We start from the raw sequence: 60,215 nt of genomic DNA, 5'->3' as shown, positions 1-60,215 counted from the left end.
AGCTTAACCCTACCCTAACAAACACACACCCCACCGCACACACACACTCACACACACCCCATACTCCAGTGGCGTCTCCAGCTCCCTATTCCTCTTCATTAGTGTCCCAGAACGAGATGCTTGGTGTGTAATTAGTAGAGAAGGTCCTTCTGAATGCCTGTATAACACACACACTCATTAGAGGAGTGAAAGATGGCGTCTGGAGCTGCAGAGTAGTGGTGGAGGAGCTGGCCCGTGAGGCACATACTGCAGGAGAGCAACAAGGGGAGGCAGATAGGGAGGGACAGAGAGACAGATAAATTAAGAGAAAAACATAAAATGTACGAAAAACAAAGCAAATGAAAATGTGACATGTTGATGAGAGAGCAGTTGTTGACCTGAGGATGGTGGTTAAATACTTTGTATGGGGAAATGGTTCTCTCTTTCATATTTACAGTGGCTTGCAAAACGTTTCATACCTCTTGAACTTTGCCACTTTTTGTCACAAACTTTAATTTGTTTTATGGAAAATCACTTTAATCACAAACCCATAGTATTGCACCATCGAGCATTGATAGCAAATAAAAATCAGAAAAGTGTAGTTGTATTGGTCCCTCTCAACTCAGCTACATCTAAATAAATATTGTACAGTCAATTGCTTTCAGAAGCCACCTAATCAGTAAGGTAAGTAGTCTGTGTAATTATTGTCAGTATAAGTGAGAGATAAGTAGCAATTAGTTACATTTACATTTACTAGTAAAGGTACCTCTAGTATCAGTTTTACTGCACCATACTTTTTACTTCTATCCGAGTAACATTATGTTGAAATACCATTCCTCATACTTGAGTACAATTTTTGGCCACTATACTAGTTATTTAGCTGAATGAAGAGCAAACATGTTTTAACTAAAACTGGAGCAGATACAGACACAGTCTTACATTGTTTATTAAAGTGAGACTTCTTGTTTATACTTAAGCTTCATTTTGTAATGTTATTTGCTATCTTCTGAGCCTACTGTGCAATATGGATGTCAAGTGACTATAAAATAAACAGCATATTGTTACTCGTAGTACTTTATACTGTTCTAACATACATACTTTATCTATTTCACAAGCTGTAATTTGTGGAGAAAAAAAGACTGGGAAATGTGTGTTTCTTCAGCCTAAATTCAAAAATGTCATTAATTGTTTTCATTTTTTTTTTAATATTCTTCAAAAATAAATAACTATATTTGTGTCAGTCCAACAGCATCATTTTGACAAATTAAATCAGATGTTATGTTTAAAGAAATACATTTTTAACAAATGTTTACTTATTTTTACATTTATATTTTTTCTGTAAAAATATTGTTTAGTAAAAATATAATGCTTCTCTTACTTGAGTACAAATGCAGCTGTTCTTTGAAGTCCTGTGGGGCATAACCATGAACAACACTGAACATCACACCTTCAATTTTTAGCTTCAGACTCATCACCCTATCTGACATTCTTTTCACCTCCAGAACATTCCTGACAAACCCCTTCTTCAAGATAACGTCTACACCATCTCTCTTCTCATCCACACTATGGAAGAACAGCTTGAACCCTGCTTCTAAGCATCTAGCCTTGCTACATTTCCATCTGGTATAGAGATCTCTGGGTGGTTGTTCAGCGAGCAACAGAACAACCATCCAGAGGCAGTGCATGTGATCGCGGGGGATTTTAACAATGCTGATTTGAAAGTAGAGCTCCCTAAATTCCACCAGCACATTAAATGTGCCACCAAAGGAGCTAAGACCCTGAATAAAGCCTACTCCAACATCAAGCATGGAAAAGGGGCCACTGAGCTGCCCCACTTGGGCTTCTCTAATCACAAGTCACTACTTCTGATCCCAGCACACAAATCAGTGAAGAAGCAAGCACCCCCCAAACACAGACTGTGAAAACATGGCCTGACGGTGCCACACAGCAGTGACTCTACCTCCTGAGGATTCTCAGAAAAAAAACCAACCTGAGAACTGAGCTCTTGATGTCCTTCTATCGCTGCTCGGTGGAGTCTGTGTTGATATATATATATATATATATATATATATATATATATATATATATCTGTGTGTAACTGTGTATACATTAGTGTATGTATGTGTATATACGTATATGTATTTATATATGTGCATACAACTCTATATAATACTTGTTTGAACTGCACCTTTTTTTCTCTGTGAGAGCTGCTTTTTTAAATTTTGCTGTGCTTTTTTGTACAATCATAATAAAGGGATTCTGATTTTGGTGTTCTTTACTCACATGGTAAATATGACAAAAGTTTTATGCCTGATGCCCTTCCTGATGGAACCTTCTACATTTTTCCGCGCTTGGGACCGGCACAGATAGGACACAGGACACTGTCCTCCTTTTGAGCCTCCATTAGCACGAATAAAGATAAACTTTAAAATGGCAACAGGTGGCCCAGAAAACAAAGAAAAGGAATAGCTGATGACAGTTATTGGGGTGCTCCTTTTATTTACTGCCCCATGTCATCCAAATACACCCCAAAATTTGTATTGACATAAAGTGGACAAACTGTGGCCATGGCAGATGTGCATGAAGCATGAAAAGAAAAACAGTTATATTAAAACATGTAATCTGTTTCGAAGCTTACAAGGACAAATATAACTCAGTTTCCTGCTTTGTAACTCTTCATCCTGGTTGGGACAGTCTTTTGTGAAGTTGTCATTCTTACTTTCCGATGTCACATTGATGGAACTTGCTGTGATTACAGACAGAACACATGAAACGGCTTTAAATTTGATGTTTTTTCTTAAGGATGGTTAAATCCTTGAAGAGATAAAGATTAACTTAAAGTGTATCCTCCTTTAACAGTGTTAATCCTTCTGTGCACACTTTTGTTGCAGCTGGTAATTAAGGAATTGAGTCTGAAAGTCCACCCGAGGATCTCTAGCCTTTAAAAAAACACAGGATGATCATTAGCTCCACCGCATCCCTCTTGTGTTTACACTGATAACCGACAGCAGTGCCATTAGTAGGCCTGTCGGCTTTGCTCTCTTCAGTCAGCTTGTGAGGAGGTGTGGTCACACAACAGAGAATGGCCTTATCAGCGTGATGAGAGGGAAGAGGGAACTGCTGTCAGTAGCTGGTTTTCAGTGGAGTCTGTTTTCTATCTTGATACTGGTTGTCTTCCCCACATTTGGATAACCCATAAGTATATTTAAATGTGGAGCGTGTTGTGACACAGGAAAAAGATCCTGGGTCCAAATCCAGGTTTGCATGTTCTGACTGTGAAGGTATGTTTTTTTTTTTCAAAGTTTCTTCCCACATGTATCTTAGGTTACTTGGAGATTCTAATTTGGCCTCATGTGAGAGTGCATCACTTTGTGATGGACTGGCAACCCCGTACTGACAACTGGTACATCATCCCTCTGCAACCCTAACTAGGTAAAAACAGGGGCAGAAAATAAATTGATGGATATTTCAAGGTTGCTTGTGTCACAGTCTGGAATCAAAGGTATCTTATCATGATTTTATCCCAAAATAGACATACAAAAAATTCAATATCCTTTCACACAGAATAGCCAGTTAGGCTGGCAAGCCAGTAGATTTGAAAAATGTATCTCACTGATTTAAGTCGATAAATCCCATCCCCGATAGCAGTTGCAGTATTGTTGCTCTCAAACTTAACCTTTTTTGACATTTTAACCTAACCCAAACCATTCTTATTGGCACCCCATGTAACGATGCGTAGAAATAAAGTGCCATAATCTCACACTAAAAACAGTGAACTCAAAACACTAAGCTGAGTAAATGTATTTAGTAGGAGAAAACAAATTGTCTTATTATTTTTTTCTTTTTTAAATCACCTCAAATAATTCTTATATATATGCCTGGAATTATTTTAGGATTTCTGCGTTGTTTCTTAATTCCTGTATGATAGACTATCACAAAGGAACATTGCTGTGAGAACACAAAACATAACTGTAAAGAGGTAAGGAAAATTGTTTATGGTTTTTATATTTTTTGCACTATTGTTGAGCTTCCTCAATCAATACTTTATCAAATATTTCTCTTAACTCTTATAGCTCTCACATCAGGCTTAAAGACTTTTGCAGGGTGTATTTAAAAGTTCAAGCTCAGTCAGACTGGGGAGTTAGCATCTGTGAAGATCAATGTTCAAGTCTTCCAATGAATTATACCTTTATTATTGGCCAGGCTGCATGTTTATTGTCATTGTCCTCTTGGAAGAAAAATATCTAACCCAGTCTTTACCAGCCTCTAACAGTTTGCCCTGTATTTATGTCTAACCATCTGTACGTGAACTTTCACCAACTTCTCTGTCTTTGGTTTAGAAAAGCACCCACACAGCATTATGCTGCCACCCTAAGATCTTACCATGAAGACAGTGAGTGTAAGCTGACATGCAGTATTAGTTTTCCGCCACACATTGCGTTTTGCATAGAAGCCAAAATGTTCAGTTTTAGCCTCATCAGACCAAACCAGGTTCTTCCACATTTTCTATGTCCCATTTTAAGTTTGCTTGAGGTAAACTTTAAATGGTGCTCCTTCTGGATTTCTTTCAAAAGAAAGAAAGCTAGATGGCTTTTGACTTTGTTCCTGCTACTCCTAGATTAAGGCCATATTTGTAGAGTTCACTACTAATAGTTGTCCTGTCCCACCTGAGCTGCAGATCTCTGCAGCTTCCAAAGATATACCATGGGCCTCCTGACTGCCTCTCCAACTTAAGGCTCTTCTCCAGTTTACGTGCATTGCCATGGCTTGGCAGGTTTTCATTCTCTTCTGAAGGAGATTTGTTGCACTGGATTTCATTTTGGGGTTTTAGAGTAAAATGGTTTTAGTACAAATACATTGTATACTATAATAAGTTTGTTGATTTGAAAAAGGTTTGTAAAAACATTAGTTTATGCACTGTGCTGGACTGACTATCTGCCCAGGGTGTACACCTATTCCCCTATAACCACTGAAGAATGGCACCAACCCCATACGACACTGCATGGATGAACATGTACAGAACATATATGGATGGATAGATGTTACCCTTTATAACTATGTTCCACTTTTTGTTGAGAGATCACATCCTGTAAAATCCCAATCAAATACACCAACATTTGTGGTTGTAACATGACAAAAAAAAAAGCTCAAGAGGTATGAATACTTTTGCAAGGAACTGCAATTATGAAACAAAGCTTTGGTGTTACCCTCCATCTTCTCACTTATAGTTTCCTGCTGAGTCCCATTCTGAAACCTCTTGCTCCCACTCCGCAGAATACCTCACTTAACCCATACCCCCACTCCGTGCTTCCTCTGAGCAGCAAGCAGGCTATTTTTAGATCTCCATTGATGGGCTTAAAGATACTAGGTCCACATTGTGCCATGGATTTTCAAGGAGGAAACAGGCTGCTTCTCTTTTTGACCCTTCACCTCTGTTCATTTCCTTCCCCTCTTTCTCTCAGAGACCTTGTCCAAAGCACCCCATACAAGCGCACTTTCACTTTATAACGTGCCTCAAGTCTTTCTCTAACCAACATTACAGCTATTGCAACACTATCAACACCACCACCTTGCTCTCATCTTCATTTGCACTCTTCCAGCAGAGAGGTCGTACTCTTCTTCTATGTGCAAATTGGGCCTGTCATCTTTCAGAATGACCAGCCATTCTGGAGCCTGTCTGTGTGAGGGAGATTATTTTAAAAAAGACATTTTGAGAGAAAATGTAACTGGATTTATGTGGTGAAGTTTTTAAAATAAAACTAAATCAGATCAGCTTATGTAACTCGATTCAAAAAGTATTCCCTAAGAGCAGAAAAGTTATTTGACAACAATATGCTATAGGACCGCTAAAGTTAAACTTAAATATGTGTGATGTAAAAGGTTTTAAGCATAAGTCCTGTCATGTCTGTCAATGTTGTGCTTGTTTCATAGCTCAATTGTGCCCTCTATCAGTGGGCGCCTAAAATGCAAAGACAGTAGCAGCATTACTGACATAATCAAAGTTCTGGATAACTTTAACAAGAAAAAAAAAAAGTCAGTTTCAATACATTTTAGGGATTATTAGCGGTCATTTTGGTGACAGAAAATCATATTTCAAACTCAGCCTTTTATCAAAACTTGACACATAGTTTGAGGTGGTGGTACTTAAAGTCATTGGGGTCGGGGGGCTGGCACAGCCACCTACCGGCTTCTGTGCATCGCACCAGCTGTGTCAAAGAGCCCACAGCATGTGTTAACACTTTACTCCCCAGATAACTATGATGACAGCGTCGGCCTGTCTCTTTAAGAGCTGGTGTGGAATGCTGCGGTCTGCCCAGGCGTTTGGGGTATAGTGCCCTCGCCCACACATAAACACAACCTTTAAAAAAGTGACTCGGGCTCATTCTCACTCTTTCTCCTCTTTCATTCCCAAATTTTTCCCTGTAGCCTGGTCTGGTTTGACAGGTTTTTGGGAGGTTGTTTTATGGCCTGAAATTGTATCCCTATTATCAATAGGTTGGTATAACAGACAACATATAAGAGCACAGGTTTTAACAGTGGACACCATACTTAGTTCTGACTTTTGACATTTTTTTTAGACCTAATATAACCGGTTTTATGAAATATGAAGCTTGAATCTGCATCCCAGAAATGCTAAATATATGTACAAGTAACATTTGATTTAACATTTTTCAATAAGAGAATTCAAATCCTTTCCCACTTGATCTGATTCAGTTGAAACATTTTGACCAGTTCAACTTTTATGTTTCTCCATGAACTAGAGTGTCGAAGTCCTCAACTGGCCACCTCTAGCTGGAGCCAGAGAGCCCTCAAGTGGTAGGAGTTGACACTACATTTCCTTGTGAATGGGATCAATTGGCAGGCCCCCTTTATTAGATCCAGATTTGACCGTCTGAAGCACAGATGAATGATTTTCGTAGTCCTGTGAGCAGCCCACATTGAGTTCAGCCTGTCAGACATGTCTGGGGGAGGTAAGAAAGGGACCCTGGCCTCAAAGTGAAAGCCCTGAGAATGTGGGACGGGTAAACCCTAAACCTGAGAGCTCAGCTCAGCCCAAGGAACAACGCTCTTCTTATTGAGCTGGTGGGCCAGACTCAAATGAGAGGTGACAGCATATTCATTTCACTCAGTGTTTTTCTTTAAGGGCTTTTTAAAATGTTGCTGAATGATGAGCGGTCAGCGGATTTATAGTTCATAGGATGTTTTAGTTTTTTTTAAATGGCCCTACCTTCCTCCTGCTTTTGCTCTCCACAATTCTTTTTCCCCACTTCCAGCCACATTTTATTTATGCAGTGATGTCCTCCACTTCACCAGTGCTAGGTGATTTAAAATGTAAATTGAGCACCCTGGATACCCATGTTGAGCCTGGACTAGCTGGCTGTGCCCACACTTACACATGAACGAACATATAAAGGGCAGTCTGGAAGACCCATGTATGCGCTGTTAGAAATCCAAGGTAATTTGTGGTGTTTTAAAAAGCAATTCCACAGACACACTAAATCACATGATTGCACTCTTTTGCTTGAACCTAGGGCATACTAGAGCATGTTAATGATAAAATGCAGGTTGTCTCGCAAACACATGTCTTTCCATTCTCCCCCAGCTCTCATCTGAGCTTTACCCCTGAGGGTAAAAATACAAAGACCAAAGAGAAATCATCAGGGGACATATCAGCGCTGTGCCCTGGACCTGATGAGTGGCAGCACATCAGGAGGTTTTGGGGTAGCACCTTCCATTTATAGGGATGCTTTTACCTTCATAAATGCTGGTCTCATAAAATGGATGCTTTGCTTTAATTTAATACTTCCCTTTTGCTAATTATCACTGTTCACACAAGTGGGAAGCTGTCTGCACTTGGCTTTCTATGAGTAGACCTATGGACCACCTCTTGATAAATTAGTTGAAACGTAGAAAATTCATCGAAACACTGTTGTGTCTTTGTTCTTGTGTTCAGACAGAGTAAATGCACTAACGTTGGTATTTTTATTAAACCCAGAGCCACCCCAATGTTCTATGGGACCCAAAGCAGAATTAGGGGCCAACATCTAGACCATTATCCTGTTTGGCTGTCTAAATGATGTGCTTTTTTGTTATGCTGTATAAGGTTTACCCTAGATGTAACAGGAAACACACTTTTCAAAAAAACTTTTGTCTTGTAAGTCTTCAGAATATTTTCACAAAAGGGTTTTGTGGCTGAAATGAGACAACTCATTGTATTATTTTTGTTCAGGCTTTTCTGAGATATCTCAGGCCCTCAGCGCTTGAGATTTTGTTCTGGGTTCTTTTGTGACCTGCTCGAAGGTTCAATGACGTGCCTTTGGAGTCATTTTGGTAGACCATCTTTTCCTGGGAAGGTTCACCACCGCTCTGTCTATTTTCAGTTTGTGGATAATGGCTCTCACGGTGGTACCCCCGATTTCCAGATCCAGGTCCAGGGTGTTCAGGTCACCCTTTTTAGACTGACAGAAGTTAGTGACTTTGTTTCTCATATGTTCATGATTTTCAAAATTTTCAATTGATTGAGGCATTATGTATTGCTTATATATATATATTAGCCTACTTCATGTTGTTAGACAGTTCCAGTTTAAGTGATACCTTAATTCTACAGGTCTGGTAGAAATCCAGCTTGTGTTTCATTAGTAAAACTGAACTCACCTTTCCAAATGTGATTAGTCACAGTTAATTCAGCTAAACCACCTCTTTGTTGCTTCCCTAAAGTGATATTGGTTGGTGCTATAGGCTATATCGATTTGCCACGTCTTCTGCGACTTGTCAACAATCTGCTGACTTTGTGGACCAATAGAGCTGAAACCCTTTGCTAACATAAGTTCACACTCAGTGAGAGGTGACAACATTAACAATAGTATTTTAATAAATTGTAGACATTAAAGTTTCTCAAACATATAGATGTATCCCATGGATCTGAACATTTTCAGTTTTAGCTTTATTGAATTGCTAAAATTAGCTAAACCTGGCTAGCTGTTAGCATTTCACCTTTGGAGGATTTCTTTACATTACTGCAAACTCATTGTGATATGACATGTTTCCTCTGCAGATCAGGGAGGTATTACTAATAGAAACTTCACCAAAGGTCCCCACAAAAACTCTGGACTATTCCTCTAAGGTATGAGAACGTCTAGCCTTTTGAACTTTAGGCTTGCGGTTGTTTGCCATTTCTTGTCTGGGTCATAAGTGCTTGAGAGCATGCATGAAAAGATTTGATATTCTTGCCCTGCCTTCCCTGGTGCCACAGTGTGATTTTCTCCCTCCCAGGGGAGCAAAGCAAAAGGGCTGGAATGAAGTGGGACCAATCTCCATCTCCAGATCATCTCTCAGTAGCCCCTCAACTAAATAAATAACTCATTACAGTTCAGAGTAAAGAGCTTAATTTAATCCAGGCGATGTAATCACACAAATCTGCAGGTTGCTCGCATCATCTCAAATACAAGAGCATTTGGTGAAATCCCAGGAGGAGGTGCTGTGAAATGTTAGCATGCAAGTGAGGAGTAACTGGCAGCTAGCTGCTGGTGGCAAAACTGCAGATGGCAGAGAGCTTTGCATCGAGATTACGGCTTCTTTATAAAAGCATACAAGGAGAGTCAGTGTGCAACAATACTGAAGCACTAACATTAAAGTGTCATTACACAGCCAGATTCTACGTCTAATGCCAATGCCAGACGGTGCAAGATTTGATGAAAGAGAAAGACAGGTCTTGCTCTTTTTTAATTGTCTTATGGAAACATGACAGGAAGCGAAAGAGGGGAAAGAGATACAGAACGGGAGACAGGGAGAGATTTCAAACACGAGTAGGCCATTAGTGGTAGAAAGAGTTAAAAGGACACATGTCCGTTTATATGTATAGTGGATCCAAAAAACTTCTTGTGTATTTGTGGTATAAAAAAAAAATCAAAATGATAAATCATTTAAAAACTTTTAAAAATTTTAATGTGACACATATCCTGTAAAATCCAACTGAAGTGTCTAAGTAGGAAATTCCTGAGATTTGCTTATTTTCATCTTTCAGCTAAAGCCATCATTTGCAAAGACGTTACACAGGGCTAAAAGGATGGCATTGTACAAAAGTATCAGTCAGTAGGAAGGTAGAAAAAAAATCCATTGCATCTAGGATCACATTAGAGGTACAAAACTGGATGCCTGAAAAGATGTTCGTTCGTTCGTCGTCTTCTGCTTATCCAGGACCGGGTCACGGGGGCAGCAGACTCAGCAGAGACGCCCAGACATCCCTCTCTCCAGACACCTCCTCCAGCTCCTCCAGGGGGAGCCCAAGGCGTTCCCAGGCCAGCCGAGAGACATAGTCCCTCCAGCGTGTCCTGGGCCGTCCCCTGGGCCTCCTCCCAGTGGGACGTGCCTCGAACACCTCCCGAGGAAGGCGTCCAGGAGGCATCCGGTATAGATGCCTGAGCCACCTCAACTGGCTCCTCTCAATGTGGAGGAGCAGCGGCTCTACTCCGAGCTCCTCCCGGATGGCCGAGCTCCTCACCCTATCTCTAAGGGAGTGCCCGGCCAACCTATGGAGGAAGCTCATTTCAGCCGCTTGTATCCGTGATCTGAAAAGATGTATTGAAACTAAATAAGACTAAAAATGTTTATGGATACTACTAAGAGCCTGACAACAACACTGAAGAAACAGCTAGAATTTCTAGTAAGTACTCTTGGTGTTCTATATCTATATGCAACAACAATCTTCTGTATTATCTGTATGTCTGGACTCAGGAGGGTTAAAAGAGCAGGTTTTAACAAAAACTACCAGACCTGTCTAAAATATTTTTAAACCTTGTAGGAAAATATCAGATTCAAACAACCTTACATTTTTTTTCACCACAAATCCAAAAGGTACTTTTGGCACAAAAACAACTCGGCAAAATTTCTGCAAAAGAACATCTTAGCCACAGTTAAACTTGAATGTGGCAGCATCATGAAATGGGGTTGTGTTTCTTCACAGGGAACTGGGCTTTTGTTCAAATGACTAAAATTATGAACAGTTCCAAATGCCAGGTAGTTCTGACCCAAAAACGTCTGGTCTCACCTAAAAGGGATATTAGCAAGGTATTTCCTCACAATTTGACATATTTGGAAATTTTCACAACACAGAGTGAAAGAATATTACCAGATGAGATGATGAGAAGATGTGGTATGCTGATGATGAGAAGATGAGAAGATGCGGTATGCCGACGAGTTCCTACCACAGAAGACTTAATTTACTTTTTTAATTTGTTTGTGGGTGAGCACACACGTGCAGCAAGGTTACTGCACCTTTTCTTCCCTGTGCAATTTAGGTGAAAAAGAATAGTTTTTTTTTTCAGTTGAATTATTCAGAACATATGTCACAAGAAAGACTGAAAAGGTTGTGAAATGCTTCTTTTTTGTTGTGGATCATTATCCTGTCGAGAGTTTGGTAGACACTACAAGATTTTTTTCTTTAAAATGTCTTGCTGTTTCAAAGAGCTCATGATGCCTTGCAATCTAACAAGACTTCCAGGACCTGTGAAAGAAAAATAGGTCCACAACATCACAGATCCTCCACCATGCTTAACAATGGGCATAAAGTAGTGTTCATCCTTTGTTTCACTCCACACCCACCTTGAATGTTTGTTGCCAAAAGCTCAGTTGTAGTCTCTATTGACCAAAAACACACAGTTACAGTTAAATTCCCTGTACCGTTTAACAAACCTACATATTTAAAGTGGTAGGAAAGAAAATACTTTTTCCTGGCTTATCTTGAAAACACCTGGTTGATATATAGATAACACTCGACGCCTGTTATGGAGACTCGGTTAAACGGAGGTCCCACTTTTGTTTTAATTCTCTAACAGTGAAATCCTTGCCCATTACTATCATGCCCACTGTGTTTGGTGGCAAGATAAATTTGGGTACTCATCCTGCCTACTGGCCAGTGTCTATGAGAAATTGGCAAAAAAAGAAAAGAAAAGCCTTTCCTTTCTCACCACTTTAAATATCACATTATATTACTCAGGGTATTTATTTATTAAGAGTATGGCTAGAGGTACCAACAACTGTGCCACTGGTGATATTGTTATTTGGATTTTCCCCATTAAATCCCTCTTGTCAAATTGTTGTCAAACTGTATCATTTTTCATCCGTTCTGCTCGTAAATTAGTCTTCTAAATGTATACATATTTCAAAACCTTTTATTCATATTTTCAAACCTATTTAAAAGCCTTTTTTGTACCCTAAATTTGTTCAGCATTTACAATATGTTTTTGTTATAATTAGGCCAATGAAAAATTTGTGATGTCTGTAAAACTGGCAGAACCTCCAATGCTGTGCCCTTTTTCATTCCTTTGTCATTTCAAGAAGTTTAGAAGTTGCTGCTCAAATGTGTTAGAAAACTTCTTCCACAGCATCCTGAGGAAGTCAAACACAGCAGGCGCATGAATGCCATTTTTCTGCAAAACGGATGTTGGGATTTCCGTCCATTGTTTCTCGCTGGGAACACCATTATCAGTGTTGTTGTTCCTAATCATTGCATTAGGAAACAGTGCAACAAACAGAAGGTCCAGGCACTGATGAAAGGCAAACTTCCAAGTTGATGATCCTATCACTGTAAAACATACGTGCATTTTTACTTTCAAGGGTTTTGTTTTGTGCAATGTGATGTTGCTGATATTATTTTTTTCTAAATAGGCATAAATAAGCATATTTCTGTATTCATAATACTTACCTTGTCACAACCATTTGGCAGATTTATAAATGTGTTAGGTTACAATTGTTAGAGAAGCAGAAAAAGGGTGAAATAGACAGATGGGCAAATAGTCATTATAAAAGTGACCACATTTCAAGATGAAACACTTATATTTTTGTTTTTCTAACAGATGACCCAATGCAAATTTACGCATTTACAGGAGACCCCTTCGTTTCACTTTGGTTTGCTTTGCATGAAACAGCGACCTTGATGAGGCTATAAAACACCACGGTTGGGCGGCTTTCCTCACCGTGAATTGCCCCACATCCTTTGGGGGTTGTGGTGGAGGAGCGACTCTTGCTCAAAGATGAGGGGAGCAACTTGAATGAAGGAAATGAAGTTAGTGAAGTGAGTGGGGTCAAATGGGCAGGAAGAAGCAAACTTCACCACAAAGGGTCTTGGTTTGTTTGAATGTTCCACACTGTACAGACATAATGGGATTTTACATGTCAACTCTAAGGTTCATTGTTATAAAATGTTGAAATTTAGTGTACTGATTTAAATAATATGCCTTTCTATTGTTCTATCCATGAATCATCAATCTGACTGGCATTATAATGTGCTGTTTTTCAGAGCAAAAACATGAAAATACAGTGGTTTCTTAGTCTGATTCTTTTGAATTTTTGGGTATTTTTGTATACAGTTTGGTCCATATTAAAAGCTTCTGCTGCAACCGTGGAGCCTCAGTTTTTCTATGTGAGCAATATGGCTCCCTTCCCAGGGTGCCATTTTATCAGTGTTGGCCCAAACACCTTGGGGAAAAGGGAAAACAGCAAACTGTTTGATGATACTAATGTCTAATAATAAAACGTTTTTTCACTGTCAGACATGAAGTTAGTTATGTTTACCAAAATGATTTAAATTTGCTACACTCAAAAATTCAGAAGTTTATATACGCGAAGGTTATAGTGCCTTAAACAGACTGGAAAAGCTCAGATGATCATCTCATAGCTTTGTAATGCAGTGTCCTCCTTCCAAAGGTTAATGTACAACCTTGAGTTCCACTTCTGTTGCTCTAGTTTAAGGTGACACTTCAAACATGCTGCTTACTTGTGTGATATCATAGAAAAAAACTAAGGAATCAGCCAAGATATCAAGACTAGAATTGTGGATTTCTACCAGTCTGATTCGTCCTTCGTTGCAATTTTTGGATGCCTGAACATGCTATTTTCTTTTGTTTAAACAATTATATGCAAGTATAAGCAGCATGGCAAAGCCCAGCCATCATATCCTTAAGGAAGGTGATGGGCTTTGTGTCTCAGAAATGAATGTATTTCAGTGTGAAATGTGCAAATCAATCCTAAAACAAAAGTAAAATACCTTTTGTAAAGAGATTGGTAAAAGAGTGTCATTATTCACGGGGAAAGGAGTCATGTTCTGATATGGGCTGAAAAACCACTCAGATAGGAGGAAGCTGTTACCCTATCAGAAATATCAATAACTGGATTGCAGTATGAAAATTAACTCAAGAACAGACTTAAGTTTTAAACTCAAATTGAAGAGTTTGGTCAAAATTGCCATTTTTATATTTCAAGAAAGAATTGGGACACTTGTAAACCTCAGAACACCATTACATCTGTGAAGCATAGGTGTGGAACCATCATGTTGTGGGTGTATTGTGCTGCAGACGGGATTGGTGTGCTTCATAAAACAGATGCTTTCCTAAGAAAAGACTATTATGTGGATATATTAAAATGACATCAGGAAGTTAACGCTTGAGCACTGATGGCTTGTCTAGATGGACGATGACACTAAGCACATAATCAAATTAGTTTAAAGCAGCTTATTCCCAACAAAGTAAATATTCTGAAGTAGCCATTACAAAGCCCTGATCTCAGGCCTAATTATTATCTAAAATTATTTATTTGTCCTTATTCTGGCATTTACCAAACAATATGTATTTTTTATTATTCTGAGTTACAATAATGTCTGATCTTATGTCAGACAGTGAGAAAAAAGTGTCCTTTTATACAGTTTGTGTAAACATTTGCTTTCAACGGTGTACATAAGAAGGTTGCTTGTCCAGAGCACAATTTATGTACTCCACTGGTTCCCTAATTTGAGCAACGTTTTCCCAACTCTACCTGGGCATGATTCGCAGGTTGCAGGCGGAGGTTTTGTGCTTTTACAGTTGGATACCTTGTCGAGTTCACTTGCCACTATGTTTCCACGTCACGCAACACTACACTTCCCATGCATGTGTTATTCTTCAGATTAAAACTAAATAAATAAATAAAGCTATTTAAAACAAGACCTTAAAAATCAGATTTATGGGGCTCTTTCTCTCCCTCTTGCCTTCTCCCTTATTTCATGGTTCAGTTGCCTCACACTGCAGGCAAAGGGGAGGTTTTCTCTTGCTGCTTATTGGCCGCGGCTCTACCGTCTCTTCAGCATTTTCATTCATGCACCCGGCGCTCTTTCAGAACCCACGTTCAAAAAATAACTCACTGTCACCATCATTGGAAAAAACCTTCGGCTCCGAACAGGACTAATTATTTCAAATTGGAAGAGTAGTGATTATCTGGGAAAGAAAGTCGAAAGAAGAAAAAGAGATCAACTGCAGTAACGACAGGTGAGTGGCAAGTTTTTCTAAGGCTGTGTTGGGTTAATGCGCGTGCAGGGAGGCAGGGAGGGGGGGGGGGGGGGGGGGGGGGGGGGCAATAAATCATTTCCGCGTGTTTGTTTTTATTGATGTCCTGTCACGCGCTCAAAAGCTGGTTGCGTCTTTGATATTTCTTTTTTTTTAGCAGCAAGAATACGTCTCTTGATAAGTGCGACGGTGAAGTGAAACTACAGCCTTTACCTCAATGTTTCTGCTTTTTTGCATTAGGCCAGTTCAGATTTAGCTTATTCCAAAAGTTTGACTCTTAAAGCATTTGTTTTTCAAAGTCTCATTAAATTGGAGGTAAAAGAGAACAAAGCGGAATGCGTATTAGCTGAAAACCAGTTGGCTCCTGTTTATGATGGATAACGGCAAGGTAAAGATGCTTAAAATGTAACACTAGAGGGGTCCCCGGCCCACGGGGCTGTCTCGGAGGAAGGTTCACGCGTTATTCACCAGTCCTCCTCTGCCTAATTGGCTGCAGATGCGGTGTCCTGTAGGGTCTATTTTACCTGCTGGAAATTGTATTTTGGTTAACTTCGCTGCGTCTGCAAAAAAAATGGCCAAATAGATTGTGTGTATATATATATATATATATATATATATATATATATATATATATATATATATATATATAAATATATATATATATATATATATATATATATATATATATATATATATATATATATATATATGATCCACAGACATCCACATAAATTAATTTGCTCCATCACCCAATATGTATATAAGAGACGCTTGTGATACCTCTGCCCCGCTAACAATAGTAGAGGCAAAGGGAAGGACTAAAAAACACCGTCCCCGCAGTGCCCTTTCACCCGAGACTTTGTAAGCTGCACTTATTAAAGCGAAAAGTGTTTCAATATGTGGTAAGCTTTAGGGGGGGAAACGTGATGGGGGTTGGGATAGGGGCCCTCTTCTTTTTTTTTTTTTTTTTTGCTGCCCAGTTTCTATTGGCTAGAATTGGAGTAAGTAATTTATCCATGTTCGCTGTAGTTCACTGCTGTAATTTCCATCTATTGGCGCTGTTAAATTTGGGGGGGGGGGGGAGTAGTGATTAAAAACTGCCCGTATCTAATAGTCCATGCCAGTCCTAGGGAGGAATAAACGGGGTTTATGAATGAATGATGTTGGCGTACGGGTTTGAGTGTGGGGGTACATTAGGTAAATTTAACTTTCCTTTCAATTTGGTGTAAGTGGTAACCCGAGTTTGCTTTATTTTAAGAATTTACAACCGACTTTTTAATAATAACAATATAGTAGTAGTGATACTAATGAGAGGAATAATGATAATAATAATATTAAATAACCGTTGCGATCGTTTTTCTTTGGCTTTCAGGGCCCATTGGATATTGAGCACCCTTGGGCCTGTCTGTCAAGTAGACATGTTTCAAACTGTTCCTGACACGTCGTCTTACGTTAAGGTAAGACACCACCATCTCTTGGATCAGGTAATTTTGCAGGGTTGTTTCCTTTAAGTTTGCTAAAGCTGTGACAGTCATTAACATATAAGTTTGCCAGATAGTACGTAAGGCTTTGACAGCTTATATGATGATATATTTGAGGTATTCAATTAGTTAATTTTGTTTCTTCTTTTAATGAATACACTAAGAAAAATGAATTTTAGAAGGGCATTAAATCACTCATATTTTAGTTTGTCAAGGTCATTTATTTAGGCATAGGCTGGTAAGAGTTTCTAAAGCTATGATGTTAAGTAAAACATGTAACATGATCTAATTGATTTTGTTTAAAACCCACGAGCTACTTCTCCTAACAATACAACTTATTGTATTATGGTTATAATGTGCTCTTTAGCAATTATTTACTATTATTTTGATGTGAAATATGCAAACGTTCATTCAATTTAGTAGCAGTTTTCACACAATAGTATGCTGTTCAATCTATCATAGAGAAAGAAAGTGAGTTTGATGTGCTGAGTTTAAATGATTGGTGACACTCCTTCCGTTTTCACACTGTGACTCTACTTTTTTTCACCATCAGTGATATCAGGTCCTTGCTCTATGCTCCATAGAGCTGGAAAAATCTTAGAGCTAGAAAAAACAGTTCACTCCGGCGCTTCATTCTACCATCTCATGAAGTGGCATGACAGAAATTTTTTGTAGAACAGCAAAACTACAACTATTTAAAGACTTGGTATTCCAGCTGGCCCATGTTTTTTTATTTTAACAAGGACTTAATTGTAGCCACACAGGTGACTTTATTTCAGTAACAAATGCTGGTTAATCATTTTGATAGGAATTCAAGTGAAGATATTGATTCAGTCAACTGTTAGCGATTCTCACTTATCATGGTGTCCAGTAAGGCTGCTATGTTTCTATAATATGACAATTTCAACTAAGTAGAAATTGTAAGCTCTCATAAGACTAGAAAGTTGTGTTAATGCAATATTTTTTGTGAAATCCACATTTAACATTTAACATCCACATTAATAGATTAGTTACAATGCCAGTCAAATGCAGAAGCAAGACTAGTATCTTAAACCTGAGGCAGTTATTGCCAATGCACATTACATCTTATTCTGTGTTTTCTTTGTACTTAGAAGTCTGATTTTCCCAGTTCTTAGGGATAAATAAACCAAGAACACCCTCTGAAGTCAGAGTTCTGAAAGAGGAAATTAAAAGTCATGTAGCAGCCCAGAGCACAGATTCCAATATAGCTGCCACACATATAAAACATAGTGGAATTTTAGATATGCACTATTTATTATGGGCTGCGCAGTTGGTAGCATTGTTGTCTTGCAGCAAGAGGGTCCTGGGTTCGACTCCCAGCCGAACCCAGGACCCTTTCTGCATGGTTTATAGTTTGCTATTCTCCACCTGCGTGGGTTCTCACCGGGTACTCCGGCTTCCTCCCACAGTCCAAAGACAAGCCTCTTAGGTTAATTGGTCTTTCTAAAATGCCCTTAGGTGTATGAATGAGTGTGTGCTTGGTTGTTTGTGTGTTGCCCTGCGATGGACTGGCAACCTGTCCAGGGTGTACCCCGCCTCTACCCCATAGACTGCTGGAGGCACCAGCTTCCCTGTGACCCATTATGGAATAAGCGGTAGAAAATGACTGACTGACTACTTATCATAGCATTTATACCAGTTTATATTATATTAAATGAGGGCCACACATATTTAGTATATGCATTGTTATCGATTTATTCTGTAAATAGTAGTTAGCACCAAAAACAACTGTGTTATCTGACATCCCGTGGGTACCAGGGAAAGGGTGTATGTGCCACCATGCACTGTCATGGTGACTGACAAAGAAAATACCGGATTTTACCCTGAAGTTACGTTGTTCTCTAGGTACTGCTGTTTTTTCCTCACTTTCAACTCATTAAAATGTGGTGTTACGTCTCATTATCGTGCCTGACGTCATGCATCTTTATACCCGTCACGCTCCTGAGAAGTTAAATAAAGCAAACAGCGCACATCTGGTTTTCACATAAAACCCGCATCGCGTTCCACATGCGTGGCACAGCGGGGATACCTGGAGCAGATGCACATGTATAAAAAGAGCGCCAAAACTCCAAATTGGTTATTTTTATATAATAAAATCAAGCGATTTTGAATGTATGAAGTGAAACACGTCGGTGAATGTCGGGCGGCTGCGTGACGTCGGACTGCTCGGATTATTCCTCATTGAAATGAGCCTTTGTACAGTGTAGAGCCGTTTCTTCATATTTAATGTATTTTTCCAAAAGGCTCAATGTTTTGAAGACTTATATCCCCCCTTTTTTGAATAAGGGTTTATTTCATCCAACCGCAGCGTTTTGCCACCGCTGAGAGACTTTGCGTTTCAGGACCCTGAACAATTCCCGATTTGTTGTGAGAGTTGAATAGCAGGGAATGTTTAAATAGAAAATATGAGCCTAAATGACTCTTTCTCTAAGAGGCGCAGAGAGAGGGGAAATACAAGTCACCTCTAAATTTTGCAATGCTTTGTGTTTCACGGTTTATTGTGGAAATGCAGCCTAGATTGTTTCCTTTTATTCTTGCGTTTCCTATCTATGAATCCAGGTATAAGCGCGTCTCCGCAATGGCTGTTTCCCTCACAGTCATGCAGGGAGATGTTGGTCAGCATGTGGCACGCCTCAGAGTACGAAATCTAAAAGAAATATTCTCCATCGTTCGAGCGAATCCAAAGGGCCCCAGCATTTGGTTTTGTTTGGTTAAGGCCAGGCGAGACTGGAACTCTCCAATAAAAATAAATCTCAAATTAATTATGGCCTAGAGCGAGGGGCCAGACAGTTCGTGCTTCTATGTGCTGCAGACTCCAGTTTTTTTTTTTTTTTTTCTTTTTTGCCCTCAATATTTTGACTCGGGTAAATGCCTTTTAGCCCGAGAGCAGGAATGATCTGAATACAAGTCTGCAGTTTAATAACCAGGAGCAATGGATGGCTCACATGGACTGGATATGTTTCGACTTTTGGGTAGCATTTTTTCAGAATACAGACTATACATCTATTTTACCTTGTTAGAATTGTCTAAAATTATTTATAAATATGCATTAACTAACAAAAGGGGGCTCTATAAAGTAAAGAAAATAAAAAAAAAACAATAAGAGTTTGTTAGAAAGTGCATGTAACTCAGTTAAAGAAACAGTACCATATACATTTCATATCTAACCACAGATTTATATAGGTTGAAGAAGAAAAGATGGACCCACAACAATTGAAAGGCTGCTGCACATATAAACTCACCAAAGTGTCCGCCCACCCCTGGCTTGTTGCCTCTGTGCTGAGACAGAGGAGCTACTGGCTGGTGGTGTAAGAAATGTCTGGCTGTCTAGTTCCAGCGTCAAAGCCAGATGTTCTGTGGTTCACTGTGTAAACCAACTCGCATCTGTTTATTGGTTTTCTAAAATGTTTGTTACCGCTTTATGCATTATGATCTTGGGAGTTCACGTTCCCTGCTGTCTTTTTGATAAGATTTACGGTTGGAATGATGGATATTGCTGTAAAATAAAGGAATTTGTTTTTTTAAATGACTATTTACAGGTTGGCAAGATTTGGTTTGACAAGAAAAGAAAATATTTTGGAAGGTGAAACAAGATGATATGTGGTATTCAAATCCATTTAAAGCCATTTAATGCTCACATAAAGAGTGTAAGTGAGAACAGATATGGCGTTTTCATAATCACTGTAATTTTTTGACATAATTTTAAAACATTAAATTTATGGAGTGTTTTAATTATAAGTATGCAGAGTAGAACCAAGAGTTTTAGGAGGTCCCAAACAGAATTTCATTTTGGGGCCTTACTTACAATTCAATAAATGGAAAGTGTAATCCAGTTGACAGTCATCAGCATCCTCCACAATGAAGGTAAACCAAAAAGCCATTGTTAAAAAATCTGTCTGTTTACAGAAGCTGTATGCAAAAAAAAGAGAAAATCAAAAAAATATATCAAGTGAAAGTTAAGTGGAAGGAAAAGGTGTAGCAGAAAATGGTGTACAAACAACAGGGACAAAAAAAAGTGTATTTTCTGAGAAAATGATTTTGGCTTTTCATTAGTTGTAAGCCATAATCATCAAAATTAACATAAATAAACAGTTATTTCAGTATTTCTATAATGCATCTACATAGCATATATTTTTAAACTTTTGAATTGAGTTACATAAATGTATGAACTTTTTGGTATTGTAATTCATTGATATGCACTTTATGAGCACATATAGTTCATTTAACAACTTTTCCCTTGATTATTTTAATCCCTCTTGAGGGCCCAAGGTCCACAGGGGGTTGCTTGTAGCTCAGTCTGACCCTTTGGCATGGGCTGGTGAGAGATTCCCATAATATGATTCTATTAAATACAAATATCCCAATATTACAGTATATTTCCAAACATTTAAGACAAAAATGTGTAACATGATCTAATTGTTTTTAATTTAAAGAAGAAAGGCAACAAATATTTATACTATTAATATAATAATTAATGTATTGAATAATATAGTAATACTAATGTTTTCTATAACATTTGTTTATTATTTAGTCTGATGCATTTTCTTAAGCAAAACTATAGAATCAGCACTTCACAGTAGCAGCAGAATATAATGGCTTGTTATTTGCCCTTCTGCTTAGAGTAACACAAGCAAAGCCAAAGGTATACGCAAACTTTGTGAATGCTTGGGACCTCCTGCTGGCCTGAGTGCCAACCAAAGAATTGATTCACATGTGACATGTTTACAAATCCATACTTATGAAGGAAAACTTTTACAACTCAATATTTGCGTTACCAGGTTGATAATTTTATGCTACCTGTTTTTGAAATTATACTGCTTTAGTCTAAGCTGGGGTCACATTTACAGAGTAGCTGTAAGTAGTTTGATGAGTATTTTTCTTTTTTTTATTTATTTAACCTCATTAAACTTTGCTTCTCCTTACTTGCTTTACCGAGTCTGCAAATATTGCAAACGATTTAGCTGAGGGTGGGCATCAAAATGAAACGTAGCACACGGCCTCAGATGACCTTGGGCCTGCTCTGAACACCAATCTAACAAGCTGATATTAGCTGGTTAATTAGTCAGGCTATCTGCTCAGGGAGCCATAGCGCTCCTCTACTCAAGGAACAATGAAGTAACATGGGGGGGGGGGGGACAATTCTGGATAAGTTGACAGTCTATACAGCCAGAGATAATCTCTGTCTCTTGAAAAGCATTTTATAGTGGCACCATATGAGTTTTAGTGTTCTTGTAATTTAAAGTTTTTAAAACTTTGCTATATTTTGATACTGGTAACTGGCTTAGGTTTATTCCATTTGTTTTAAGTAATATACATAGTAAATCAATTTTGTCATAATCTTAAACTTTGGAAAAAGAATAAATTTACCTCTACACCACTGGTTGTCCTACAGCAAAATGATGCAAAAACTCCAGACTCTAGAATGTAAAGAAAAGAAAGACGGTCACTAAAGAGTTAAACAAGGTGTCTCCCTTAATTACTCGAGTCAGAGCTGGCCTCAGGCAGGAGAAGCCTTGACCCTTAGCAGGATCCAGATGTGGTGGTCCCAAGGGGGGGGGGCCCATGCCGCTTTGCCAGACCCCCAAGTGAAGTGCAGACAGGCCGGCCCTGCTGTCAGGCGCAGACTCTGAGTTTGAGAGGCCGCTTGCTCGTAGGCATACTGCAAAAAGTATTCATTAATCTTATCATCGGCTAAATCACAATGCCTTATTAAACATTTGGAGACAACGTGCGCTCACTTTTGTCCAACGAAGAGTCTGGTTTTCCCCTCTGAATAGATTACCCTAGACCCTGCAATTTGACTTTGATTTACTGAAATATTTCTATCAAATTTCTTAAACTCTGTTGGCAGGGCCTTTATTTTATCGTATGAGATGTAGATCCTAAGCTCAAAAAAATGCTCTTACTAGTATTTTCTGTTCTGGACACGTTCATTCTCTGTCTTCCTGTTCAGAATTTGCGCTAAAATTGCACTTGAATTAATGAGAGTAATTTCATTCTGCAGATTAGGACGGGGGTAAAATACCTTTGGAGGGGGGATTCTTGAAGTGAATACTTAACAGACAAATAAAGTAACAGTAAATAAAATAAATAAAGTTTATTCTAATCTATTCTATTTTTGTTGGCACGCTATTTCATCCTCCTCAGCACACAAGTTGGTCATTCACTTCAGATTGTATCGTGGAAAGGAGCTTAATACCTGTATTTTAACAATGTTGTTGTCCAAGAAAAATCTACCAGATCTGATCTCAAAAAAGATTAAAACGACAATAAACCTCTGCCATAGCTATCTCTCCTATTTTGATTTAGAGCTCCGTTGGCACTGAGAGAAACATCTGTCCTCTCGCAAGGATGAAATGCATCACTTCCACTATGAAATCCAGAATAAAATTGTGAATAGTCTTGATTTACTGGGGGATGGAGGCATGGCCAGATGTGAGTCTGAAGTGTAGGCGTGAATCAAAAGTGAATCCAAAACATGTAATCCCGTAACTTATATTAATTTGTAAAAAAATAAAATAAAATAAAAATAAATCTCAAACAGCTAAAAAATACAGGGCAAATAGTAAACCCTTCTTCCACTGCAACTGTGACATTACCGCTAGAAAATAAACATAAAACGCGCAACAATATCCCGCAGCAGCCACAACACAGCAATGGCCGTGCGCAACGCAGGCAGACCAGCCATCCTGTAAATATTTCCGAGCAGAAAAACATAACAGCGGAGCGAACACTCAATTGTTTTCCCTGCTTATCTCTCTGGGACAGTATCCTGCGTTTTTTTTTTTTTTTTTTTTTTTTTTTTTGAAGGCTGGGCTTTTGGTGACACACAGCTTCCTTCTCAAACCTTCTCAACAGCGGTGACTTCACTTCCCAAATTTAGAGGAAAGCAAAAACTCAATCCGGTACAGAGAGAAAAAAAAGTGTCTCTTTCTCTCCACCACATAGTACCGGGGGCCACTGGAATTAACTCAGGAGCGTGTCATGTTTAGGATATCATCGGGGTCCGCTGAAAATTGCGCAAAATGGACGGAACTATTAAGGTAAGGGTGGAGGACGGGGTGTATGAGTTTGTGGGAACACAGTTTTTGCGGAGTTGCGCCTCCTTTTTTTAAAACGCTTCTCTGTCTCGGTCTTTGAGCTGGAACCTCCAATCCGACGACGATGGGACGTTTTTTTCTCTAACCAAGGTTTCTCTTCTTTTTTTTATTTAAAAGCATTTCCCCCCATTATCTAATACACGCATTCGAGGATACACGCTAAGAGGATTCAGATCAGAATCCCGTTTTTTTTTTTTTCGGGGGACCGGGCGCATCATTACGCACATCTGGAGATGCCACGAAGGAGCTATTGCTCGATTCATACTAGGAACACTCTCTAGATTAATTTATCTTGTGTGTATCTGCGAGTTCAAGCATTTAGTTGAAGAGATTGCTGGGTGTCTCGGCTGGATACGAAGATGTTGAGCTGCGCAACAGCAGTGCGGGCACGTCGCCCGGCTCTGTCATGAGGATCATGTCCTTGGGTCACGGAGCAGTGATGGTACCTGGTTGCTATCTGGAAATCAAACCGTCCGCCGCTGCGTATTTTGTGCGTTGTGATCTTTGCGGAAACTCTGCGTCTTCCCGCTGCCGAACACAGATAGTTTTGTCAAGCTGCAAAGGAAAGCTGTCATTTGGTAACTGCCCATATATGTTTGCAACACTCGAAACCGCAACGCTTCACAATGATACCTTGGCTTGCTCCTTAAATAGTTGCACAACTTATTTTGAAACGGTATGCTGTTAGTGGCAGAGCGCTGGTCTCCATTAACACCACTTGGCTACTGGTTCCCAGAGACTGGAATTCCAGATGCATTATGGCTGCAGCCCCCAATCCAGATGTTAAAGCCCCGCTTGTTCGGGGCGTTCAGTCTGCAGAGCATATTGACTCTTGTTGCGTCTGAGAGAAAATGTGACTTGTTCTTTATTTTCATTCTTGGAAATTTAAAGTAGATCGTTTGTGGCCACTGGGTGTGGTGTGATTTTTCTGGGAAGAGAGAAAGTCAGGGAGAGGAGGAAAATAGCCATGGAATTCCATCAGTTATCGCTCACAGGTTTGTGTTGTGCCTTAGATGAATGGCCCTGCTGCAGGAGGATGTGATTTTGGTTTCTCTAACAAAGTGAGGAGTTGCGACAGTAAATGCAATCATAATTGAATCCATGGGTATACACAAACTGAGCTGTTAGCTGCATTCATATAAAAAAAAAAAAAAAAGAAAAGAAAGGAAGGACTCTGTAGCCAAGAGAGTTTCCTGCTCTACACAATCTTTTCCTGACAGGTTTCCTCTTCCTCCTTAAACAAAAGACAGGAATGCCAATCCCCCCCCCCCCCCCCCCCCCCCCCAACCTCCTTCACCTCCTGTTAAGTTAACTGCGTGTTGGAGCATGTGTGAGTATGTGTGTGTGCGTATGTTTTTGGCGGGGGGGGGGGTTTGTATGTGTGCGTGTGAACTCCAAACAGATACACGTGTAGTCTGGATGCGAAGCTATTGCATATATTATCCAGTCGTGACGCATTTCGGACCAGCTGCAACCCGGGAAGACTGACTTGGCTGGTGTAAACAGAACCATGGTGTCTCCCAGCAGGTGTCACACACACACAATGCTTATGATGGCGCTTGATTAGGAGCTGCTATGATATATCTGCTGTTTTTTCCCTCTTTTTCTGGATAACTCCTTGCAAAACAAAATATTTCATTAGCATTTTTTTTTTTAATAAAGAAAATCCTACAACACTAAAACGTTTTTCAGTGCAGGAGGTTTACGCCACTTGATATTGTCTTTAGGAGAAAGCAGTGTATTCTTAACACTGTCACACACGCACCTGGATTTGGGAGGATGTGGGCCCATAGTTTATTTTATTTATTAAAAATATTTTGTGTCTGAAGATACATCTATGCAGAAAAAAAATATAGAGTCTGAATTGTTTTTTTTTTAGATGTTTATACATTTTAGTTGAGATTGGCAAGCATAGAAAAATCTGGTACAATTCTTTTAGCAAAATGTCATTGAATGGACATAGAAAAGTAGATGGTGCAAGATATGGACTGAAAAACACCAAATAGACATAAAAATATCCATGGACATTCAGTGTTTGGAGGGTTGCGCTGGTATTAAAGTCGCAATCTCTCAATTTTCATGCATACTTCTTCACCCAGCCGAGCAACACGACTGCACAATTGATGTTGCGCAACAAATGTATGTATGTATGTAGTTGAGGATAAGTTCCTGTCATTGTTTTGTTGTTATTCTTGGACAATTATTCTTGTTATTTTTGAACAAAATCTGCCTTAGAGACATCCTGTCAACAACAAATCATCTGTATTATGATGGCAACCCAGTAAATTGGCTTTAAAGCTACAGAGTTGCTGCCACTGTTTGAGTGTGTAGTTCTGTTTGGAAATAACACAAATCTTTTCCTCAATTTGTTTCAAATGATATCCAGAAAAAAAACATTCCTTCAGTGCACAACCTGTAAGCTCAAATGTTCATTAACACTTTAGATAGCAAATGTGTGTTGTTTCTATCCACCAGTATAGTACAAATATCCTGCCCCAGGTTCACAGGAGCCTTCTTGTATGGAACCCATTTGGGCTAACAAAATACAACTCATTTCATGGGTACCACATACATAGGGTGCCCAACATAGAATATGTAAAAATTCAATTCAACATTAAATGTTACAGATTTTAGGCTTTGTAAACATAAAGTTTACAAACATGATGTTTTTCCAAACTAGTCCTTGTAGTTGTACCCACAATTCATCCCCACTATTGGGATGATTCATACCCGTTTTAATAATGGATGATTTCTGGAACTTCCGAGTCCAGTGCTGGGAAGAGTGGTAATTGACTTCAGTAAATAATGTCTACCAGCAGGAGGTGACTCATAAATCATAATCTATGATATTTCATGCCAGAATCAGAACCACAATGAATGGAAAATAAGTGCAATGCAATGATTTTAGAAATAATATCTACTTATATTAACTACTTTTGTGAGATTAAACAATTTTATTGCTATTTATTGGCACAATTCATAAAATAGTTTGCAAATAATTAATTGAGTTATTTGTTAATTCAACTAACAAAAAATAATGAAAAATAAATCAATTGGAATGCAAAGGCTTAACTGGATGGGCCTGAAATGGGTTGTTTACTGGTACAGGGATTAGGAAAGGATGGTAATACTAATGCGTAGGTACAAAATGTCACTGAATTTCACAGCAAAACAAACGTGGAGCAATGCTTAAAACTTTCTGTAATGCCTGAAGTGTTTGGGCTTGAGGTTAGGGTAGAGTCTGGGCTTTTATATAATTATTTTCAAATAGTTGTGTAATAGTTTTCTACATGAAAATCCAACAAATGAAAATCTCACAATGATATGATGTTTTTTTTGGGGGCCCCTAGCCTCAGAAGTGCATGTCACTGCTCCAGTAAGCCCATTTTAAAGCCTGACCCAAGTGACACATTTCACAAATTATCTTCTGACGGTGTGGGTCAAACAGAAAAACAAGGTATAACTGCCTCTAGGTTTCACAAGCACGTGTGTGTTCCTTAGAGATACCAGAGTAATCAGAATAGTGCTGTTTTGTCAGCTCTCCACAGTTACATTGGGTTGCCTCTATTTCAAAGAAATAAAAAAAGCCTGCTGCAATCTTGATAAACACAAACCACTTGCCAATCATGGCTATAATTGTACAGGCTGATATGTCAGTGTAAATATAATGTGCAAAAGGCAAAATAGTTTACAAAGCCCTTATCAAGCTGTAATAAGACATTCTGTCTCACTCTTTGGTGCTTATCATCTGCAGGCTAGCTGCTGTGCTCTGCTCAGATAGTGTCTTGCGGTCTGAGTTCAGTTCATGACACTAAGATGAAATCACTGAAAAACCTCAATTCTGGCTGGCAGGTAGTTTAATTCACTTCTTCTTTTTAAAAATCACTCATTAACCTGAAAGGCTGTTGTGCAAAACGCTTACAAGTCTGTTTTCTGTTTGGCATGACCCATCAATCTTACCTTTCCCGTAAAAGTTTATAAAAAGGTCACGTTCTTCATAGATAAGTGTTGAACTGTCCATGTTAACAATAAAATGTTGACTGTTTGAGATTTCATAACTGCTCAAAATCTGGATCACATCTTTGTTAGTTGTTATATACTCGTTCAATCTACAGTGAGTTTGCTTGAGTTCGCTACAACTGACAAAAGTAATGTAGACTGATATATGCATGCATGATTGTGGAGATGTACCTACATCACAAAAGAATCAATAACTGAAAAACAGGGTACTTTACTTTCTGTTGTGGAAAAAGTGAAAACTTCCTATCCAAATTTATTGGAAGGGTATACCCCAAAGTTTTGTGAGATTATAACTTTGCTTTTATAAAGGTTTTAAAGAATGCATCAGCTGCACATTAAATCTATGAATCCGTGAATTTCAAGTCACATTTTTTACCCTGAAGCAGCTATGTGGCATGCTGGAATGAAAAAATCAGCCCTCTGGGATCAGACACGTCTCCATCTTTGCTGTGCCATCAGATGCGATCAGATCCAGATGTGCATCAGAACCAAGCCTAATCCTCAGAGCCATAATGTTATGATTTCACTTAATATTTTTGCTTTATTGTTTTTTATATTTAATATAATTCTTTTAAAAATAATGTGCATCAATCATTTTTGCACAATGAATGCTTAGATCAGCAATGGTGAAATTTGGTGACTATTTTCTTTAAAACAGTGACAATCAAACCAGTCAACTGCACAGCCTGTACTTTGCTTTTAAGACATTACGCAAGGAGCACGTCTAAACCCCACAATATCTTGGCCGGGCCTGTGAGTTTCTGTGTTTGTTTTCTTTAATAAACTGACATTGCTCCAGCAGCGCCAAAGCATAAGGGTCAGTGTTACTGTGACCCCACTGCTTCTGTTGAGTCTTTAGCTGTGGAGGGAAGCCCAATGCTCAGACAAGATGCACACAATAGAGCTCAACAGGAAATATCAAGATCCAGACAATTCTGTAAAATCGGCCACTGATCATGTGAGGAACCAGTTTACATATAAGGATTCATGGAGAGTTATGTTAGACTACTGTTCTTTTAGTTTTAGCTGGAAGCACTTGCTAATTAATACTTACTGTACTTGTCAAATTGTAATTTGAGTGGAGCAATACTTCTGTAGTATCTTATCTAACAGCTTGAGTCTGATTGAAGTTATATTAACATCAACAGGAAGCTACAGCCCTACATGAGCTGTATACACAACTACAGAGGATCCCAGACTGTGATATGACTCATAAGTGCACATAATTGGTGTAAACAAAAATACACAAGAGATTTAAAACTTCACATGTTTTAGGGTAGGTCTTGAGTCTGATTTGCTAGCTTTTGTGAACGTTAGATCATACAATTGATATAGCTTACCAACCCTCTCACACTTTTAAAGGTGGCTAAATAAGTTGTTCATGTTCATCTTTTAGCTCTTCGAAGTCTTGCTTAATCACTCTCTTGGTCATTTGTGTCTCTGTAAAATTAGTTGCTGTAAAACAGGGTTCCCTATTGTGTAACGTCTTAAGACAGTAAACTTTACCATCTTAGCAAATGGCTGGGTTAACATGGCTAGCATAACTTAAAATTCAGGTCTTTACTATGAGATTTACAGGACTGCCAACATTTTCAAATCCAAAGTTTTACAAAGGAAAGAGGCTGAAAGTTCAAATGAATAAAACAAAACGCCTGTAACGCAATGCCTGCGACAGTCTCACTCTGTTGCAGTTAACATACAGTTTCCTTTAAATAGCATCTTAGAACTTTTATGCTTCTAATGAGATTACTGATCGTAAAACGCCATATTTAATGTTAAAAAGTTTTGATTTTAATTATCTTAAAAATGTATCAACTTTTTGTCCACCAATATTTACAGGAGGCGCTATCAGTGGTGAGTGAAGACCAGTCCTTATTTGAACCTCCATACGCTGCTGCTGCTCCTCTCCCCAAAACAGAAATGACTGCATCTGGCACACAGGACTATGGCCAGACCCACAAAATCAACCCCTTACCCCCACAGCAGGAGTGGATCAACCAGCCTGTGCGGGTCAATGTCAAAAGAGAATACGAGCACATGAACGGATCCAGGTACAATTACAACTGTGCTCTTTGCCTCTGATATGTAATTTTCTTCATCAAGAATCAAACACATCTGATCTTCTGCTGTGGTCATTTTACAGTTTTTAATCTCTGCCATACTTGGCCGGGAAAATTTAGACATTTAACGTTTGATGCCAAAGTCAATTGCTAGAAAGGAACTCAACAACACCCAATTTATCTCCTAATAATGTTTTGACAACTCTAGTTTAATGTGTTTTTGTGCAGCAGGGGGTCTCCCGTGGACTGCAGTGTGGGCAAATGTAATAAGCTGGTTGGGGCTAGTGACACAACTCAGATGACCTATGGGAGCTATATGGACGAGAAGAATGCTCCTCCCCCCAATATGACCACCAATGAACGGAGAGTCATCGTACCTGCAGGTAGGCAAAGCGGTTTTTGAACAGAACCATAAAGCCGTATGCGTTCTTTATTCAAACAACTGTCTGCCTGCAGAGTAACAGTCTAGATGTACAAGCTAAAAGTTGCTTCCGTACTAAATTTTCACTCCATTTTGCTGTGTTTTCAGCAATGTCATTTTTGTTTGCTAATTTAGTAATTACTTTACTACTTTCCTAGTTTATAGGCTAAGGATTTGTTTATTTGTTATTTGAGCCATCAAGGTGAGCATGAATTAATTTACGCAGGTAGATATTTGCCAGCCAAACCGCCTTCTTTCAGTACTTGTTTTAATGAATTCTGCATTTTAAAAAGAATAATTTAGTTCTCAAGTCTTCTACAGTAGTTAGGTTACTGTTAGGCTAAAGGATTGACTTAAAGTAGTTGAAAGGACACTTGGTAAATCATACATTTGAGTGCTTTTAAAGTGACCAATGGTCTGTTAGGCTTTAGGAGCTCCACTTGTCGGTAGTCTTTGTTAACAAGTAGTAAGTTTCAGGGTTTGTTTTCCAAGTTTTCTTTGCAGTATATAAAAGTTGGGTTGGGCAACATTTGGAAGGACAGAATGTGAATTTGATTCATCTGACTTCATTGCCATTTTGGACAAAGTACACCAACATTTCAACAATCACAGGAAGGGATTTGGGTATTTAATGCTACAATGAGATCTGTGATGTAGCAGAAAATCATAATATAAAAAATAAAAAATAAAAAAAATAAACGTTCTGACAGTCAGGACCAAACACCACTTTAAAATTTAGTATTTTGACTGTCTGCCTCCCCCCCCCACCTCCTCACATTTATGAAATATAAAACCAGAGTCAGTCCATGCTAAAGGGGTCCTCAGAAGAATTTGATTCGAAAGCCTACTTGTAGATAAGACTACCATAGAACCGCCTAGTTGAATTGAATGTGTTAGACATACTGGACATATCTTGCGAGCCAACAACAAATTCCCTTAATTAATTTGTTTAAGACCACATCAGTCAGTTTGCATTAAAGCACCTGGCATACAGTTTTTTAGAAGCTGGAAATTGTAAGGCTGAAGTTTTCATCAACTTAATTATAGTGCACTTCAACCCAGATTCCCAAAAAATTGAGAAGGGTCAGGTTTATTTGGTTGTGCTTAGAAAAACATTAAAAAAATTAAAATAAATAAAAATGTAATGAAATATATTTACAAACAGTGGTTGAGAAGCGTAGGAGGAGCAGCAGAAAGATTTAGAGTGGTAACATTAAATTATATAAACTTAGTTATCGAACTAAAAATTTTCCTTTGTATTTTTGTTTTTTTATGTTTGTATTTACTCTTTGTTTACTGTAAAGCAATGTGGGTATATCTATCTAATATCTACAAAAGGTCTCTCAGTTACTGTGATCTGTCATCTTTCATAAAAGTGAACTGGCCTAAATGTGGATCGGAAACAAAATAAATTGCAATAAGGTGTAACAACATTTTTTCAAACTTTTATACAATACAGTTTATATATGCATTGAATTTGAGTATTTTAAGGACATTTTATTTCTATATATTTTGGAAGTACATAATATCAGAGAAAAATGAACTAATATGCAAAGGTTTGCACATTTTGCATGAAATATGTTTGGGTACAAAGAGAAAGTAGGAAGGGAAGAAATGGCAACATGTGGGTACAAAATGAATTTACAAATTGGGGCAAACTCATCCACTGCTCAAGAGGGCTCAACTCCCTTTTAAAAATGTGTCTACAAACAACAACTAAGTACGTTCTGAGTTATATACTGTGCTCTAGGGGGCCTCCTGTTGGCCTGGAGCTCCTTAAGCAGGGGCTAAGTTAGCTGACGTCTCAGGCCAGCTCTGTTTAAAACTTTCCTAGTTCTCAGCCCTGTGTGTTTATCACTGATCATGCTTCAGTCAATAAACTTACACACTCTCCTGTTGCCTTCCCTCAGACCCATCACTGTGGTCCCAGGACCATGTGCGGCAGTGGCTGGAGTGGGCCATCAAAGAGTATGGATTGCTAGAAGTTGACACGTCGATGTTTCAAAACACAGATGGCAAAGAGCTCTGCAAGATGAGCAAAGACGACTTCCTCCGGCTTACCACCATGTACAACGCAGAAGTGCTTCTGTCTCATCTCAATTACCTCAGGGAAAGTAAGTCTGCTTTGAGTGTAACAGTCTGTGTGTAAAGTCAAAAACTAAATAGATTTGGAAAATCAATACAAATATGGGATAGCGTAGAGGTAACTACTCACTGGAAAAAAACATTACTATTTAATGGACTGATAAAAAGGTAGGTTGAAAACTGAAGGAAACTGAACTCTCTTCTGAGCAGAAGGCTATTCATGGACTGACACCTGTTTGTTCTAGAAAATGAAAGTGAATGGTTTCTTTCATAATTATATTATTTCCTCATCTCATTGATAAAAAATGACAAAAAAGAGAAAGCTCTTATTTGCCTGAGAACGCAGCATGACAGATTTTATTTCACCACCAAACTATATACCGACAATGAAGAATAGATTTGTTTTAACTGTAACTCATTTCTCCATAATAGTGCCCTGTCTGTAGCAGAAACCAAGACGAGTTTCTTTCCCATTTCGAAGATAACCATCAGCTACATCCCCCTCACTACACTTTGCTGCGCCTTTATTCCACATGGTCCAACAAAAAAGATGAAGCCCAGGTGCATTGCCTCAGGAAGGCAGCTCGGCCTGTATGTTCAGCACAGCAAAGAACGTTGATCTGCAATTTTCAATGGGGGCAAATAAATATGAGCCTCTTACCTTTGAAGAGTGCCTTGTTGTAATCCAGCTTTATATATTTCTTTGGAGAAGCAGAGTCCATTTTCTGAGGCTATATGCAAATGACATTTTGATATAAGATGCAACATCTGGTATGGCTGCAGTTTGAATACACATTAGGTTGTAACTCAAAAATTTGGATTCTATACCTCTGGATAGTGTGAGTTTTTTTCTGCTGCTGTTGCAGAATATAATGACAGCCCATTGGGTGGGGTGACTGCTAGTTCCACTATATTTAACATTTCTCTTCTAAAATTGCAACGGACCTTGATGTGATGTAATGGGAACTGTACTTTTTGGGTGTCAATGGTTTTCTCTATGTAGAGCGTCTGGGCAGGGAGAGAGATGCCTACCGTCAGTATAACAGCCTCATTGTGAAGCGCTACAGCGGGTGGATCTGTAGGACTGCTACTGGGCACGCTCTGCAAAGCAGTTTTCATAATGGCCACTGGCTGCAGGATTTAGACACCAGCTTTGGATTGCTGCATTGCAACCCTGCCCATCATTGCCTTTTTTTTCCATTTATACTTTGTGTGTTTTGGATACAGAAAGGATGTCTTGGGGTTCCTGTTCACTTGCCAGTTGAAAATTGCCCTGGATCCATTCCCACCAGTCAAAAAGATGAATTCTTTTGAGTGTGGTCTGAAAGACCTGATTTGGAGATACAAAAACTGTTTATATTCTTAACACTGGAAGCCTAAGGGAAAAAGGAAGTATATTAGTAAATGAACGTCTTAGAAAAACCCAAAAGGAGAACAAGACCCTGGTGTAGAGACTTAAGTCATTCTCATTTCGCTCGCCACAGCTCACACAAACAATATCATGATTGAGCCTCCTCCACAAAATAGACCTTTAGCTTGAGTCATGAGAGTTTGAGCTCATGCAACATTCCAAAATATGAAAAAGGGCAAAGAAAGGGGGAAAGCAAGTAAGGAAGTATTAGTGATTATAGGTCATGGATGTCAAGCTCGGTCCCAATTTACTGCTCTCAAATATTACCACCAATCCTCTAAAAAACTGATAGTCATCATCATAATTTTATTAACATGTGTCTGTACCATGTGTGCGTTTGGTGCATTTTTTAACCTCAGATTAGCATTCCACTGCGTCATTTGGACTCATGGCAAAAAAACAGAGAAACCTCCCCATCCTATTGCTGTGCCATAACAAAACATTCCTGCCACGTCACATACAGGAACGTTCAAACATCCACACTGATTCAACCATGGGCAGGAGCTGAACATCTGTCCAGCTACCCAGCTGCTTACAACAAACAAGGCTTGTTGGCTGCGTATTATTTTAGACTCATTCATGGTCACTTATTTGGAATTTTATAAGTGACGGCCGCCCACACCCCAATGTGCTTTCAATTTGGAGTGCAATTTGAGAATTTGTTCAAATTAGTCTGTCAGGGAACGACCGTGGAGTGTTTGCTTTATCGCACCCATGTAGGTCGGTTTGATACCACATGTGCTGGAAGCGGAGCGGAGCAGCAAACCTCAGACAGCAAGACACTGGATCTTCTGACAAGAGGAGAACAGGAGGGGGGGGTGAGAGAGGAGATGCCAGATGGGACTACTAGGAAGAAAACTGCAAACTGATCTGCTATAATTCTTAAGGAACATCAAAGCACAAACTAAATGAAGGGACAGCCCCATTCCATTGTATGGCAAACAACAGCAGGTTGCAAGCATGAGAAACCGTTATATGGCAAAACTGGAAAAGGAATATTTTTGTGCATGAAAATGGTTTAAGAAGTCTGTGAATGAAAGCCAGTGGAGACTAGCAATAGTTCTGTTTCCCAGCTGTCGCCATTGCCTGTGTGCCTGGATGGATTTACAGCGAGGGAGTCAAGACTGAGAGGCAGAGGGAGAGTGATAAGTCTGGGCTTCTTGCACTGCTGCTGCTGTTCACTTCAGAGTGGGGTGGAGGGGGGACATTCTCAAGCCCTCAATAGTTTATACAGACCATAAACATCTGGGCTCGCAGGCTGAGTAGGGAAAAAGGAGGTCTGGAGAGTTTGCTCTCTCTCTCTCCGATGTCTCCCCTCACAACAATTTTAGTGAGCTCCCCTTGCATTAGTTCTTTCTATTGGCAGATTATCATTGTTATGGAGGGGCTCAGCAGCCTGGCCATAAGCCCTTTAGTGTTAGCAGTCTGCTGTCAGCCGCCATAACAAAGCAGTCTGTGGCTGATCTCTTGCCTACTGGGGCTCAGGAATTAATATACATTAGCATTAGCATGAATGGATGTGGAGCATATGCTGATGGCCTTCACAAGAACAGAGCAGTGTGCTTGATTTTAATCGAAGCTGGATTACACATTCTGTTTCTTCTGATAACCTTGTTGTATGAATGCACCATTTGCTCTATACACTGCCTTCCAAGTATTAATAACTTTATCACATTTTGTCAAGTAACAACCATAAACTTGTATGTATTTTCTTGGGATTGCATGTCGAAGACTAACACAAGTGGATCATAACTGAGTATCAGAAGGAAAATCATTCATGTAAAAAGTGTGGAATTGTATTCAGCCAATGGTGCATATGGTGTGTTCAGCATGTGTTGCTGAGTGTGTAGGTAGATGCCCATGTCTTGTTCATTTTGCAATTTAGTTATTTTCTTCTTGCGTTCTCTTGAAACCTCTGAGGCCATAACAGAACAGAACTGAGATTAAATTCCACACCAATGGACTCATTAGGTAACGTCTGAAAACAATTGCTTGCACTGGATTATGTTTAGGGGTCTCAGAGTAAAGGGAACTACCGTATTTTCCGCACTATAAGGCGCACCGGATTATAAGGCGCACCTTCAATGAATGGTCTATTTTAGAACTTTTTTCATATATAGGGCGCACCGGATTATAAGGCGCATAGAATAGAAGCTACTGCAGTCAAACGTTTGACTGGGGTTGCGTTATGCATCCACTAGATGGAGTTGTGCTAAAGAGAATGTCAACAAAACAGTCAGTCAAACTTTATTAATACACTACAAACCAGCGTTCTGATAACTCCATTCACTCTCATGGTAAGGTCTCCTCTACATAGAATCCTATTGAATAGAGCCAACCGCACGTTAGGAATGCATTGGAGTCTATGAAGTTGAAGTTTAAATCAAACGTTAGTTAAAACGTGAAAGGGAACTTTTCCCTGATTCAGTAAACACGTAAAAGAAACAGTTTGATGCACTAAATCAAACGTTAGTACTGTTAACCTTTCCTGTTTCTGTCCCCTGACCGTAGTCTGATGACACAGGGGAGACGCTTTCTCCAGGGCCGAAGTTACTAGTTTCCTCGGGGTTAACTCCCTCACTCATACGTTGCTGAGTTGAGCATGAAGAAACAGCATCAAAACACTGAGTTGTTGACGAGATTCAGGGTTCTTTTTAATGACTTTGCAGCACGTAAAAACACAGGGCTTACAGACTCATACACCGCTGCTCCGGTCGCCGTCTCTACCCACCCCACACACACAATAATACCGACGTCACTCCTTCACTCTTGATTCTCAGCTACGGCAGCACACAGCGCCACCTCTGTCCGGAGGAGTAATGTCAACATCTTCCATACACACACACGAAACATACACCCCACACACTGAGCTTCTAATCACATATAGTTCAGGCAATTCCTGCAACAGTACATTCAAACCTTATACACACACAAGTGGTGTTGGACTAGGAGTAAGCACAGTACAGGTGTTTACCGCTATTACTTCGGCGACGCCCCTGACTACGGTAGCCGTAATGCTGCAAGCGGTGCGGCTACCAGTCGTACTGAAACATTTTGACAGAGCGCCGTGTACAACCAGTATGGATCAACCAATTAACCAATTGATCCATATATAAGGCGCTCCGGATTACAAGGCGCACTGTCATTTTTTGAGAAAATTAATGGTTTTTAAGTGCGCCTTATAGTGCGGAAAATACGGTAGATACAATTTCTGGTCGCAATGTTCACTTTTTTATGTGTAAAGAAAAGATTAAAATCCATTCATATTTTTTACTTCCATGTCACAATCACATGCCACTTATTTTAGTACATTTAAACTGCATTCAAGTTTGTGGTAGTAATGGGACAAAATGTGAAAAGTTTAATGGGTATGAATGCTGTTGCAAGGTAGTCAGAACTGATTTTATAGAGCTGTTGCTGTAACTATTCAATTTATTCAACTACTATTCATGTTGATAAATGTGAGAATTAAAGCAGGGTTGAACAGTTTTACCCTGATTCTGCTGGCACCTTTATCCACTATAAATGGCTTCCAGTGGTATGTGTATGAAAGTGTTCACCATTAATGCAATAAACACGTTTCCTGCGTAGCATGCGACTGCTCACCATACATGACATGTTACTACTAAGAAAAACCCCACTCTTTGTTGCCAAGGTTAATAAGGTCTCAGGTGTGGTCTTTTGAGACTGCTTGAAAACAGTCTTGGCTGTTTTTTAGGTTATAGAATGTAGTTTTTATGCCAGGATCCCTCACTTTGTCAGTCCATCTCCTGACCACAGCTTTACTTGCCTTAGCGTTGTGTCACTTTAATCACTGTAGGTCTTTGAAAAAAAAAAAAAGTGACAGCTCTGTCGTTGTTTGCATATTAACAAAGGGTTTGGAAGAAGGTGGTGTGATGAGATGAGAGACAGATATGCAGTGAATTTAACTTTCATATTAATGCCAAGTCACAGACAAAGATTAGTTTTTCCTTCTTCTAATAGACCTAATACCACTAGAAAATGTATTACAAGTCATTTCTGTACTATGGGAATATAGATTAATAGATAATGCATTGTAGTGGTAAGAAACTATAAATACTAATTTAATTTTAATTATATTGTCTATTAGTCTTTGTTCAGTCATCGCTGATTGCTCACAGTCCTTCTAGAGGGTTCTGCGTTGGGTTTTTGTTACATTGGTTTCACATTATTTGATCAACCAGCCTTGTTCATCTGTTAAATAAAAGCATGGATGCAACCACTAATATATCACCAACTGATGACTAGTACACTGTTCTGATTAGTGGTTCTCATGCTTTTTATAACAAGTAAAATCTCAGTCAATATGCATTTTCAATTACCACCATGCTGACGGGCATTTTTATGACAAAAGTACATCAGTACTTTATCAGTAGGTTGTATAGAGTTCTAAAAACAAGAAACAACCTCAAAATCTAATTTGGCTGCAGTCCAAAAACGTACATCAATCAGTTGATGTAACACACCCCCTCATATACAGTACATTATCCTTAAGGAGTTGCCAGCCGTCATTACCAGTTCCTTTACTTCCACCTCACTTTCTTCCAGACCATATAAAAAATATTATGCCATGCACTCTTCTTTTGAGCAGCTTTTGTGATCCAACAAAAGATCAAAGTGCTTCAGAAACCTTGACTGCCTAATTTTTACTGTTAATGCTTTTTATCTTGACATTTTAGCTTATCCAGTTAATTTGCTGTGTATTTAACTTGAAAATGCACCCCTAAATTCAGCCTGAGTACCAGCAGTTGTTCTCGTACCACAGCTTGAGAACCATGGGTTTGAAGATCCAAACACCTGTTTGTTTAGCTTTTTACAAAGCTATGTAGTGTTTTAAGAAGCTGGGTTTTAAAAGCTGGGTTGCAATCTTAAAAAAACATCATAGAGGTTTATGAGAACAATATTTTAGGAACTGTTCACACCATAGCTGATGATTATTTACATGAGAAATGGAGGTAAGATGTGGTGAAACATGTATCCATCTGAAACATGTACTGACAACAGAACATATTAAGCATTTACAGTCTTGAGTAGTTGTCTGAAATAATAATAAATAAAGCAGTATAAAACCTAAGAAAAATAACTGCAATTTAAGTTGACACTATTTTATTGATTTAACACGGATATTTCTTTTTATTAGGAGTTTACTCTGATTGGAAAGCTTTACATGTTATTTTCTAAATATGTGTTTCACAGAGGATTATCATTGGTGGTGCTCTCTCTCCTGCTCCCATTTGTCATGCAATCAATTGATGGCCTCTGTGTTCATTGGATGGTTAAAACCATAATAAAACATGACCAGGCTTTAAAGGTTCATAAATAGCATTTATACAAGCAACTAGGATGTTTTTGGGGTTGTAGACGGTTTTTGTCCCTCTTGGACTTGAAGTCACTCAACTAATCTGGATTCATGATAAATGAAGAAATCAAGGGAGTTATCTACTGCTGGGTTTCTTTTAACTGCGTACAACCTTTTAACAGAACCTCACAACAATCCATTGAAATCCGTTCCTCAGCTTTCACAGTGGCACAAAGACCTTAGCTAGAACAGTGTGATGAAAACATTATAGTAAAGTTTGCAGTGTGAAACAAATATTGGATAATGTTTTTGGTTTTGCCAAAGGTTTTTCTTGAACTAGTAAAAGAACATCATTATTTTTTCAATATGTTATACATTTTGAGTAATAGCTTTTTCCTTAAATGAAGTTTTGTCCTATGGCACTTATGGGATGGCTGGAGCCCATTTTGCTTGTATAGGGTGTTAAAAACTGGGGGATTTTAAGTACATGTTTGGATCAATGGTATTATGTAGCATCACAGGAGTCCCACACTATAGACAGTGTGGGCCTTCTGTGGGTGCTCCACAGTGTTGCCTGGAGAAACATTATTTTTATTACGAGCAAACTGGAGAGCAGGACTTTTGAAAGACCCATCAGTCAGAGGAAGGGGAGAAAAGCAAATTGTTTGTGGATGTTATGCCTTCTAACAGACTCTGAACAGATGTGACTAAGGACACAAAGGGAGAGCAAGGGTTTCAAAGACTGGCCAGTCCTCCCAAACTGCTGTCAGATTACCGGGACATGTTTGTTTGCTGAAAGAGGATGAAGCCGTGCAAATAAATAGGCAGGGCAGCCAACTCATCCCCTCACCAATCAGTCAGCTGTGGTCTCTCCCTCCTCTGTCTCGTTCACTCTCACTCTTAGCTATGCGGCGGTCCTGAATTTCTCTGTGGGATGGTTTGAGGTTTGCTCTGCAATGCTGCCTGTTTGCCTGTCTGGGTCAGCCCACATATGTGGTGCACAGTAGGAAAAGGGTTAACAGTCCTTTCCTTCTCCCTTCCCTTCCTTCCCTGTACGTTCCGTCTTTTTTCCTACACTTTTTACCCTCATTCCAAAGACACTGGTTTGGTGGCTCATTTGCCCCTGCATGCTTACACTGAGCGTGTGGAATTATTTTTGTATGGGGAGCTGCATTTGATTGCTGTGGAGGGACCCTTCCCTATACAATAGCTTCCCTGTTCTTAGGCCCCCAGCTTTCTAAACTAGACCCAGACCCTTGGGGGTGCCACGGAGTAGGTAGAATAGGGAGGGGTGGGGTATGTGGATGTTAAAATGCATCTGTGGAGAACCCCACTCTTTCACCTCTGCAGCCACCCCCTAAGAAAACACACCGACAGCCTGCCGCGACGGGGGCCCTCCACCAGCAGCAGCACATACGAGGTGAGGATCCTGCATCAGCTCTCAAGAAAACATCCCATTCCTGCTGGAGTTTTATTTCCGTTTGTACTCAAGCTTGTCTTTCATATAGCTCCATTCAGAAAAGGTATCCTTCCCATGCTCAGTCATCTCAGTGTTAAATCTTGGCTTGCACTCTCCTCGCAGTAACTGCTCTTGTGTTTTCTCTGTGGATTTGTTGGGTCTGTTTTTCTACTCGCTGATTTATGCCTCAGGGCAGCTAAAATTAAGAGACCATTTTGGTGCCGCCCAGGGTGCCTGTGTAAGTGGAGGAATGTGGCACAGAGTTCTGCTCCATAAGGTGAAGTGAATAGGCTGCCATATGAGGACTCTCACCTCCCAGGAGGAGCACTTGTATTGGAAATCGCAGAGAGGCTCTGAGGGGGTTTTCTTTACATTTTAAGGGCCTCAAATCTGGGCTGTATTTGATTTACTCTGGGTTAGATTTACTTAGTACAAACACTTTTATATTATTTTCTAATGAAAAGTAAAGCAAGTCAAGAAATGAGTGAGATTACATGAAATGATACTGGGTTTTCTGCTGCCACCTGCTGGCAGCTCTTAAAAGCTGTCATAATTTTGTGTGCACTGTGGTTTCTTTAATTTCCTGTTGAAATGAAATATTAAGGCTAAACATAGAGTGCAATGTTCACTGGGTGCTTTTAAAAAAATCTATAAAACGTTTGTGTCTTTTTCTTATTCTGTAATTCAAACACCTAAACGGAATGAAATAATGAAATAAATGTATCTCACTGTGTACTTTTGCCATTTTACAGGTAGCTCATCGTTATCCTACAATACACCATCTCACACCGACGCATCACCTCGTTTGGCTGCCAAAGACGGTATGAAGGTTTACTTTTTCAAAAGACAATACTCTGTTATATGTTATCTAATTATATATTTGAGTTGGGGGAAAGTCCTGTGTGATTGTTAAATAGAGAAATGCATTTAGGTGATTAGGAAGTATTGTAAAATAAATCTTAAATGGGAATTCAGATCACAATTCCTGTCAGCATCAGTGATGCAAATAAAAACAAAAAGACACAAAGCACCGGCACACTTTGGAAAACAGCCCACTCATCGGAACCAAAGCATATGAAATGGCTGATTGCAAAGGACAAAGCTCTGGGCAGGTGCAGCTTTTGTGCAGCAAAGGTGATAGGAGCCAGCAGATTGTTCTGTTCAAAACAACTACCTGAATGCTTTGACAACACACTGAAGCTTAGAGATGGAATAACAGAATAGAGCCATATTAACAAAGTAGGCAAAAACAGAGTGCTGATTGTTTTTTTTTCCACAGCACCAAAAGGGCAAGAACAGACTTGAAATACAGTGATTATTCAAAGGAGGGTCTCTTATTTAGGCCGTTTACTGGAAGAGCAGGCATCGCAGACAGGTGGTGAAGCAACAATGTGTGCTTATCATACATGGCAGAGGAGGCTGAATGGCTGCCTCGTGTCAAGCTGGAGTGGAAACTAGTAGATGTGCATGACTGACTAAGTGGCAGGGAATTTTCAGAACGGGTGAAGAGACTCAACTTGTAATAAGCACATTAGAGACTGTATTACATGTTGTATTTTTACACATCTGAACTTTAAAATTGACAGTTTGTTGAGGATCACCTTAATCTGCAAGAATTATGTAACTGTGGTTGTATTAAGAGTAAGTAATTTATTGTTCATAGATATTAAAATTATATAATTAAAGAAACAGCCATTTCTCTTCTCTGGCTGATACAGACAAAGTAGTCTTCCTTTAAATTTATGAGATCAGACAACACTTGGGTGGGAAACATTATCTCCAAGACTTCTTTCACACTCAAACTGCTGGGGGAGTTGCCAGAGAAATCAGTGTGAACATTTGATCATCACTGTCCACCCATCAGCCTCCGTTCAATCTGTATGGTAGCCAGCTGTTTTGATGGTCGAAGTTAGAAGTAAGCTAGGAGATCCATCACTCTTCAGGTTTTATCTCAAATATTCACCACTGCATCAGAATTTAGATTTTACTACAAACCAACCCCTTTATCATCTGAACAGAAGAATTTAAGCTGCCAGCTCAACTGTAATTGGTATGGAGCAAGTGAAAAACACATTAGTCTTTTAATTGTAGGTGTACATGCTGAGTGTATACTTGTATCTGCAAACAATTCATCCTCCCGTCCAAGGGATGAGCTAAGCAATTATGTAGCAGTAGCAGTTCTGCTCAGTTGTAAGGTGTGCTCCGCTGACAGATCTTCTGCTCGGCCACTGTCTCCTAACCACCTTTGCGTCCTCTCTTGGATGGTTGTCATCATCTTACCTGTATAGTTGACAGAAGTCAATCTGACCCCAGTTTGGAGAAATTCTCATGCTGGAGGAAAGCTAACTGAGAAACCAAGGAAGAATGCGTTCTTGAAATTTACAAACTCAAACCTTCATTATTTTTGCTGAGATGTATAAATGATAACTTGTGCTTTTCAAGATTTTCACAATACCGCAACATCATAGTCACTATGTAGCCCTTAACATACCAGTTTCATTAACATAGATTTCCAAGTCTTGATTTGTGCCTGTTGTGTGGTTTTGTTTTAGTATTTTCATTTCATTTATTGATTTGTAAAGCACTTAAGGATACCAAATAAGGATACCAAAGTGCATAACAATAATTATCAACACTCCACTGATGCCATTCAAACTACTCCACATTTAAACTTTTATAGAGATGATTCATATCTAGCCAGCTGCTGCTTAAAGGTAAATTATTTTAAGGGTTCTGCAACAGGATTTAATTTTGAATTACGGCTCATAGATGAAAGAAAACCCTGGGCAACCACTAAGCATGCAGTGGGACACAGGAACACAGATATTACTCAAATATGAACATTTGCCCAAAGTAAAAGTGACAAGGTACAACAATTACAAATGTTATACTGTGATAAAATGCTTGTGAAGTACGTTATGTTTTATTCTGCAACACATTAACTCAGTTAGGGAAATAAACAACCTTTTTTGTAAAGAAGAAATAATGTTTGCAAAAATATATTGTGTTAAATTTTTTGTTAATTATTATGTAGCTGCTTTTAAAAAGTCAGAGCCAAGGTGAGTTTCCAAGAACAATGCAGTTCAGAATGAGTCTTCTTTTCCTCTTTGTGGCTTTCACCCTAAAAAATGCTTTTGTGCTGACACAACTGGAATAGGCTCTGGCTGCATATCTGTAAGAAAAAAAACAACATCATTTACATCGGCTATAGAGTGTCACCACCAGAGAGGAGAGAAAGGACTGCAATAACACTGATAGCCTCGCTCACAGGATGAGGGGCCCTATCAAGGCAGTGGCAGAGGAAATACTAGCTATGATAAGTGTCAGAGAATGCCCTGTGCCTCTTTTTCTATCTAACCCTGTGGTGAGAGTTACTCGGCTGTGAACTTGTTCTTGCGCAGCTACAACCTCATAGACCATTGGACAGCCCAGATAAGATTCTGGTCTGTCACCCCCTGACCCTGGTCTTCCTTGTTCTCAGCACGAGGTATTTGGACTGGCAGGAACGGTGGGTCACTCCCATCAAGAGCATTTCCCTTTCACAAGAGGTGATTGCTATAATAGGCTCCTGTAACACTGGCTCTGCCTTTAGCCGCGAGCAGAGACCCTGGCCTATATGTCACCCTCTGGCATTGAAGGGGCTCTATACATCCATTCCAATTTTTTCTAGAGTGAGGAAACAGGGTTGTGGTATCCTATTTGTACCTTTCCATTTAAAATTAGAAATTAAACATTTTATAATTTTAAGTTACTGTGAAGGAAAAGTAAAATAAGATAAAGAAGACAAAAATGCCAGCATTAGAGCTTTGAGTTTGTCACTCAACAATAAAAGGTGCCTTACTTCAGGAGAACTTATTATCAGCATTTGTGCAGATGAGCGCTGCCAGATGTTCATGTTCATATTGCCTTGTGAGAACACCCAAATACCGTAAAGGCTCTTTGCGGTAGAACAAGTATATGGCAGGAGACTACCCTTAATCTGCACCAGATTCTGCGGTGTAAAAGGCAATGTTATGAATAAAAGACAGCATATAAAACATGGAATGCAGCAGCTATGAAAGAATATGCGAGTGTGTGAATATATGTGCTTTATGTGTGTATTTAAGGTCGCTGTCTACCATTTTCTTGTGGACGGCCATGCATATATGTGGGTAGGTTCCCTAAATCTCTTGGCAGAGACGTATGTTTTAAAGGTGAATACATCATGAAACCAAGTGTTGCATTGTTATGCTGTCAACCACTTTCACAACTTTTAGTTTTTTGTATGTATTATTGTAAATTATTTGATCAATGAGATCAATGTATGCTATGCTGCCTTTGTAAAAGATGAAAGATGGCAATTAAGGTTTTTTAAATTCATTGTTTACATCAGAAGATTGAAGGCAAACAGTACTATAATGTGCTGGTGCTCTCAAGCAGTACATTGAAATAATGTTTAGTATTTTCTCACTCGTACTTGTACTCGTCGTCTTCCGCTTATCCGGGACCGGGTCACGGGGGCAGCAGACTCAGCAGAGACACCCAGACGTCCCTCTCCCCGGACACCTCCTCCAGCTCCTCCAGGGGTAGCCCAAGGCGTTCCCAGGCCAGCCGAGAGACATAGTCCCTCCAGCGTGTCCTGGGCTATCCCCTGGGCCTCCTCCCGGTGGGACGTGCCTGGAACACCTCCCGAGGAAGGCGTCCAGGAGGCATCCGGTATAGATGCCCGAGCTACCTCAACTAGTTGCTCTCGATGTGGAGGAGCAGCGGCTCTACTCCAAGCCCCTCCTGGATGGGCGAGCTCCTCACCCTATCTCTAAGGGAGTGCCCGGCCACCATACGGAGGAAGCTCATTTCAGCTGCTTGTATCCGGAATTTTGTTCTTTCGGTCATGACCCAAAGTTCATGGCCATAGGTGAGGGTAGGAACGTAGACCCACCGGTAAATCGAGAGCTTCGCTTTTTGGCTCAGCTCTGTCTTCACCACACCGGAGCGGCACAGCCAGACGTTCCCAGCAGACCCTTACTATGCGCTTGAGCCTGCCATGTCTGTCTCCTCCTCCAGCGGATCCAACTCACCACCAGGTGGTGATCAGTGGACAGTTCAGCCCCTCTCTTCACCCGAGTGTCCAAAACATGCGGCCGAAGGTCTGATGATGCGACAACAAAGTCGATCATCGACCTCCTGCCTAGGGTGTCCAGTTGCGAAGTGCACTGATGGACACCCTTATGTTTGAACATGGTGTTCATTATGGACAATCCGTGAATAGCACAGAAGTCCAATAACAAAACACCACTCGGATTCAGATCGGGGAGGCCATTCCTCCCGATCACGCCTCTCCAGGTGTCACTGTCGTTTCCCACGTGGGCATTGAAGACCTCAAGCAGAATGATGGAGCTCAGGCTCCTTCCCCCTCCCAGTGAGGTGACATTCCATGTCCCTAGAGCCAGCCTAAGCATCCGGGGATCGGGCCGCCGAGGTGTCCACTTACGTCTGCCAGCCAATCCTCTTTGCACCGGTCCCTCACGGTTCCATCTGCATGTGGTGGGCCCACTGGGGGATGACCTCGCGTCTCTCGTTCGGGCTTGGCCCGGCCGGGTCCCACGAGGAGCGACCCCAGGCCTGGCTCCAGGATGGGACCCCGGCTCTGCCATACCGGGCGACGTCACATTCCTCGATTTAATAGTCGTCATGAGGGGTTCTTGAAATTTTCGCATTAATGCATTTTATTAGGATTTTATGTGATAGACCCACACAAAGTAGTGCATGATTAAATAGTGAAAGGAAAGTGTTCCATGGTTTTCAAAACCTGAAAAGTCTGCCTTGCTCTTGTATTGAGCCACCTTTTTCTCAAATACCCCTAAACAAAATCCAGTTCAACATGTTGCATTCAGAAGTTACCTAATTTCCATTGTGAAGACGGATAGAAGAAGAAGGATAGGTCAGAAAACTGATAGGTCAGCACTGTTCAACCAATCTTCTGAAAATGTAAATAAACTGCAAACCTATCAAGACAAGGCCATACAGCTAAACTGACAGAGCAGGCAATGAGAGCATGGAAAGCATCAGGGAAGAAACCAAAAGACTCATGGTATCTCTTGAGGAGGTGCAGAGATTCACTGCTCAGGCAGACAAATTTGCCAACGGGACCACCGTCAGTGCTGCTGTTCAGAAATCTGGTCTTCATGGAGGAGTGGAAAGAAAGAGCCCATATCTGAAAAAAAGACATAAAAATATGTATTTTAGATTATTCTCAAGCCATGGATGCTAAATAAACACGTTATGTCTGTGAGGAAAAATAACATCACCCCGAAAATCCTCTCCTTAGGATCATGCTGTGGGCATGTTTTTCTTCAAGAGGGACAGGAAATTTTGTTGTAGATAGAGACCTAAATCATATTTAGAATTTCTGACAAGAACTTAAAAATTCAGGTCAACAGACACTACCCCTCTAATCTGACTAAGCTTGAACTATTTTATAAAATAAAAATGGGCAAAAGTTCCAGTTTAATGTGACTAAACGTAAAAAAAAGTTCCACAGATAAAATAATTGTTGTAAACCAATTCATCATTTTCAATCGTTCCACTTCCACTTCTGTAATTATTTATACATCTAACTCCTTTGCATTGCTGTCATTCTCCTCCTCTTATGGTCCTATCTCCCCACAGATGTTTTTTAAAGCACCTGTATCATGGGTATTAAAAAAGGTTTAGCCTGTCTGGGTCTTTCTTTGTCACTAGCCCATACTCAGTGTTAAAATCAGTCCATGGCTCGACTTTATTCTTCTGCTCTCTGTCTCTGTTTCACTCTCTCGGCTTGGTTTCTCTTTCTTCCTCTTTATCTTTCTGCTTCACTCTGTGCGTCTCTTTTCCTCTTTGTGGAGCGCCCAGGTCTTGTTTTGACTAACTGGTTCACCAGTTGAAGTCTCCCAGGAGCGTGCACCACACCCCAGACCAGAGTGGAAACTGGAGTGAGTCGCAGTCAGAGCGAGGCCTGGAAAAATGAAGGCAGAAGGAGGGGGATTTGTACAGGGTGGGGATGAGGCTGATCTCTGTACGCATTTTTATGTTTGTGTTTGCATGGTTCCCCCCTCACACAATCACTGGGACTTTGTACTTTATGCATCTGTGGCTCCTTCCCTCTTCTGCAGTTTCAGTTCCACTTCCCTAGCTTTCACACAACGAAGTATGTGTAAAGTCACGGGCTTATGGGTTTAGATCTTGAATTGTACAAACATATTAGGATTATTGGGTTATTTTTTTAGGTGTTTGCATGAGACACAAAATAATTTCTGGAACCCCTCACAGTAGTGCATGAAACAACAAAGCATCCCCCCTGCTAATACCAGACAGTAGCTGCTTTTGGTGCTGCTGTTTTCTTTTCAAATTCCAGAGGTACATATTGTCTGACACAGTGGTTTTTCATTACTTTCCTCTCTCGTATGCCTTTTTTTATGCACTTCATTATCTGTCTGCGTCTTACCATTTGGGATTTCTTCACCTTCCCTCTCATCTCTCTTCCTTCTGTCTGTAACCCACCAACCCCTAAGCCCTTTCAGCAGCAGAGGTAGGCCCCGTTGGGAGATTTTCTTTTGCGGGGTATTGGGGATTGGTTGGTGGGGGTGAGGTGTGGTGGAGGGGGCTGGCAGTGAGCAAAGGGGAAAAAAGGGCCAGTAAAACAAAGAGAGGTTGTCTGCAGGAGAAGCAAGCAGGAAACACAAGTCTCCTAGGACTCTCCCCCAGTCGCTGGTCTTTGGCTATCCTGTCGGCCCACACCAGATTGAACCTGACAGCCCCTCTAAACCACAGCAGCATTCTTGCTATTTGTGTCCCGCCTCTACCACTTTTTTGAGGTTTCAGTTATGTACCCCCTTGTTCTTTCCTTTTTCATTGACAGCTAATATCCTTCTTTTAACTTTATATGTGCACTGTCACTTGTCTGGACTTTAACTTTTTTTTTTATTCACTAAATTCCTTTATAGAGTCACAGACGCCAGGAATAATTTCCCTTGTCAGCAGATACTGGAGGAATGGCTTCTCTGCCGAAGGATTGGGGAGGGTAAAAAGTAAAAAAAGTGAAGGAACTGGTGAGGAAACTAGGAGGTTTCCAAGCAGCAGGAACATGGGTATCTTCTGCTAGTAAAGAAATATATACTCAAACAACATTTATCGTTTAAAATTTTAATCGACTTGAGGTAGACCACATCAGTGAGTCAAGTTAGGTGTTTGATAAAGGAATGGGTAATTCAAACAATTACCTGACACATTTTTGGTTCGTTAAGAATGCAGGAACAATTTTTATATATTTTTACTGATTTTTAAGCATTTAAAATGTTTATATACAGTATTCCACATGAGGGCAGTGTTGCATTGTGTCAAGAAATGTCCAGACAGAAAGTCATGGTATTATCGGTCTGTCACCAGTATTAACAGAACAGGTTACATCAGCTGAGATGAACGCTCAAATGTACTTTTTATGAAAATACTTTTATGCTTCATGTAAAAAATGTGTTCAAAAATGTATTTGATGCCAAATAGGTTTCAATTGAATAATTAATCAGGTGCATAAGATTAAAAAATATGTCAAAGGATGGATAAATTAAGCAATTAAAAGCCAGTGAATTTCTGTATTGCATAAAGTCAAGGTTACATGAATAAATATTTTGGTGTTTGAGAAATGTACATCTATCCAAACTATATATTAATAGGAAGCCAATCGTATCTGTAATCTCATACCCCAGTTACCAGGGGTCTGTGATCACAAATAAACTAAACAAAAAGAATGGAGCGGATAAGAAATCGCCCACAGGACTCTTAGAATATTCCGTTTTTAGCAAACACTGATTTTGTTATTTGAATCAATTATCACACAATCTGGCAAGTCACCCTGTAGACGTCATAAATTTGTAATTTATGTAAAGCATGATATAATTCAGGGCTGCACGGTAGAGTACTTGTTAGCACTCTTGTCTTGCAGCAAGAAGGTCCTGGGATCAAATCCCACCAAAGGGGGTTTATACATGGAGTATAAATGTGACTGTGGATGTGTGGCTTTTCTCTGCCTTCCTCCGGCTTCTTCCCACGGTTCAAAAATATGCATGTTAGTTTAATTGGTCTCTCTAAGTTGCCCTCAGGAGTGAATGTGTGTGTGCATCGTTGTTTGTCCTGTGGTGGCCTGTGACAGACTGGCAACCTGTCCAGAGTGTTACCTGCTAATACTGTGCATAACGTGTTTTTCAAAGTGTAAATCAAATCTGGAATTATTAAACAACAAACTTCCCCTGTGTTCTGGTGGCTATTTGATCTATTCAAGTCTCTAATAATGCAAACAATCAAAGGCGCGTGCCAGGTGTAACAGGACATTTTTGAGACTTTGCCACAGCCTTTGTTGCATGCAGTTATGTCAGAGTGATTGTTTGGTGGAACCTGTCTAGCTTCACAATACAGACAGACACAAAGCAGAAAGGTCCGTTCAGCCATTTGTTGAGGTTTCATGGAAGCTGCTCATATTGGGACATGAGATGTGAATGCATGTTTTATCTAGCTATTGTTTTGTACTTCTGTGTGTCTGTTCGTTAATTTGCATCTACAATATGTGGTAAGTATGTTGCAAGCTGCTCAGGCAGTTGCGAGCTTTCTTGAAGATTGTGCCATCAACATTTTAAGCCCGACTAAACCACATGAGCATGTCCAGATATCCTGTGGAGGAAATCGTTAAGCATTTTCTGACTGATTTATTAAGGCTACTTGACATCTGTAACAGTTATATTCTTGTGATCAACTCTACAAGTAGAGATATTTTATTCAACCATGCGCACATAAAGATTTTTGAGGACTATGGTTTGACGAAATGTAAAGGATTGTGACAGCTGCACTTTTCGACTACTAAAATACTGGCATCAAATGAATTAGTAATTATTTATTCCTTTAAAAAAAAAAAAAACATATGATCAAAGTCTATTGTTTTCTTCTTTATCAGATCCATCATATGATGCTGTACGGCGGACAGGGTGGTCTAACAACATGCACAGTGGCAAAGGTAAGGTTACATATTATAATATATAAAAGATGGATTTATACATTCCTCTTTTATATATATATATATATATATATATATATATATAACAAAGGAGATGATTGTAGATTTTAAGAAAAACAGGAATAAGTCAAAAACTATATCTATCATGGGAGAAGAAGTGGAGGTGGTGGAGGAGTATAAATACCTCGGTGTTCACCTGGACAACAGACTAGAGTGGAGATGTAACTGTGAAGCAATCTACAAGAAGGGACAGAGCAGACTGTACTTCTTGAGGAAGCTTAGGACCTTTGGTGTTTGCAGCAAGATGCTGCATATCTTCTATAAGTCTGTTGTGGAGAGTGTGATCTCTTCTGCCATCATCTTCTGGGGAAGCAGCATCAGAGCCAGGGACTTAAAAAAGCTCAACAAGCTGATAAAAAAGGCTGGCTCTGTTCTGGGGATTCTTCTGGAACCTCTGGAGATCATTGTGCAAAGAAGGATTCTTCATAAAATGAAGAACATTATGGAGAAACCTGAGCATCCTCTTCATGAGACTGGCCTACAACAACAGAATGTCTTCAGTCAGAGGCTTCTTCAGATCTGTTGTAAGACGGAGCGCTACAGGAGATCCTTCCTGCCCACAGCCATCAGCATCTATAACGGCTCTTTGAGAAACCTTCATAATGAGCTACAACAACATTTAATTTCCCTGTGGGATTAATAAAGTATTTTTGAATTGAATTGAATTGAATATATATATATATATATATATATACAAGGTTTGGACAATGAAACTGAAACACCTGTCATTTTAGTGTGGGAGGTTTCATGGCTAAATTGGACTAGCCTGGTAGCCAGTCTTCATTGATTGTACATTGCACCAGTAAAAGCACAGTGTGAAGGTTCAATTAGCAGGGTAAGAGCACAGTTTTGCTCAAAATATTGAAATACACACAACATTATGGGTGACATACCAGAGTTCAAAAGAGGAAAATTGTTGGTGCACATCTTGCTGGCGCATCTGTGACCAAGACAGCAAGTCTTTGTGATGTATCAAGAGCCACGGTATCCAGGGTAATGTCAGCATACCACCAAGAAGGACAAACCACATCCAACAGGATTAACTGTGGACGCAAGAGGAAACTGTCTGAAAGGGATGTTCAGGTGCTAACCCGGATTGTATCCAAAAAACATAAAACCACGGCTGCCCAAATCACGGCAGAATTAAATGTGCACCTCAACTCTCCTGTTTCCACCAGAACTGTCCGTCGGGAGCTCCACAGGGTCAATATACACGGCCGGGCTGCTATAGCCAAACTTTTGGTCACTCATGCCAATGCCAAATGTCGGTTTCAATGGTGCAAGGAGCGCAAATCTTGGGCTGTGGACAATATGAAACATGTATTGTTCTCTGATGAGTCCACCTTTCCTGTTTTCCCCACATCCGGGAGAGTTACGGTGTGGAGAAGCCCCAAAGAAGCGTACCACCCAGACTGTTGCATGCCCTGAGTGAAGCATGCGGGTGGATCAGTGATGGTTTGGGCTGCCATATCATGGCATTCCCTTGGCCCAATACTTGTTAGATGGGCGCGTCACTGCCAAGGACTACCGAACCATTCTTGAGGACCATGTGCATCCAATGGTTCAAACATTGTATCCTGAAGGCGGTGCCGTGTATCAGGTTGACAATGCACCAATACACACAGCAAGACTGGTGAAAGATTGGTTTGATGAACATGAAAGTGAAGTTGAACATCTCCCATGGCCTGCACAGTCGCCAGATCTAAATATTTTTGAGCCACTTTGGGGTGTTTTGGAGGAGCGAGTCAGGAAATGTTTTCCTCCACCAGTATCACGCAGTGACCTGGCCACTATCCTGCAAGAAAAATGGCTTAAAATCCCTCTGACCACTGTGGAGGACTTGTATATGTAATTCCCAAGACAAATTGATGCTGTATTGGCCGCTAAAGGAGGCCCTACACCATACTAATAAATTATTGTGGTCTAAAACCATTTTGCTAAGAATGAGTGGTTAAAACCCACAGAGAGGGGATTTTTTTTGCATATATCACCTAGCAAAAATAAACTTTATCAGTGACTATTCTGCACCGATTAAAATACCTGAATAACTTCAACACTGTCTAGATGCGTAGGAAAGAATCCTAAAGATTACAGAAGGCTGCCAATTCACTTCCTTATTTATTTTGGACCTCTACTAAAATGCCTTCAAGATACATAGTCTTGTTATCTGTGACCACCAATGTCTCCTCCGAATCATTTTATGTCTCCCTCTCTGTCTGCCCATCATCATCCAATGATTGCTTCTCTCCATGCAGGCTCACCTGTAGTTCCCCAGAATGTGACCAAGTCCACTGAGCAGCCCAGAGCTCAGCCAGGTAACTACTTATGGTGCATCTTTTGTGCATTTTGTAGCATAAGCTCAGCCTCAAAGCTTTATTGTTTGTAGGGATATCAGTTTTATCTTAAATCAAATGCTTTAATAAAGTTTTCTTCTCATTCTTAAGGCAGCCAAGCATAATTACATGTTGTTCACCACACAATCATTTCCTGATACACTTGTTGTTATAGTAATGCCTACATTACAAGCACATTCAATATATGTAGTGAAGACAATTGCACAACTTGTAGTTGTGCAATTTAAAGGTCATATAAAAGTATTAATAGCTCTTTCTTATGACAAATAACAATGTAATGTGAAGTAAAAAAGGGGATTGGTCTTCCATTAAATCCATACTCTAAGGTTAACATGTCTCACTGCTGACCTACTGGTGAGTCTCAGTAAATTAGAGTAAATTAAAGCTAATGCATTTCTGTTATTTTATTCAAAAGTTGAGACTCATATACAGATACATTACACATAGAGAGATATATTGCAGGTATTATTTCTGTTAATTTTGATTATGTCTTACAGCTAATGAAAATCCAGAGTTTCTCAAAAACTTTTATTTGAAATGAAATACTGAAATAAGTAATTTTTTTACTGTTACTCTAATTCACTGAAATGTTTGAGATATATATATATATATATATATATATATATATATATATATATATATATAGTCAGTCAGTCATTTTCTACCGCTTATTCCATAGTGGGTCGCGGGGAAGCTGGGAAGCTGGTGCCTATCTCCAGCAGTCTATGGGCGAGGCGCGGGGTACACCTTGGGCAGGTCGCCAGTCCATCACAGGGCAACACACAAACAACCATGCACACTCACTCATACACCTAAGGGCAACTTTAGATTGATCAATTAACCTAACAGGCATGTCTTTGGACTGGGAGGAAGCCGGAGCATATATATATATATATATATATATATATATGTTTGTGAAATAACGTAGATAGAAACGTAAATATATACGTTCTGTTATTTATTTTTCTCAAAATTTTTGTACTGTGCTATATTTGATTCCATAGAAATCTGATTTCAGATTTATAAACTTTATTCAATTGTTTACAGATCCTTACCAGATTCTGGGCCCCACCAGTAGTCGTCTCGCCAACCCAGGTAAGATTATTGGGTTCTTACTTCGTAGAGACCTCAGTTGTCCCTAACAAACATTTGTACTTCTGTCCACTTTCAGGCTCAGGTCAGATCCAACTTTGGCAGTTCCTCCTGGAGCTCTTGTCCGACAGTGCCAATGCAGGGTGCATCACTTGGGAAGGGACCAATGGAGAGTTTAAAATGACAGATCCAGATGAGGTGGCGCGGCGATGGGGTGAGCGTAAGAGCAAGCCCAACATGAACTACGACAAGCTGAGCCGTGCGCTGCGCTACTACTATGACAAAAACATCATGACCAAGGTGCATGGCAAACGCTATGCTTACAAGTTCGACTTCCATGGCATTGCTCAGGCGCTCCAGCCGCACCCCACTGAGTCATCCATGTACAAATACCCCTCGGACCTAGCCTATGTGCCTTCCTACCATGCCCACCAGCAGAAGGTCAATTTTGTATCCCCGCACCCTCCATCTATGCCAGTCACCTCCTCCAATTTCTTTGGACCCACTGCTCAGTACTGGAGTTCACCCACTGCAGGCATCTACCCAAACCCAAATGTTCCTCGCCATCCTAACACTCATGTGCCATCCCATCTTGGCAGTTACTATTAAGACAACCCTCACTGATCAATGACCAACCTTTAAAACCTGCCTTCTCTCCCCACCAAAATTGCTGACCTGCACTCCCTGTAATGCCAAAGACTGAATTGATGGAAACAATAATCTAAAGAAATGCTGTTCCTTAATGAAGGATGAGTTTATTGATGTTTTTTTGTGTTTAAGAATCTATAATAACTGGATACCTTGGTCTACAATGGAATACTACTTATTACAACTAATTGTTTTATGGATGCACATCTGAGTTTCCTATGCCTTTCTTTTTCACTCTCTTGAAAGTTTCTCCTATAACCCAATAAGTGTCCCTAACCCAAGGAAAGGATTTGAACCTGGATGTGTCAGCCTTTTCTCCATGCTACCTTACTAGACATGGGCCTATCACTTATGGGTCTCAATCTACATCCTCAGTCCAGCTTGATTACTTTGCTTGAAAAATCAGCTTTTACTGCTTATCTACTAACTTGTGGGGTTTTTCCACTGCTAGTCTTTGCTTTTCTGTTCATCTGCATGTTTTTATGATATTTGTGTGTGTGTGTGTGTGTGTGTGTGTGTGTGTGTGTGGGGTGGGGGGTGTGGGAGGGGGGTGTATGTGTGTCTCCAATAGACAAGTAGGAGATCTTGCGAGAGGAACTTTTCTCAGCACTGAATAAAATTTGGCATCTGCAATACGCAGTTCACCATGCCGCCATTTAATTTATCCTCCAAAACTGGAAGGCTAGAGAAGAGTAAGATGCCACAGAATGAAGCGCTGTATGTTTCTGCTGAACCTGGGTCAACTCAGTTGCTTAAAGAATGTTTTTCTGTGTATTTTGCGTGGAACTGAGCGAGTTGATGGGTGATAAGCCTAGCAGAGTTAGATCAATTGAAGCTAAGTCAAGATTTAATGGCGAAAATTTGCAACAGTAAGTCATGCCCAGTTTAAATGTGTCTCGTTTTTGGTAGGCCACGCACTAAAGTAAGTGTTTGCCTCGTTGCTTCCTCTCATCCAGGCTATTTTGAGATCTATTTGTTGCTCAATCATATCAGTATTAATGTGAATGTCTTCTGGCTTGTGAAATACACTTAAAAGAAAAAGCCTTTGCCTAAATCAAAATATGTCAGATGTGGTTATTTAAGCAAAATAATGATGCATGTCTAAGTGTATTATCATAAATCTAAAACATGAAAGTGATTTTAGGATATGTCGTCATTTTTAGGGTTGTGTTAGCCTTACTGTTTAGAGGATTTGTATCTATTCAAAGGACCTTGAGTCTTCATCTAGTTTTAAAAATGTGCTGAGAAACAGAGCTCTAACCCTTACAGGGTCAGGGTTATGCTCCAACTGCTGATCTATTTCATATCATCATTATCAACTACCAGTGCACAACTAAAGTCCTGAAGAAAATAAATAGCTGTTTTAATAAACCTTAATTTTTTCAATATTTTTTTTAAACCTTTTCTGACAATAAAAGCTGCCCCGCCTCTTCTCTCTTGTCTTCCTAGGCCAGTCAGTACCAAACAGGTCAGTGCAGAGAAGTGATAGTCCACATAATTCTGATTATTAGGCACCATGTTGCAATGATTTTCCTCTTTTTTTCCAAGGCTGGATTCTAGCATGAGAGCAGCATGTTTGGTTAAATGTCTCTCGCTGATTTTCAAGCCCAGCAAAATGCAAACGAATCTCAAGTCAGAATTTCTTCATTACCATTTAACAGTATTTAAAAATTACAACCATAATCAGCTTTTCAACTGTCAATTTCAGAAATTATTCAAAGAAAGTCACTGAAAATAGACACTTGAAAATAAGTATTTTATCAGAGAACAAAAACCAATGAAGTATGACGAGATGAAACAAAGAAATCCTCAGATTCGCAAACGCTGTGCGTTTGTCAGACCTATTTTTTATTATTTTATAAACATCAGTCAACTAGGCATTAAAGCAACTTACTGTATAAATTATGCAGAGTTATTTTCATATGTGACAGTATAAAAAGCCAAGAGAGTTAATACGAGTTGACCTCGGTCAAAAATGCAAACGTTTTGAGTCCATTTCTGCTAGTAGTATGTTGAGCATTTTAAGTATTTTTATATCTGTACATTTGGGCAATGCAGTTTAACATTTTTGTTTTCACACAGATGTTTTCTGAAATCCAGTTGTAACATCTTAAGTGCCTGTAAGTGTAAAAAATATATCTGTATATTATTTTTGTTTTGTATTCCTAAAACCACAAATGCCTGCTTAACTCATAATCTAATAGAGAGATTACTCTGTATGCAGTCTGTGAAGGTAATGAAGCCATTGCCACTCACTTTTTATATCAAATTAATGGCTAGCCATGTGCTTTTAAGGTTTTCAGGTGTTTGATACTGAGCAATACAGTATTAATATTTACATCCAGCTTTCCTTGCAGATGTATAGCTTTAAGAGAACAAATGAAAGGGAACGTGTCATTTGTAGCATAAAGAAATTGTGGTAATGTGCCCTTAACCTTCCTGTTTTATACACATTATCAGTCAAGAGGGATCTGTGCTATTTCTTCATATATGCAATGTATTTTGGATGTTCAATCCATTACATATGTATTGTGTGTATAACTTTACAATTAAACAGTGTATTATTTTTAATAATATTGTAATTCCTGCGATGTATGAAGTAAAACCTTTTGAAAAAGGGCTTTTGTATAGGAAAATGTGACAAAATAAATGTTTTTACCTCTCCTACTCTTTTATTGTCTGACTTTATCTCCACCACAAATAAAATCGATACATTTTCTATACCTGTTTAGTCTTGTTTAGAGCACAGAGGAACTGATGCCTATTTCCAGAGGCCAACGAGCAAAACTGAGACACACCAGATAAACACGCATGGACACACTTAAACTTGTAGAAAACCCATGCATGCAAAGGGAGAATATGTAAACTCCAGACATACACGACTTGGCCCTCCAACCAGCCCCCCCACCCAGACCAGCGCAAAGCTAAAACCCCCATTAATTTTTAGCATTAAACAGTCAATAATCTGAATTTAGAACTTTGCTTCAAGCTTTGTATTGATGACATAATGATAAAATGTAAATATAAAAAAACCTTTTATAATGACTTCTTGGACGATATCACAGGTGTGTTCCATCTCAGAGCGTTTGCCCTGGGCCCATAATGCAACACAATGCCCAAACATTTGTGGTAGCTAATGCATCCCGTACCAAATCTCAATACACCTTTTGGCAGCAACTTCTGTCACTCTCTCCAGGCTTGCAATCAAGGATAGGTCCTAAAACGCTACTGACTTGCTTCTGATGTTTAAAATGTTGCTAAAACAAAACAGGGGATTCAGTGTGCTTGTTGCAGCAACAGGAGAACATAATATTGGCAAATAGCCAGACGTGCACCGTAGGCTGGTTTCCAGGCACAGTTACATCATGTAGCAAACTTCATTGTACGATTTCAATCTTAAAAGACTCACAAAGAGAGTGTTGGTAATTAGAAAAGTTTTAATGATGTGAAATTACATTGTTATATCTTTGGTGCTCGGACCTGGGAGGAAGACATGAATGCTGTGAATGAAATGAGCTAAGATGAACATTTGTAAGGCTTAGATTTAGAGATGTCTTCCCCCTGATCCGACACTGGTGGTGTATTGGCGGCCAGGGAGCGAGGAAGCCAGGAGTAGATGTGAAGGAAGATGGTGGAGGTGGGGTGGAGGAGGGATGAGCTCAGCTGACAAATGAGGAGGAACTTTAAAAACCAGCCGTCGGAAGGTGATTGGATGGAGAATCAGGCGGACAGGATGCTGATTGGAAGGCCGGGAGACACACGGGGAAGTCATTGGACGGTGGGGACGGCGAAGGTGAGTCTTTCATTCTGAATTTTTGTTTGAACTCCATATCAATTATTTTTAAGTTGAATGATTCAAGTCAAGGTGAAATCACAAGTCACTGGTGTCAAAGTCCGAGTCAAGACCTAAGCCTTCTGTGATTTTATCAAGTAAGGTCTGAAGTCACTAAATTTGGGAGTCAGGTCTGACCAGACTTCAAGTCTTGAGTCCACACTTCTGGAAGATGTTGCATGAAACTGGTGAGAGAGAGCCATTACCAACTATGAAAGAGTTTTGTACCACTGTGGGCTGAAAGGCCACGCATGGGGGAAGAAACCATTGCTCCAAAAGCAACATGAAATGCCTTATTACAGTTAGCAATACTACACGAGGACAAAAACTTTAATTTCTGAAGCCATGACCTGTCCTCTGACAGGTCCTGACACTAAGATTAAAGTGTTGGCAATAATGACCATCGTTACATTTTGGTGGAAAGGGGCAAGCCTGTGTGTGTGTGTGTGTGAAAATATTAAAGAACCATCTCAAGGCAAAGGCAATGAAGTAAATGCAGAAATGTAGATCTGTTTTCCAAATTAACAAAAAGCCTGAGCATACCTGCAAATTAGCAGAGTGAAGCTGACACCCCACCCACATGAAAAGTTTCAGCTAATTAACAGCCCAATGGTGCTCCAGTGTTCAATCAAAGACACAGATATCTGCCTGCCCACCGGCTGTTCCAAGTGGTTACTGTCCAGAAATCTGCATGAGCAGATTGCAAAAGAGCTGTGTGAGGGCAGGATGGAACCAGCTGTATTGAGGGCAGGATGGAACCAGTTGTATGGAGGTCAGCAAAGAAAGCAGATCTGTTGGATGTTGGAGATCCTGAGTCAAGCCACCTACCTAATTTAGTCACGCTGCGGAAAGTCAAACAAGAGAGAAACGATTTGGAATTTGGGGACAATGATCCCATTGTATCTTTGCAATCACAGTGGAAGCATTGCAGATATTGGACTAGACAAGTTTTTTCTGTCACTGTACAATACATTATCCAAGAAATGTGCCACAGCAGTGTGTCTTGATCCAACTGGCTGGTAGTGAGAAAACTGGTGAGACCAAATGGCAGATCTGGCCATATCTTCCTGTATCAAGGCATTCTGACAGGGTGCAACTGCTCCAGTGTTCCAGTGGTGCAAATGCTGTCAGAGAGGCATGCCATTAATGCCATCTCCACATGCTTGACAGAATGGATCTATGCAGGTGCAGCTGTTCCAAAGTTGGTCATGATGTGGGACGCTGCTGCGTATTTTGATTGACCGCTGAGGCGTCTCTGTGATGATGACAGCAGCTCTGCTTTAGTCAAATAGTGTTCTGACTTATCAGAATTTGACCCAGTCAAATGCTGGACATTTTTTCTGTTTGCGTAAAAATTGCAGGACAAATTGGGATGCCTGGTCACTCTAGTCTTACATGCTATCACAGTTGTGGGCCTCAGCACCTCAGGAAAAGTGCACTGTTCAGGGACAGTTACTCATAGCTACAGCATAGGAGAAATATCATGGATTGACACAGTCCTTGCGAACAAAACTGAATTTTCCTTGAGTGAATTTCCCTC

General features: G+C 39.8%; 1 protein-coding gene across 8 annotated transcripts; it reads left to right on the top strand.

Moving 5' to 3' along the window:
* The first annotated feature begins 15,119 nt into the window (after positions 1-15,119).
* fli1 (Fli-1 proto-oncogene, ETS transcription factor) lies at positions 15,120-57,510 on the top strand. 8 transcript variants are annotated; one of them, XM_047391951.1, is made up of 10 exons: positions 15,120-15,275; positions 16,666-16,777; positions 29,755-29,966; positions 30,207-30,358; positions 32,307-32,510; positions 41,424-41,492; positions 50,630-50,689; positions 53,005-53,064; positions 54,151-54,198; positions 54,275-57,510. In XM_047391951.1, exons 2-10 carry the CDS (start codon positions 16,712-16,714, stop codon positions 54,802-54,804), a joined length of 1,401 nt encoding a protein of 466 aa, XP_047247907.1. In that variant the 5' UTR covers positions 15,120-15,275; positions 16,666-16,711; the 3' UTR covers positions 54,805-57,510. The 8 variants fall into 8 exon arrangements, with proteins under 8 accessions (XP_047247907.1, XP_047247908.1, XP_047247905.1 ...); XM_047391952.1 differs by having other exon boundaries at positions 15,121-15,275; positions 16,666-16,750; positions 30,204-30,358; XM_047391949.1 differs by having other exon boundaries at positions 15,121-15,275; positions 30,204-30,358.
* The last annotated feature ends 2,705 nt before the right edge of the window (positions 57,511-60,215 follow it).

This window comes from Girardinichthys multiradiatus, chromosome 18, assembly GCF_021462225.1.
Source record: "Girardinichthys multiradiatus isolate DD_20200921_A chromosome 18, DD_fGirMul_XY1, whole genome shotgun sequence".
Taxonomy (NCBI): Eukaryota; Metazoa; Chordata; class Actinopteri; order Cyprinodontiformes; family Goodeidae; genus Girardinichthys; species Girardinichthys multiradiatus.
Note: the sequence above shows the minus strand (reverse complement) of the source record. Positions and strands in the feature narration are given on the sequence as shown.

Bases quoted from the DNA above. Each gene is read 5' to 3' on its own strand.
- fli1 (XM_047391949.1), top strand. From the start codon at position 16,712: ATGTTTCAAACTGTTCCTGACACGTCGTCTTACGTTAAGGTAAGACAC. The intron at 30,359-32,306 runs GTAGGCAAAGCG...GCCTTCCCTCAG, and splicing joins GAGAGTCATCGTACCTGCAG to ACCCATCACTGTGGTCCCAG. The intron at 54,199-54,274 runs GTAAGATTATTG...GTCCACTTTCAG, and splicing joins TAGTCGTCTCGCCAACCCAG to GCTCAGGTCAGATCCAACTT.